This window comes from Coregonus lavaretus (assembly GCF_964263955.1).
Source record: "Coregonus lavaretus genome assembly, contig: HAP1_SCAFFOLD_1973, whole genome shotgun sequence".
Lineage (NCBI taxonomy): Eukaryota > Metazoa > Chordata > Actinopteri > Salmoniformes > Salmonidae > Coregonus > Coregonus lavaretus.
The window spans coordinates 682-72,770 of NW_028160561.1; the positions used below are offsets into that span (position 1 = coordinate 682).

The window sequence follows — 72,089 nt, forward strand, 5'->3', positions numbered from 1 at the left end:
GGATAGGATAGGACAGCACTCGTAAAGTCCTGAAAAAGAAGCCTATGGCGCTCTAGTAGCCTACTCCAGCTCAGCCCCACACCCACCCTTTTCCTTCTCTTCACGTTCCCCCAAAACCTAGTTTCACGTTGTCATACTTCATAGACTTTGATATATTTACTCGGCTAAATGCGCAAAGCTCAACCCTTGTTAGGCACCATTTGAGTTTTTTTCTCTCTCTTCTCTCTGGTGGACTATCTCCCTCGCTCCCTTGACAGTAGTCATATCTAAGGAGAGGGGGAGAAAGAGAGAGAGAGAGAGAGAGAGAGAGAGAGAGAGAGAGAGAGAGAGAGAGAGAGAGAGAGAGAGAGAAAGGGAGAGAAAGGGAGAGGCGATTGATAACAGAGTCATCATCAATATGTATCCCCCCAGAGCCTCCCACCAGCTCCCACCTCGGCCATTAAACTTTAAACATGCAGATGTGTGATTAAGCCTGTCATGTAGAGAGAGGACTCAACTCTCAGAGGATATGGAACTAAAACCTACATTTAAAACAACTTATTAGAATCATTGAGGGCCATTACATATACTAAAACCTCAAAGATGATGCATACATGTAAAAAATACAAAATAAATATGAATATGCTCCTACTGTTTTGACCACAACAGTTTAGTAAATTAATTGGGCCATTAAGATGCATTTACTGTAAATGACTATAATTTGAATTATTTGATTTTACTATCTATTATTATATTACTATAATATAGGGAGCGCAAATACAGTGTGTGTGTGTGTGTGTGTGTGTGTGTGTGTGTGTGTGTGTGTGTGTGTGTAAGAGAAGAAGAACAATTCTCTGGGTGTCTCAGTATCTCTTCCTAATGAGGCCTGATAGCGAGGGAAAGCGACTCACGCAGACAGACGATAATCTACGTGTGTGTGTTTGTGTGTGTGTGTGTCACGCAGACAATAGTCTAGGGAACATTTTGTGTCTTCTCTCAATTCCTCACCCTTACGTACTACAACAAAAGATCCATTCATTTCCCCATAGGCTGTGGCCAACGAGCCATGGCGGAGTTAGCCTCCGTTAGTGCCTACAAAAAAACGCCATTACTATTGCTCTCTATTTCTTGCAGAATTGTGCCTACTATTTCATGATTTTGCCACATAAGTCTTACTAAAGGGGAACAACAGGTGGGTTAAGACGTGATGTAGCTGTAGAGAAGCAGTTACAAGCAGGCAAACCTGATAGGTATTTTATAAAACATCCTTTAGCTGTTTATTTCCTTCCTCTCCTCTCATCAGAGTAGGTGAAAATATAACAATTGCCATTCATACCATCTCTTTTGTGTACCTTTGAAAATATATCTATTTTTAACACATTTAATTATTTTCTCCCTAGACCCAATTAGACTCAGACCTACAGTATATTTTGTAACAAAGCTTTCAAAATCCTTAGGACAGAGGAGAGAGAGAGAGAGAGAGAGAGAGAGAGAGAGAGAGAGAGAGAGAGAGAGAGAGAGAGAGAGAGAGAGAGAGAGAGAGAGAGAGAGAGAGAGAGATCTTACAGGTGTTATAGCCTACATGCAGAGGGAGTGGGATATTTTTCAAGGCGGTTTGTTGGAAAAAATCAGTTCCTTAAAGTAATGAGGTTTTTACAAACCCGAGGCTGCTTAACAGATACTTGGACTACAACAAGCTAACAAGGGCAAAACAAACAAGTCGTTAGGCTACATTTCTAGCAGGCTCGGGTTGGTTATTTCCGTATTTTCTTGAAATCTATGTTGGACTTTATAGTAGCTTAGCTGTACTGCCCTCAGTCGAAACGTGTCATCAATTGGTCCTCTGTAGCTCAATTGGTAGAGCATGGCACTTGTAATGCTTGTAACGCCAGGGTAGTTGGTTCGATCCCCGGGACCACCCATACGTAAAAATGTATGCACACATGACTGTAAGTCGCTTTGGATAAAAGCGTCTGCTAAATGGCATATTATTTTATTATCACTAGCTTCTATAGCCACAAAGTCATAAACCCCTCCCATTTCTACAATTTATCTTCTTAAAATGTGATTTTAAACCTAACCCTAAACTTAACCACACTGCTAAACATATGCCTAACCCTAACCTTAAATAAAGATAAAAAAGCAAAAAAGTTTTTCCAATTTTGACTTTGTGGCTGTGGAATCTGACTTTGTGACTGTGGAATCTGAATTTGTGGCTTTAGAAGCTGGTGGAAACCGTTGAAAGGGGAAATTACCGTAGAGGTGGTGGTGAGAAAAAGTGATTGCTGTTTCTTTCTCGTCTCTTCCCGGGCATCTCCTTCTTAAAAAGTATGCGCGCCTCTCGGCTATTCATTTGGCACGCTCTCACAGATTGTCTGCAGGAGGATTCGTACCTGGATATACTCGAGTCAAAGACGACTGATGGATAAATCTTCTTGAGTTTAGTTTCACTATAATAGGAAAACAGACAGAGTGAGTAAAATTACTGTGCAATGCATGCTTTTCGTTTTTGTGTGTCGATTTCCAAGATTTATCTTGGAGAGAGACATGTTTTAACAGTGGTGATAAAAACTCATCGAAACACTGTAGGCTACCTATAAACTAATAACAATTAGATACATAAGTATATAATAAATAGCATTACTTGACAATTGGAAATTAATTCAATCCCAATAGAAAATTGAACTTAATTAAATATTCAGGGATTCCTTAGGATGAATATAAAACTACATTTGTCAGATGATTGGATTTTGACCCAGTAAGACCTGATAAACATTTTAAATAATTGCCTAAAAGGACAGAAAAATTAAACCATGTCCTCCATGTAGAAATTCCCAGTTGTTTTAAATTAGAGTGGTCAGTTTCAAACCTCAAGGAGCATTTTATTTTTAACTTGGTAGAGCATGGGTGGAGTAGGCATTGTGGTGCTCATGTGAATTTCCTTTCTTTTTCGGCTTCTGACCAATCCCTACTTCTCACTTAAAACATAGTTTTTTGTTTTTAATTATATTAATGGGACTTGATAATAAAAAGCGCAATCAAGAGATACAGTATATGAATGTATTTGTTTTGTTCTTCATCTTTCCACAGACTTTGTGAGTCCCTGAAGAGAGGAATACACCATAGATCACAAAATAAAGATTTGATTGGTTTCTCGCCCCAGCACCCTCCATCTAGAACTGGACGCCATATAATACTACTACCACCCTGTAAACACACAGGACTAAAATGATTCTGACAGGAAGGGAACTCTGAACGCATCGACTTTCTTTTCCCTTCTCTTCCTTCTCTTATTTATTCTCTCAATCATGCCGTATTGAGCGGAGAGACACCTCTATTAGGTGAGAGTCTGTCATTCATAAGGGGAGCCGTTAGAAAAGCAGAAGTATTTTGTTGAATAGACATGTGAATTACTATTTTTTACTGCCGACTACAGTACATAAGTAGCTGAATTGGCACCTGAAGTCGAATCAGCGATCTCTTGGTAAGTTCTGATGACATAAGTTCCCTATTATACGTTCTCTTGGGCTGGGTTTGGTTTATGTTTGATGCACAGAAAATAGGAGGAATTTGATCAAAGCAAAGACAAGAAAACTCTGGAAGACAAGAGCAGGAAAAAAGGTGAAAAAGAACTAAATTAAATTAACTATGTCAACTACAACATAGCGTTATCTGAACACTGACTGCAGGTTTTAAACTACAACATAGCGTTGTCTGAACACTGACTGCAGGTTTTAAACTACAACATAGCGTTGTCTGAACACTGACTGCAGGTTTTAAACTACAACATAGCGTTGTCTGAACACTGACTGCAGGTTTTAAACTACAACATAGCGTTGTCTGAACACTGACTGCAGGTTTTAAACTACAACATAGCGTTGTCTGAACACTGACTGCAGGTTTTAAACTACAACATAGCGTTGTCTGAACACTGACTGCAGGTTTTAAACTACAACATAGCGTTGTCTGAACACTGACTGCAGGTTTTAAACTACAACATAGCGTTGTCTGAACACTGACTGCAGGTTTTAAACTACAACTTAGCGTTGTCTGAACATTGACTGCAGGTTTTAAACTACAACATAGCGTTGTCTGAACACTGACTGCAGATTTTAAACTACAAGATAGCATTGTCTGAACACTGACTGCAGATTTTAAACTACAACATAGCATTGTCTGAACACTGACTGCAGGTTTTAAAAGAATGAAATCCTGCTCCCTCACCATCCCTTTCCCTTCGTCATCCCCCTCTCTCCTGTTGTTCCTCTCTTCCCTTCGTCATCCCCCTCTCTCCTGTTTGTTCCTCTCTTCCCTTCGTCATCCCCCTCTCCCCTGTTGTTCCTCTCTTCTCTTCGTCATCCCCCTCTCTCCTGTTGTTCCTCTCTTCCCTTCGTCATCGATCTCTTCCTTTTCTCTCCCACATTCTACCCATGTTGTCTCAACGGACCCTCTCTCTTGGCTGCTGACACCTGTTGGCCTAGTCTGAGAGCACCACATACATACAGCAACCAAACCTCTCCATACCTTCCTTCCAATCTTTCATATTCTGTCTATCTATAGTGCACCCTGGCACCCGGTACTATTCCGTCTAAGGGGGAGGAGGATTTTCTGACCCTGGCCGCCTCTCGGTTCAGCCGTCGGAAGCGTGCCATCGGAGCCGCCATGGGCGTGGCCATGGTCCTACTCCTCCTGATCGCCATCCCCCTATTGGTCCACATCACCAAAGGGGGAGGAGCTAACCCAGGAAGTGGCGGCGGGGGGACCCATTATGAGATGCTGGGGAGCTGCAGAATGGTCTGTGACCCGTATAGTACTGCCCAACCAGGCCAGGAGCTGACAGCCATGTCCCCCCAACCGGAATACCCTGGGAGGAAGAAAACGGGGTACCGCGGGGTCCCTGGGATCCCTGGTCCTCCAGGCGCCCGAGGACCCCCTGGGGAATCAGGCAAGCCAGGGCCACAGGGGCCTCCCGGCCCTGGACCTAATGGTTATGTCCCCTCCTTCTACAGCCCCAAGATCGCCTTTTATGCAGGGCTAAGGAAACAGCACGAGGGCAGCGAGGTGTTGAAGTTTGATGATGTGGTGACCAATGTAGGGAACTACTATGAGCCTAGTACTGGGAAGTTCACCTGTCCTCTACCTGGTATCTACTTCTTCACCTACCATGTTCTGATGAGGGGCGGAGACGGGACCAGCATGTGGGCTGACCTGAAGAAGAACGGACAGGTAGGAGAGAGTGTGTGTGTGTGTGTATGTATATATGTATGTGTTTGTGTGTGTGTCTGTGTGCATGCGTTTGTTCAAACAACACATCTCCATTGACCATCACCTCTGAGCAGTGGTGTAGTGGAGGGTATACGCAGGCAGGGTTGTGTAGGTTACTTTCTAAATGTAGTCCGTTACAGTTACTAGTTACCTGTCCAACATTGTAATCAGTAACATCACTTTTGGATTACCCAAACTCAGTAACATAATCTGACTATTTTCAGTTATTTTGGGATTACTTTTCCCTTAAGAGGCATTAGAAGAAGACAAAAAGGATCCAGCAAATGCATTTGGTGACATCATAGTGATCTCTGTCTTGTGACTCGCTCAGTTGGAACAAACTTACACTTTTTCACAGAGAAAGCAGAAAGGTGTCATAATATAATTTTTTATGCTAACACTGTTCTAAATTAAAAAAGTAATCATCTAGTTTTTCAAAAGTATTTGTAATCTGATTACAATATTTTTGCTTGTACCGTAACTGATTACAGTTACAGTTTAAAAAAAAGATCAGATTACATTTAAATCAGTTACTCCCCAACCCTGTACGCAGGTACAGTGGGGAAAAAAAGTATTTAGTCATCCACCAATTGTGCAAGTTCTCCCACTTAAAAAGATGAGAGAGGCCTGTAATTTTCATCATAGGTACACGTCAACTATGACAGACAAAATGAGAAAAAAACTTCCAGAAAATCACATTGTATGATATTTAATGAATTTATTTGCAAATTATGGTGGAAAATAAGTATTTGGTCAATAACAAAAGTTTCTCAATACTTTGTTATATACCCTTTGTTGGCAATGACACAGGTCAAACGTTTTCTGTAAGTCTTCACAAGGTTTTCACACACTGTTGCTGGTATTTTGGCCCATTCCTCCATGCAGATCTCCTCTAGAGCAGTGATGTTTTGGGGCTGTCGCTGGGCAACACGGACTTTCAACTCCCTCCAAAGATTTTCTATGGGGTTGAGATCTGGAGACTGGCTAGGCCACTCCAGGACCTTGAAATGCTTCTTACGAAGCCACTCCTTCGTTGCCCGGGCGGTGTGTTTGGGATCATTGTCATGCTGAAAGACCCAGCCACGTTTCATCTTCAATGCCCTTGCTGATGGAAGGAGGTTTCCACTCAAAATCTCACGATACATGGCCCCATTCATTCTTTCCTTTACACGGATCAGTCGTCCTGGTCCCTTTGCAGAAAAACAGCCCCAAAGCATGATGTTTCCACCCCCATGCTTCACAGTAGGTATGGTGTTCTTTGGATGCAACTCAGCATTCTTTGTCCTCCAAACACGACGAGTTGAGTTTTTACCAAAAAGTTATATTTTGGTTTCATCTGACCATATGACATTCTCCCAATCCTCTTCTGGATCATCCAAATGCACTCTAGCAAACTTCAGACGGGCCTGGACATGTACTGGCTTAAGCAGGGGGACACGTCTGGCACTGCAGGATTTGAGTCCCTGGCGGCGTAGTGTGTTACTGATGGTAGGCTTTGTTACTTTGGTCCCAGCTCTCTGCAGGTCATTCACTAGGTCCCCCCGTGTGGTTCTGGGATTTTTGCTCACCGTTCTTGTGATCATTTTGACCCCACGAGGTGAGATCTTGCGTGGAGCCCCAGATCGAGGGAGATTATCAGTGTTCTTGTATGTCTTCCATTTCCTAATAATTGCTCCCACAGTTGATTTCTTCAAACCAAGCTGCTTACCTATTGCAGATTCAGTCTTCCCAGCCTGGTGCAGGTCTACAATTTTGTTTCTGGTGTCCTTTGACAGCTCTTTGGTCTTGGCCATAGTGGAGTTTGGAGTGTGACTGTTTGAGGTTGTGGACAGGTGTCTTTTATACTGATAACAAGTTCAAACAGGTGCCATTAATACAGTTAACGAGTGGAAGACAGAGGAGCCTCTTAAAGAAGAAGTTACAGGTCTGTGAGAGCCAGAAATCTTGCTTGTTTGTAGGTGACCAAATACTTATTTTCCACCATAATTTGCAAATAAATTCATAAAAAATCCTACAATGTGATTTTCTGGATTTTTTTTTCTCAATTTGTCTGTCATAGTTGACGTGTACCTATGATGAAAATTACAGGCCTCTCTCATCTTTTTAAGTGGGAGAACTTGCACAATTGGTGGCTGACTAAATACTTTTAGTATGCCATGTGCCCACTTATGTTTCAGTGGGCATTGCATATACTCACTTCTTAATCCCCACAATGCATATAAAAGTATCGTAGTGGAGGTATACGCCGTATCAATGAATAAGGCTGATGGAACAGATCGGAATGTTTAGCTTAAAATGTTGATAAACTATTATTTCTTCACCTTTTCAGTGCAGCGATGTGCACACAGTGGTAGGCCTATGCGCCAATGTTCCAAAAGGCAATTTGCGGGAAAACACTGTTCTACTGCACATGCAAACGGTTTCATGATGGGAACATCGTTAGAAATATAGAAAGAGGGGAGATGCAACAACTATCATGGGTTGCTAATATGACTACGATACCTTTGGCTACTCGACAGTGAAAGAAAGTTGAAAGAAAACCAATAGAACAGGAGAACGCATAATAGCATAATTGCCTCCACGTTTCTATGGTGGGATTTTGGCTAATGGCTACTTTGAAGCAAGTTAAGACATGCCTCATAATATGAATTAAAGCGTCCAGGTTTCAAACAATTAAGGAACAGGAAAATATAGCAATGCTAATGATAGGCCTAACCATCTTCTGGTAGATGGAAAAGCCTTCCCAAAAACATTCATTAAATGTTAATGTGCTACAAAGTAGTCTATGCTTGCTTGGCAGAATGATATAATGATTATTTGCATGAATCCATGAATCTCATGTGCTACAGAAACACTGCTAACCAAACAACAGTGCTAGGTGCCTGCACTACATTTATTAGATTTTTCCCAGCCCTCAAAAGTGGTCTCCTGATGTGGTTTAACCATATTGTTGTGGACTTCGAACAACAACAACCTGTGAATTTCTGACTCATTTATCTGTTTCAATAGTAGGCCTACTATTAGCCCACTTACACAGTACAGTACAGCTTGGGTTGGCCTGACTGTGAAAGACCAATATACAGTGAGGGAAAAAAGTATTTGATCCCCTGCTGATTTTGTACGTTTACCCACTGACAAAGACATGATCAGTCTATCATTTTAATGGTAGGTTTATTTGAACAGTGAGAGACAGAATAACAATACAAAAATCCAGAAAAACGCATGTCAAAAATGTTATAAATTGATTTGCATTTTAATGAGGGAAATAAGTATTTGACCCCTTTGCAAAACATGACTTAGTACTTGGTGGCAAAACCCTTGTTGGCAATCACAGAGGTCAGACGTTTCTTGTAGTTGGCCACCAGGTTTACACACATCTCAGGAGGGATTTTGTCCCACTCCTCTATGCAGATCTTCTCCAAGTCATTAAGGTTTCGAGGCTGACGTTTGAAAACTCAAACCTTCAGCTCCCTTCACAGATTTTCTATGGGATTAAGGTCTGGAGACTGGCTAGGCCACTCCAGGACCTTAATGTGCTTCTTCTTGAGCCACTCCTTTGTTGCCTTGGCCGTGTGTTTTTAATCATTGTCATGCTGGAATACCCATCCACGACCCATTTTCAATGCCCTGGCTGAGGGAAGAAGGTTCTCACCAAGATTTGACGGTACATGGCCCCGTCCATCGTCCCTTTGATGCGGTGAAGTTGTCCTGTCCCCTTAGCAGAAAAACACCCCCAAAGCATAATGTTTCCACCTCCATGTTTGACGGTGAGGATGGTGTTCTTGGGGTCATTCCTCCTCCTCCAAACACGCCGAGTTGAGTTGATGCCAAAGAGCTCGATTTTGGTCTCATCTGACCACAACACTTTCACCCAGTTCTCCTCTGAATCATTCAGATGTTCATTGGCAAACTTCAGACGGGCCTGTATATGTGCTTTCTTGAGCAGGGGGACCTTGCGGGCGCTGCAGGATTTCAGTCCTTCACGGCGTAGTGTGTTACCAATTGTTTTCTTGGTGACTATGGTCCCAGCTGCCTTGAGATCATTGACAAGATCCTCCCGTGTAGTTCTGGGCTGATTCCTCACCGTTCTTATGATCATTGCAACTCCATGAGGTGAGATCTTGCATGGAGCCCCAGGCCGAGGGAGATTGACAGTTCTTTTGTGTTTCTTCCATTTGCGAACAATCGCACCAACTGTTGTCACCTTCTCACCAAGCTGCTTGGCGATGGTCTTGTAGCCTATTCCAGCCTTGTGTAGGTCTACAATCTTGTCCCTGACATCCTTGGAGAGCTCTTTGGTCTTGGCCATAGTGGAGAATTTGGAATCTGATTGATTGATTGCTTCTGTGGACAGGTGTCTTTTATACAGGTAACAAGCTGAGATTAGGAGCACTCCCCTTAAGAGTGTGCTCCTAATCTCAGCTCATTACCTGTATAAAAGACACCTGGGAGACAGAAATCTTCCTGATTGAGAGGGGGTCAAATACTTATTTCCCTCATTAAAATGCAAATCAATTTATAACATTTTTGACATGCGTTTTTCTGGATTTTTTTGTTGTTATTCTCTCTCTCACTGTTCAAATAAACCTACCATTAAAATTATTGACTGATCATTTCTTTGTCAGTGGGCAAACGTACAAAATCAGCAGGGGATCAAATACTTTTCTCCAGTATGCACCACTACACCACCGCCTCTGATTCTCACTTTTACCTTTGCTTTACAACATTGGTCACTTTTAATTCACGTCACATTCCTCTGTATCTATGGGCCGTAGCAACACGGCAGCAAAATATAGAACTAAGAAAATATTATCCATCATTAAAGAGAAGTGATGCTTTACACTTTAAAATCACAGCCACTAATTTGCATTTCCACCAGTCATAGACAAATGGCGAGTGGCAGTATGCTGCCATCGGTCGTTGCCAAAGGAAAGTCTAATTAGTAGATATTATACACCAGGACTGTGCCCCAAATGGCACCCTATTCCCTACATAGTGCACTACTTTTGACCAAAGCCTTATGGGCCCTGCCCTGGTGTAAAGTAGTGCACTATAAAGAGAATAGGGTGCCATTTGGGACACAGGTTGTCACCTCAGATAGATACTGTAGATAAATAATGAAAGCGAAACTGACAGGCCACTCATCTCTCATTCCCTCGTTCTCTTTCCCCTGGTACTAATTAAAGACAGAGGGGCTGATGAGGAGAAGAGGAAAAGAAAAGGTGTAGGATAAATCACAGAGCTTTAATTTGAGGACTCTAACACAACTATGTTTTCATCTTAATTCATCAGTCACCACACTGACACATTCAATGTACCATTCAGTTCTCCGTGTGTCTTTCTGAGGCGTTGGGATGAAGCGGAAGTCAAATTTTAGTTGGACCTTGTGTACAATTGATTAATAAGGTGATCTTAATCTTCATCTTTAAATGTGTCCTAAGCATGTATTTGTGTTTAGAAAAATCAGAAAGAGGTAACACACTATATTATAAAAGATACCTACCTGGCTTCTGCTTTATGTCCTCCTATATTGTCATTCCAGTCATCTCATCATGCCGTTAAATCATTCATAACTCTTAGATTAGATCCCCTGAAACAACTCTCCCACATACCCCCACTTCCCCCTCTACCTCCATCTCCTTCATCTACCACCGTCTATCCCCAAATGCCCCACTTCCCTCGACCCCCCCCCCCCCCCCCCCCCCCACCTGAGATAATTTTTCCAGTTGACTTCAACGATCTTCATGTACATCTGGATCTGTTTCCCCAAGACAGTTGTTTTAGACATGTATTTCGCTTACTTTGGTATCAGGAACTAGTGGTGTCTGTTAATGTCAGATGCTCGGTTAGGTTCTGCAGGTTGCTGGCAAGTCTATTGGCCAAAGGTGTAGTGTCGTCTTAATCTGATCACTCTTTTGTTGCAGAGAATTTTCCAGGAAATGTAGGTGAGCTTTGTGATTTACATAAATTCACTGAAAACCCGCACACACAGTTATAGTCCAAACCTTGGGGGAGGGCGGTTCTACTAAACTAATATATGGAATTGTTTTAAGATGGTCATACCATGGATAATTTAGCTATTTGATTTAGAATTTTAGGATGAAACATTGAATTTGTCCTTACTGCTATTAGCACATAGAAACGCATTGAATGACACATTCATACATGGCAAAACAAAATAAATCAAAACGACTTATATTTTGAAGTGTCTGTCCTATATCTGAGAGATAGAGTAACAGTCAAAAGTTTGGACACACCTACTCATTCAAGGGTCTTTCTTTATTTTGTACTATTTTCTACATTGTAGAATAATAGTGAAGACACCAAAACTATGAAATAATACATATGGAATCATGTAGTAATCAAAAAAGTGTTAAACAAATCAAAATATATTTTATATTTAAGATTCTTCAAAGTAGCCACCCTTTGCCTTGATGACAGCTTTGCACGCTCTTGGCATTCTCTCAACCAGCTTCATGAGGTAGTCACCTGGAATGCATTTCAATTAACAGGTATACCTTCTTAAAAGTTAATTTGTGGATACAGAAGATAACCCTATTTGGTAAAAGACCAAGTCCATATTATGGCAAGAACAGCTCAAATAAGCAAAGAGAAACGACAGTCCATCATTACTTTAAGATATGAAGGTCAGTCAATACGGAATATTTCAAGAACTTTGAAAGTTTCTTCAAGTGCAGTCGCAAAAACCATCAAGCGCTATGATGAAACTGGCTCTCATGATGACCGCCACAGGAATGGAAGACCAAAGAGTTACCTCTGCTGCAGAGGATAAATTCATTAGAGTTACAGCTCAAATAAATGCTTCACAGAGTTCAAGTAACAGACACATCTCAACATCAACTGTTCAGAGAAGACTGTGTGAATCAGGCCTTCATAGTCGAATTGCTGCAAAGAAACCACTACTAAAGGACACCAATAAGAGACTTGCTTGGGCCAAGAAACATGAGCAATGGACATTAGACCAGTGGAAATTTGTCTTTTGGACTTTGGTTCCAACCGCCGTGCCTTTGTGAGACGCGGTGTGGGCAAACGGATGATCTCCGCATGTGTATTTCCCACCGTAAAGCATGGAGGAAGAGGTGTTATGGTGTGGGGGTGCTTTGCTGGTGACACTGTCTGTGATTTATTTAGAATTTAGCATCTGGTTTGGGTTTAGTGGGACTATCATTTGTTTTTCAACAGGACAATGACCCAACACACCTCCAGGCTGTGTAAGGGCTATTTTACCAAGAAGGAGAGTGATGGAGTGCTGCATCAGATGACCTGGCCTCCACAATCCCCCGACCTCAACCCAATTGAGATGGTTTGGGATGAGTCGGACGGCAGAGTGAAGGAAAAGCAGCCAACAAGTGCTCAGCATATGTGGGAACTCCTTCAAGACTGTTGGAAAAGCATTCCAGGTGAAGCTGGTTGAGAGAACGCCAAGAGTGTGCAAAGCTGTCATCAAGGCAAAGGGTGGCTATTTAAAGAATCTCAAATATAAATATATTTTGATTTGTTTAACACTTTTTTGGTTACTATATGATTCCATATGTGTTATTTCATAGTTTTGATGTCTTCACTATTATTCTACAATGTAGAAAATAGTAAAAATAAAGAAAAACCCTTGATGAGTAGGTGTGTCCAAACTTTTGACCGGTACTGTATAAGAAAGCTCAGGAAAAAAAATGAATACCGGTTTACCGTGGAATAACCCATATACCTTTTTACATGGAAATGCTCTATTCACCTCCATGAATTATTCGCCCCGGTACTGGGTTACCTTCAGACAAGTCTTGCAAGGCTTGTGGGTTGTAGAGAGAATGGAGAACACCATCGTGTTTGTGAGAGTCTCAGTTTTCCATAGTGGGGTCATATGAATTTCTAGTCCAAACTGTTCGGACTCTGAAGATGTTTTCATGAGAAAACCGATTTTCTGGATGTTTCATGGTCTGACAAACCGCTAGTGGATTGAGATGCAGCCCATGCAAAAAAACATATCTCCAGCTTAAACATACTTATCCCCTTTTTCTCCCCAATTTCGTGATATCCAATTGGTAGTTATGATCTTGTCTCATTGCTGCAACTCCCCAATGGGCTCGGGAGAGGCGAAGGTCGAAGGTCGAGTCATACGTCCTCCAAACATGATCCGCCAAGCCGCACTGCTTCTTAACTCACTGCTCGCTTAACCCGGAAGCCAGCCACACCAATGTGTCGGCGGAAACACTGTTCAACTGCCGACCGAAGTCAGTTTGCAGGTGCCTGGCACGCCACAAGGAGTTGCTAGAGCGCGATGAGCCAAGGAAATCCCCCCGGCCAAACCCTCCCCTAACCCGGACAACGCTGGGCCAATTCTGCGCCACCCTATGGGGCTCCTGGCCATGGCCGGCTGTGACACAGAAACAGACAGATTTTTATGGGGATTTTGTATTGTTATGCTAATTTGATTCTAGGGGGTCATCAGTATTGCACTTTTCATGTAGCAACATTATGGACTAAACATTAAAATCCTGTTGCTGCAGGATTATTTTGCTACGACAATACTGGTCAAAATTTTTATTTTTATTTTTTTTATTTCACCTTTATTTAACCAGGTAAACCATTTGAGAACAAGTTCTCATTTACAACTGCGACCTGGCCAAGATAAAGCAAAGCAGTGTGATAAAAACAACAACACAGAGTTACATATGGGGTAAAACAAAACAAAGTCAAAAATACAACAGAAATACATATATATACAGTGTGTGCAAATGTAGCAAGTTATGGAGGTAAGGCAATAAATAGGCTATAGTGCAAAATAATTACAATTAGTATTAACACTGGAATGATAGATGTGCAAGAGATGATGTGCAAATAGAGATACTGGGGTACAAATGAGCAAAATAAATAACAATATAGGGATGAGGTAGTTGGGCGGGCTAATTTCAGATGGGCTGTGTACAGGTGCAGTGATCGGTAAGGTGCTCTGACAACTGATGCTTAAAGTTAGTGAGGGAGATAAGTGTCTCCAGCTTCAGAGATTTTTGCAATTTGTTCCAGTCATTGGCAGCAGAGAACTGGAAGGAATTGCGGCCAAAGGAGGTGTTGGCTTTGGGGATGACCAGTGAGATATACCTGCTGGAGCGCAGACTACGGGTGGGTGTTGCTATGGTGACCAATGAGCTAAGATAAGGCGGGGATTTGCCTAGCAGTGATTTATAGATGGCCTGGAGCCAGTGGGTTTGGCGACGAATATGTAGTGAGGACCAGCCAACAAGAGCGTACAGGTCACAGTGGTGGGTATTATATGGGGCTTTGGAGACAAAACGGATGGCACTGTGATAGACTACATCCAATTTGCTGAGTAGAGTGTTGGAGGCTATTTTGTAAATGACATCGCCGAAGTCAAGGATCGGTAGGATAGTCAGTTTTACGAGGGCATGTTTGGCAGCATGAGTGAAGGAGGCTTTGTTGCGAAATAGGAAACCGATTCTAGATTTAACTTTGGATTGGAGATTCTTAATGTGAGTCTGGAAGGAGAGTTTACAGTCTAACCAGACACCTAGATATTTGTAGTTGTCCACATACTCTAGGTCAGACCCGTCGAGAGTAGTGATTCTAGTCGGGTGGGCGGGTGCAAGCAGCGTTCGGTTGAAGAGCATGCATTTAGTTTTACTAGTGTTTAAGAGCAGTTGGAGGCTACTGAAGGAGTGTTGTATGGCATTGAAGCTCGTTTGGAGGTTTGTTAACACAGTGTCCAATGAAGGGCCAGATGTATACAAAATGGTGTCGTCTGCGTAGAGGTGGATCTGAGAGTCACCAGCAGCAAGAGCGACGTCATTGATATACACAGAGAAAAGAGTCGGCCCAAGAATTGAACCCTGTGGCACCCCCATAGAGACTGCCATAGGTCCAGACAACAGGCCCTCCGATTTGACACATTGAACTCTATCTGAGAAGTAGTTGGTGAACCAGGCGAGGCAGTCGTTTGAGAAACCAAGGCTATTTAGTCTGCCAATAAGAATGCGGTGGTTGACAGAGTCGAAAGCCTTGGCCAGGTCAATGAAAACTGTCTATTATCGATCGCGGTTATAATATCGTTTAGGACCTTGAGCGTGGCTGAAGTGCACCCATGACCAGCTCGGAAACCGGATTGCATAGCGGAGAAGGTACGGTGGTATTCGAAATGGTCGGTGATCTGTTTGTTGACTTGGCTTTCAAAAACTTTTGAAAGGCAGGGCAGGATGGATATGGGTCTGTAACAGTTTGGATCTAGAGTGTCACCCCCTTTGAAGAGGGGGATGACCGCGGCAGCTTTCCAATCTCTGGGGATCTCAGACGTTATGAAAGAGAGGTTGAACAGGCTAGTAATAGGGGTTGCGACAATTTCGGCGGCTAGTTTTAGAAAGAAAGGGTCCAGATTGTCTAGCCCAGATGATTTGTAGGGGTCCAGATTTTGCAGCTCTTTCAGAACATCAGCTGTCTGGATTTGTGTGAAGGAGAAGCGGGGGGGGGCATGGGCAAGTTGCAGCGGAGGGTGCAGAGCTGGTGGCCGGGGTAGTGGTAGCCAGGTGGAAAGCATGGCCAGCCGTAGCAAAATGCTTGTTGAAATTCTCGATTATTGTAGATTTATCGGTGGTGATAGTGTTTCCTAGCCTCAGTGCAGTGGGCAGCTGGGAGGAAGTGCTCTTATTTTCCATGGACTTTACAGTGTCCCAAAACTTTTTGGAGTTAGTGCTACAGGATGCAAATTTCTGTTTGAAAAAGTTAGCCTTTGCTTTCCTAACTGCTTGTGTATATTGGTTCCTAACTTCCCTGAAAAGTTGCATATCGCGGGGGCTATTTGATGCTAATGCAGTACGCCACAGGATGTTTTTGTGCTGGTCAAGGGCAGTCAAGTCTGAGGAGAACCAGGGGCTATATCTGTTCTTAGTTCTGTATTTTTTGAATGGGGCATGTTTATTTAAGATTGAGAGGAAATTACTTTTAAAGAACAACCAGGCATCCTCTACTGACGGAATGAGATCTATATCCATCCAGGATACCTGGGCCAGGTCAATTAGGAAGGCCTGCTCGCTGAAGTGTTTTTGGGAGCGTTTGACAGTGATGAGGGGTGGTCGTTTGACCGCGGACCCGTTACGGACGCAGGCAATAAGGCAGTGATCGCTGAGATCCTGGTTGAAGACAGCGGAGGTGTATGTAGAGGGTAAGTTAGTCAGGATGATATCTATGAGGGTACCCATGTTTACGGATTTAGGGTTGTACCTGGTAGGTTCGTTGATAATTTGTGTGAGATTGAGGGCATCTAGTTTAGATTATAGGATGGCCGGGGTGTTAAGCATATCCCAATTTAGGTCACCAAGCAGTACGAACTCTGAGGATAGATGGGGGGCAATCAATTCACATATGGTGTCCAGGGCACAGCTGGGGGCTGAGGGGGGTCTGTAGCAAGCGGCAACAGTGAGAGATTTATTTCTGGAAAGGTGGATTTTTAGAAGTAGAAGCTCAAACTGTTTGGGCACAGACCTGGATAGTATGATAGAGCTCTGCAGGCTATCTCTACAGTAGATTGCAACTCCACCCCCTTTGGCAGTTCTATCTAGACGGAAAATGTTATAGTTGGGGATGGAAATTTCAGAATTTTTGGTGGCCTTCCTAAGCCAGGATTCAGACACTGCTAGAACATCAGGGTTGGCGGAGTGTGCTAACGCAGTGAATAACTCAAACTTAGGGAGGAGGCTTCTGATATTTACGTGCAGAAAACCAAGACTTTTACGGTTACAGAAGTCAACAAATGATAGCTCCTGGGGAGTAGGAGTGATACTGGGGGCTGCAGGGCCTGGGTTAGCCTCTACATCACCAGAGGAACAGAGGAGGACTAGAATAAGGATACGACTAAAGGCTTTAAGAACTGGTCTTCTAGTGCGTTGGGATCCTACATCTGTAGCTGATGTTTCACTCTCTGAACCCTCCAAACGGTGGGTTACATTCTGAACACCTGAGACAGAGGAGGTCTATGCTTGAGGTTATATCCCTGTCAGTCAATTGATGGTACAGTATTTACAAAATGGCCGCTTTGTCCAAAAGGCTGTATTCCTCCTGATTTCGGGGTCAAAGGACCCTTTTCTTCCATTGCCGCAGATGCAGCTGTATTGCAACTTTGTGAGAAAGGTGTGTGTCCCAAATGGCACCCTATTACCTATATAGTGCACTACTTTTGACTAGAGCCTATAGGGCTCAAGTAATGCGCTATAGGGATTAGGGTGCCATTTGAGACGGACCCCACAGTGTCTGTCTATAGCTGTGGCTTCAACATTGTTGTGAAATTTGTCATAATATCAAACAATAGTTGAAACGTGTATTCATTCTTTATATCCACAAGGACACAAGGAGTTGGTCTGACTAATCATTAATCAAACAAAAATATCAACTTGGAGAAAATGCATTCTCCTTCAAAGTGAAATGTGAACACCCACACCAGCACCATGCTTCTCCACAGGGGCGTCATGCACCCCCAAAAATTTGAGGGGGCACAAAGTATGTGAGGATGGCTTGTGGCTAGGCCCCCTGTTCAGAAGTTTTTCATTTTTCAAACACCTGAAACACCGTTTTCCTGCAATCTAGTGGCATAATAATTATGCCTAATTCTATGTAAAAAAATATTTTGCTGCCTATCTAAGCATACCTCGAGAAATTTTTTTGTGATCCAGTTGACATTTTAGTAATTTAGCTGACGCTCTTATCCAGAGCGACTTCCAATTAGTGAGTGCATACATTTTTCATACTGGCCCCCCATGGGAATCAAACCCACAACCCTTGCGTTGCAAGCGCCATGCTCTACCAACTGAGCTACAGGAGGGCCAATAGCCAAAGCTGTCTGTATCCTCCTGACTGGTGGTTATTTTTTCTAAAGAAACTAAATATGCTTCACTGCATCTCTACTAAAATCTGGGTGAAAGATTTAAAGGAATGTGAGTCTTATTCAATACATTTAGTTATTGCTTGCTTTTCTAAAGTCTACCAACCTTGCCAGCAGGCATGCCAGCTAAGATAGTTAGACAAGCTAGCTACTCTAACTTCATTGATAACCAGTGGCGGCTCCTCAAAAAATTCTCAGGGGGGGCAATTTTTCTGATGATTTAGGTGACCTACACACATTTTAACAAATATATGTCCAGCAACAACATGAAGACAGGGGCAGCATATAAGTCAATACCAGAAGCATTTATTGACTGATCTCAAAAGTGTTGGCTTACCAGGGTTGGTGGAGCCCTCAGTTTCATCTTTGCCTCGCAAAGCTAACTCAAACACTCCGCAAAACTTCACACACTGGATTAGCCGGCTGAGGATGTGGCGGTTCTTGCTAATGTCGTAGTAAATATATTTGTTATAGTGAATATGGAATATGATATGTTGAGTAAAATGTTGTGCTAAGATCTATTTAGGTCAGGAGCTGGTTATAAGTTCTGTTCCTATCCAATAACAATGGACAAAAGGGTCCTATCTTGTCAGCCTTGTCAGTTTCAGTTCTCCAGTAAACTTGTGATTATCAACACTAACCTCATCGTTGTGGCGGCGGACAGCTAGCCTGTATCCCTCATCCAGTTGAGTGGGAATGTTCACTCTCCCCAAAGCAGACAATCTCAAACAGCTATCCATGTGGGTCTTTGACAGCTCATGTTTCTTAATCTTTCCTGAAAGATGGTGCATGTCCGTTACACACCAGTCGCTGTCCAAGCGGTGCTGTCTGCCGTGCCGCCTTCAGGGTGAAAGAGTAAGCAGGGGGTAGCAGAAGACTGCATTAGCTACATCGCAGCCTGCTAGCCAGGTTTTTCGTTCGTACCAATTTTTGGAAAATCCTCGGGTGTAGGACTTCCCCCCTTTAGTAGAAACCTGTTGAATTATTACATTTGGTCTGGGAGGTCCTAATTGTTTCGTTGCCAATTTATCTTCATTTGTTCGCCGACAAAAAGGAACTTCTTTCAAAGACACAATCGAGTTGCACTGAAGCCTAGCCATTTTGACAGTAATAGTGAATTGATTGACGCTGCTACCCGCTCTTTTCTTAGTTACGTTCATGGTTACGTTACGTATGACGAAAGCGCGTAAGTGCAAGCCCTCAGAAACCCATAGAGATTGTATTGAAAGCTCTGATATTTGAAAAAAATAGATTTTACATGGGAGTCTTTGACAGACTTCTGGGCGATTTTCAACCTGACTGAAATCGCCCCAAAAGGGGGGGGGGGGGGGCATTTGAAGCACGACTTTAGCCTGATTGGACATTTAGTGGCACTGTGGCAGATCAGACGTCTAGATTACAACACTGATAACTACTGTTGCCGTGATATAATTGATTAGAAAAAAAATCCCTTCCTTTTCCCGTTTGGCAGTGCGTCGCCCATATCGCCCTATTGAACACACCGCCCCTGTTGATAACCTGAAATGGCTTCTTGGTAGCTAGTTATGAGGTTGGTAGATTGGGAACCTATCTGGGTTAGCTAAATCCAACTTCATAAAATTGCTAGGTGGCTAGTAGTATTACAGAGAAACAACAACAACAAAACATTTATAAACAAAATGTAAACAACAAGACAGATCTGAGGGGGCTGGTGCTATGGGCATGACGCTTCTGCTTATCCATGTGAACACCCACACCATGCTTATCCATGTGAACACCCACACCATGCTTCTCCATGTGATCACCCACACCATGCTTCTCCATGTGAATACCCACACCATGCTTCTCCATGTGATCACCCACACCATGCTTATCCATGTGAACACCCACACCATGCTTCTCCATGTGATCACCCACACCATGCTTCTCCATGTGAACACCCACACCATGCTTCTCCATGTGAACACCCACACCATGCTTCTCCATTTGATCACCCACACCATGCTTCTCCATGTGAACACCCACACCAGCACCATGCTTCTCTCATGGTGCTGCATTAGAATTACAACTCATTACTCATGACTTACATTGTTACATGTTAGCCCTGTTTATACCTGGTACTAACATGTGTCCTTGTCCTGATTGTGTCCACATCCTGATTTGGCCCACATTTGTAGACAGGTGTAGACGATCAAAAGACACATTTTGATCTGATTGTTATCAGATCATCCTGATCACCTCCGGAGGTAGTCAGGCACACATTGTGTCTGGATATCTTACAAGTGTAGACGGATCTGGACAGTGAAACCGTTTTAATCATCATTTTCCTGCCTTCTAAAATCCTTGACAAGTGCCACCATTGAATTATGACATCAATATGTGACTTAAAATAAATAAATGAATATTATTTTTAAAGAATATCGGTCAAATAATTTGCATACAGGGAGGGACCAGGAAATCTGGTCACAGTGCGGACACAGTGGACGGATACAAGACATATTTTAATACCATGTTTCTGAAAATGTATCTGAAAATGTGGGCACAATCAGAATGTGAAAAAGATCAGGACCAAGGATGCATTTTGGCGCCAGGTATAAACGAGGCTTCTGTTTCCAGACAGTTGCTGTACATCTATCAATGCCTCAGTTATTTTACATGCTCTGGTCAGTGACTCAGTGTCCATATGGTAGTTGTCTCTAAATGATATTCAGGTCACAGAGTCCACACCGGACATGAAGCATGTCTACAGCCAGCCAGCCAGAGGTTCCGTTAATCCCTGTGTGGCTGTCCAGTGTTCACTCTAAGGCAGATTGATTAAGAGTGTGTGTGTGTGTGTTGGGGGGGGGGGGGGGGGGTAGCTGGAATGACCACAGATATGGATCTATGGCTATGGCGCCCATACAGCTATAAAACATTAAGAATAAGAACACCTTAAGAAAAACCCAGCAGCGTTGCAGTTCTTGACAGAAACCTGTGCGCCTGGCACCTACTACCATACCCCGTTCAAAGGCTCTTAAATATTTTGTCTTGCCCATTCACCCTCTGAACGGCACACATACAAAATCCATGTCTCAATTGTCTCAAGGCTTAAAAATCCTTCTTTAACCTGTCTCCTCCCCTTCATCTACACTGATTTAAGTGGATTTATCAAGTGACATCAAGAAGGGGTTGTAGCTTTCACCTGGATTCACCTCGTCAGTCATAGAAAGAGCAGGTGTTCCTCATGTTTTGTACACTCTGTGTATGTGGTTCTTAGTAGTGTCGTATATACTGTATAGTATATGTGGTGGTTAACAGTTTAAAACATGATCTGATTAATTGATTGAATTGGTTAACAGTTTAACACATGATCTGATTAATTGATTGAATTAATCTACTCCCCTGCTCCTTATGTGGTAATATCTTGTGTTACCATAACATAACAGGTTTGACCAAAGTAATAATATAGACAAAAGTAATAAAGGCAATATATATACTCTTTAAAATGTGTTTTCTTATACAATATATATTTTACCTTTATTTAACTAGGCAAGTCAGTTAAGAACACATTCTTATTTACAATGACTGCCTACACTAGCCAAACCCGGGCCAATTGTGTGCCGCCCTATGGGAATCCCAATTACGGCCTGTTGTGATACAGCCTGGAATCGAACCAAGGGGTCTGTAGTGATGCCTCAAGCACTGAGATGCAGTGCCTTAGACCACTGCGCCACTCGGGAGCCCATATATATACACTATTGTTCAAAAGTTTGGGGTCACTTAGAAATGTCCTTGTTTTCGAAAGAAAAGCAATTTTTTTGTCCATTAAAATAACATCAAATTGATCAGAAATACAGTGTAGACATTGTTAATGTTGTAAATGGCTATTGTAGCTGGACACGGCTGATTTTTAATGGAATATCTACATAGGCGTACAGAGGCCCATTATCAGCAACCATCAGTCCTGTGTTCTAATGGCACGTTGTGTTTGCTAATCCAAGTTTATCATTTTAAAAGGCTAATTGATCATTAGAAAACCCTTTTGCAATTATGTTAGCACAGCTGAAAACTGTTGTGCTGTAGGTGGTCCTCTGTAGCTCAGCTGGTAGAGCACGGTGCTTGTAACGCCAAGGTAGTGGGTTCGATCCCCGGGACCACCCATACACCAAAATAAATAAAAATTATGCACGCATGACTGTAAGTTGCTTTGGATAAAAGCGTCTGCTAAATGGCATATTATTAAAGAAGCAATAAAACTGGCCTTCTTGAGACTAGTTGAGTATCTGGAGCATCAGCAATTGTGGGTTCGATTACAGGCTCAAAATGGCCAGAAACAAATAACTTTCTTCTGAAACTCGTCAGTCTATTCTTGTTCTGAGAAATGAAGGCTATTCCTTGCGAGAAGTGGCCAAGAAACTGAAGATCTCGTACAACGCTGTGTACTACTCCCTTCACAGAACAGCGCAAACTGGTTCTAACCAGAATAGAAAGAGGAGTGGGAGGCCCCGGTGCACAACTGAGCAAGAGGACAAATATGTTAGAATGTCTAGTTTGAGAAACAGACGCCTCACAGGTCCTCAACTGGCAGCTTCATTAAATAGTACCCGCAAAACACCAGTCTCAACGTCAACAGTGAAGAAGCGACTCCGGGATGCTGACCTTCTAGGCAGAGTTGCAAAGAAAAAGCCATATCTCAGACTGGCCAATAAAAAGAAAAATATTAAGATGGACAAAAGAACACAGACACTGGACAGAGGAAGATTGGAAAAAAGTGTTAGGGACAGACGAATCGAAGTTTGAGGTGTTCAGATCACAAAGAAGAACATTTGTGAGACGCAGACCAAATAAAAAGATGCTAGAGGAGTGCTTGATGCCATCTGTCAAGCATGGTGGAGGCAATGTGATGGTCTGGTGGTGCTTTGGTGGTGGTAGAGTGGGAGATTTGTACAGGGTAAAAGGGATCCTGAAGAAGGAAGGCTATTTTGCAACGCCATGCCATACCCTGTGGATGGTGCTTGATTGGAGCCAATTTCCTCCTACAACAGGACAATGACCCAAAGCACAGCTCTAAACTATGCAATAACTATTTAGGGAAGAAGCAGTCAGCTGGTATTCTGTCTACAATGGAGTGGCCAGCACAGTCACCGGATCTCAACCCTAATGAGCTGTTGTGGGAGCAGCTTGACTGTATGGTACGTAAGAAGTGCCCATCAAGCCAATCCAACTTGTGGGAGGTGCTTCAGGAAGCATGGGGTGAAATCTCTACAGATTACCTCAACAAATTGACTGTCACGACTTCCGCTGAGGCTGCTTCCCCTCCTTGTTCGGGCAGGTTTTGGCGTTCGTCGTCACTGGCTTACTAGCTGCTGCCAATCCATTTATCATCACTCCACTTGTCTTGTCTAATTAATCACACACACCTGGTCCTTATCCCCAATGAGTCATTGTATAAGTGTTCCCTCTGCTTCCTTGTCTGTGTGGGTGATTGTTTGTAGTGAGCTGTGTGTAGCTCGGTTGAGCTACCCTTACCTTGTTGTTGCCAGGGTAGATATTTCCCCTGTGCCTGAGTTTTGTTGTTGCATGCTTGCGCAACTGTTTATCGACGGAATAAAGTTTTTGGATGCGTATTACTCTCCTGCGCCTGACTCCTTCTACCACACACATCACAGAATCACCCACCTGCTATGGAGTCAGCGGGAGAAGAGCGCATGCCTGGATCGGGTTCTTCAGGTCCAACGACTGGAGAGGAGCAGACCCGATCTGTCGAGACCAGCTGGCCAACCGGATCCAGCCACCTACACCCCAGCACCAGGAGGGATCCAGATATCCCGACCACGGGCGTTTGAGGGGACAGCGGCGCTGTGCCAGGGATTCCTCCTCCAATTGGAGCTTTACTTCGCCAGCATCAGGCCGGCACCATCGGAGCGGGAGAAGGTGTCCGTCCTCGTTTCCTGCCTCTGTGGGAAAGCCCTGGAGTGGGCCAACGTGGTGTGGAACGAAGGAGGAGCCGCGTTGGAGGACTACAGGGAGTTCACTTGCCTCTTTCAGGCGATATTCGACCACCCGCCCGAGGGTCGAGAGGTGGGTGAGCGACTGGTCCACCTGAGGCAGGGGACGAGGACCGCGCAGGACTTTGCGTTGGAGTTCCGGACGCTGGCAGTGGGGTCCGGGTGGAACGAGCGGGCCCTGATCGACCATTTCCGGTGCCATCTGCGGGAGGATGTCCGACGGGAGCTAGCCTGCCGGGACACCATGTTGTCCTTCAATAAACTGGTGGACATGGCCATTCGGTTGGACAGCCTGCTGGCAGCCAGAGGACGTCCTGGTAGGGGTTTGCCCGTTTCCACTCCGGAAGACTCAGACCTCGAGCCGATGGAGCTGGGTGGAGCCGCCGGCCGAGAGAGCGGAGGACGACAGCGCCAGTCCCACACTGGTGGCGCGAAGGGACATTTCACCACACGTTGTCGTCAACGCTCTTCTGGGTTTGGAGGGGGCAGGCAGGGCACTCTCGCATCACACCAGGTATCGAACACCCACACTTGTTCAGAGCCCTCTGCTGCGCACTGTAAAATACTCGTCTCCTTTCCTGAGCACATGGATGTTCCCCAGTGTAAGGCACTAGTCGATTCAGGCGCAGCTGGGAACTTTATGGACAGGGCATTCGCACAGCGTATAGGCATTCCATTGATTCCCCTATCCATTCCACGCCCCATCAGAGCACTTTATAGTCGACCATTAGGGTCCGGGTTGGTTAAGGAAGTTACTGCACCAGTCACCATGATTACCTAGGAGACTCATTGTGAGCAGGTTACTTTTTCCATGATTGAGTCTCCTGCTTTCCCTGTGGTATTAGGTATCCCTTGGCTAGCACTCCACAACCGCACCTTCTCATGGCCGCAGAGGGTTCTCACGGGGTGGTCGCGAGAGTGTCAGGGTAGGTGTCTAGGTGTTTCCGTTGGTGCAACCACGGTGGAAAGTCCAGACAGTACCTCCATCGTGCGCATTCCCCCTGAATACATCGATCTGGCGCAAGCGTTCTCTAAAACGCAGGCTACTAAATAAGGAGTATCCAACACTACTATATTATTTTGTAAGGTATTTAACATGATGTATTATATCAAGTATGATAGTTGGGTCCAGGGGCTTTTATGGTAGCAATATCGCTCCAATATGTTGAAGGATTATTAATGTAAGTCTGCTTTTTTGCTGGTATTGGTGAAACAGAGCGATAGAGACAGAGAGATGTGAGGGAGGCATGGTAGGATTATGAAGGAGATAAATGTGAAGGTGGGGGCTGAGATGGAGCAAGAGAAAGAGAGAGAACAACCCATGAAAGAGCTGGCCATTCCCCCAGAGAAGCCAGCAGAACAGCCCACCCCAGATCCTGACCACAGCCTCGACACCACAGCAGAACAGACAAATGACCCCCTCCTAGCAGCCCCCATGAAAACCCCTCGACACCCACCGATGACACACAAAAGCCACAAATTGTACTCCTTATGGACTCAAATGGGGAATACATACAAGAAAATAAACTTTTCTCCAAACCCACAGTCGCTAAACTATGGTGCCCTAACACCCAGCGTGCCCTGCACCTGCTATCTGATGGTCAACTAGGGTCACCCAGCCACATAATAATTCACACAGGCACAAACGACCTGAGACCACAGCACTCAAGGGAGTGATTGAAAAAGCTTCTTCCACTTTTCCCAAAGCACAAGTGGTTATTTCCACCCTGCTACCACGAAAAGATGTTCACCCTGCTACCATACAGCGGGTAAACGCAAGCATTTCCCGTGAAACCAAATGTTTACCTGGCCCACCACTCCACCCTGGACTTTATGACCAGGTCCACCTCTACAAAGCAGCAGTCCCTACTTTTGCAATGACCCTGAAAGACATTGCCCTCAACTGCAGCCCCAGCACCTCACACAGGAGCAACAGAGCAACGGACACCCCTCCCAGACTAGCAAGACACCCTCCCAGACCTTGCGAGGCCCCACCCACAGACCTGCATCTAGAGGACCCATGTCGAGAGGACCCACGCCGACTCCAACATTTCCTCAGTGAAATCAATATCCTGATCAAATGTCAAATTAGCTTCTTACCAAACTACCGTATGACCACATATAAACCCTGCACACCCTTATTGACAAACAAACCAACCAAAACAAAAGAAGTCTTCTCATGCTTTGTTGATTTCTAAAAAGCTTTTGACTCAATTTGGCATGAGGGTCTGCTATACAAATTTATGGAAAGCGGTGTTGGTGGAAAAACATATTACATTATAAAATCAATGTACACAAACAACAAGTGTGAAGATAAAATTGGTAATAAACACACAGATTTCTTTCCTCATGGCCGTAGGGTGAAATAGGGATGCAGTTTGAGACCCACACTCTTCAACATACTGTATACAGTGCCTTCAGAAAGTATTCACACCCCTTGACCTTTTCCACATTTTGTTGTGTTACAGCCTGAATTGAATTAAAATTGATTACATTTAGATTTTCTTGCCACTGGCTCACACACAATACCCCATAATGTCAAAGTGGAATTATGTTTTTAGAATATTTTACAAATTAATTAAAAATGAAAAGCTGAAATGTCTTGAGTCAATAAGTATTCAACCCCTTTGTTATGGAAAGCCTAAATAAGTTCAGGAGTAAAAAAATAAATAACTTTGCTTAACAAGTCACATAATAAGTTGCATGGACTCACTCTGTGTGCAATAATTTTTGAATGACTACCTGATCTCTCTACCCCACATATACAATTATCTGTAAGGTCCCTCAGTCGAGTAGGGAATTTCAAACACAGATTCAACCACAAAGACCAGGGAGGTTTTCCAATCCCTCGCAAAGAAGAGCCCCTATTGGTAGATGGATAACAACTTTTATAAAGCAGACATTGAATATCCCTTTGAGTATGGTGAAGTTATTAATTACAGTTTGGATGGTGTATCAATACACCCAGTCACTACAAAGATACAGGCAACCTTCCTAACTCAGTTGCCCGAGAGGAAGGAAACCGCTCAGGTATTCCACCATGAGGCCAATGGTGACTTTAAAACAGTTACAGAGTTTAATGGTTGTGATAGAAGAAAACTGAGGATGGACCAACAACATTGTAGTTACGCCACAATAATAACCTGAATGACAGAGTGAAAATAAGGAAGCTTGTACAGAATACAAATATTCTGTTTGCAACAAGGCACTAAAGTAATACAACAAAAATGTGGCAAAGCAATTAACTTTTTGTCCTGAATACAAAGTATTATGTTTGGGGCAAATCCAAAGCAACACATTACTGAGTACCACTCCATATTTTCAAGCATAGTGGTGGCTGCATCATGTTATCAGTATGCTTGTAATCGTTAAGGACCAGAGAGTTTTTCAGAATAAAAAAGAAACGCAATGGAGCTAAGCACAGGCAAAATCCTAGAGGAAAACCTGGTTCAGTCTGCTTTCCACCAGACACTGGGAGATGAACTCACCTTTCAGCAGGACAATAACCTAAAACACAAGGCCAAATCTACACTGGAGTTGCTTTCCAAGAAGACAGTGAATGTTCCTGAGTGGCCGAGTAACAGATTTGACTTAAATTTGCTTGAAAATCTATGGCAAGACTTGAAAATGGTTGTGTAGTAATGATCAACAAGAAATTTGACAGAGCTTGAATACGTTTTTAAGAATAATGGGCAAATATTGTACAATCAAGGTGTGCAAAGCTCTTAAAGACTTACCCAGAAAGGCTCACAGCTGTAATCACTGCCAAAGGTGGTTCTAACATGTATTGAGACAGGGGTGTGAATACTTATGTAAATTAGATATTTCTGTATTTCATTATCAATACATTTGCCAAAATTTCTAAAAACATGTTTTCACTTTGTCATTATGGGATATTGTGTGTAGATCAGTGAGGAGAAAAAAACAATTTCATTTGAATTCAGGCTGTAACACAACAAAATGTGGAATAAATCAAGGGGTATGGATACTTTCTGAAGGCACTGTATATCAATGAATTGGCGAGGGCACTAGAAAAGTCTGTAGCACCCGGCCTTACCCTACTGGACTCAGAAATCAAATATCCACTGTTTGCAGATGATCTGGTGCTTCTGTCCCCAACCAAGGAGGGCCTACAGCAGCACAAAGATCTTCTGCACAGATTATGTCAGACTTGGGCCCTGACGGTGAATCTCAGTAAGACAAAAATAATGGTGTTCAAAAAAAGGTCCATTATCCAGTACAAATACAAATTAAATCTAGACACTGTTGCCCTATAGCACACAAAGAACTATACCTACCTCGGCCTAAACATCAACACCACAGGTAACTTTCACAAGGCTGTGCACAATCTAAGAGACAAGGCAAGAAGAGCCTTCTAGGACATCAAAAGGAACATAAAACTTGACATCCCAATTAGGATCTGGCTAAAAATACTTCAATAAGTTATAGAACCCATTGCCCTCTATGGTTGTGAGGTCTGGGGTCCACTCACCAACCAAGAATTCACAAAATGGGTCTAAACACCCAATTGAGACTGCATGCAGAATTCTATAAAAATATACTTACACTTAGTGTACAATGCAAAACCCCAAACAAAGCATTCAGAGCAGAATTAGGACTATACGCGCTAGTTATCAAAATCCAGAAAAGAGTTGTTAAATTCTACATTAAAACCTTTTTGAGGGCAATATTGCTGTTAAATTCTACATTGAAACCTTTTTGAGGGCAATGTTTGCTGTTAAATTCTACACTGAAACCTTTTTGAGGGCAATGTTTGCTGTTAAATTCTACACTGAAACCTTTTTGAGGGCAATGTTTGCTGTTAAATTCTACACTGAAACCTTTTTGAGGGCAATGTTTGCTGTTCAATTCTACATTGAAACCTTTTTGAGGGCAATGTTTGCTGTTACATTCTACACTGAAACCTTTTTGAGGGCAATGTTTGCTGTTAAATTCTACACTGAAACCTTTTTGGAGGGCAATGTTTGCTGTTAAATTCTACACTGAAACCTTTTTGAGTGCAATGTTTGCTGTTAAATTCTACACTGAAACCTTTTTGAGGGCAATGTTTGCTGTTAAATTCTACACTGAAACCTTTTCGAGGGCAATGTTTGCTGTTAAATTCTACGCTGAAACCTTTTTGAGGACAATGTTTGCTGTTAAATTCTAATTGTTTTGTGTCTCCTCACTTTTGTTTATTGTTTATTTCACTTGCTTTGGCAATGTAAACACGTTTCCCATGCCAATAAAGCCTCTTTGAATTGAATTGAGAAGGACCGAGAAAGGGACAGAGAGAGGGGTACAGAAAGAGAGGGACAGAGAGAGAGGGACAGAAAGAGAGGGACATAGAGAGAGGGACAGAAAGAGAGGGACATAGAGAGAGGGACAGAAAGAGAGGGACAGAGAGAGAGGGACAGAAAGAGAGAGCGAGATAGGAAGAAGAGAGAGAGAAAGAGAGAAAGATTCACAGGGAGATGGAGATGGCCATGGGGAGGGGGAGTGAGCTCCTCAATGTGAGGCCACCACACTGAACTGATCCTGGGGCTGTGAGGAGCAAAGGGGCCCCTGGGGGCCAGCATAGAGCCTGGGGCTGTCTCTGGTAAACGGGCCTGGGAGGGAGGGAGAGAGGAGGGGAGGGTGGAGGGGAGGGAGAGAGAGAGGGAGAGAGGAAGAGAGGGGGTAGCAGCTGCACTCTCATTTTATATACAACCCAAGATGTGTGAACATATGTGTCGAAAGAGACAGAAAAGGATAGATTAAATGAGAAACAGAAAAAAGGCCAGAGGAAGGTGGTGGTGGTGAAAGACGAGGGAGGTGGGGCTAGGGTAATAAACTGATCAAGCACGGCTATTCTGTGATACCGGTAGGGAGATGTGAGGGTATACAAAGTTATGTTTTTATCTGTGGTGCCTTGGTTCACTGGTAATAAAAGTGACAGGATTCATTGGCTGTGATATACTGACCACTTAGAGCGAAGACAATAGAAAAGTAGCTCTTAATAAAACCTCCCAGGAAAACTTTCAGGGAACCATAGTAAAACATTCTCAGAACCTCCCTGCAACCTAAAAAGTTACGTTCCCAGAACAGACAAAATGTTAACTTCCGTTTAAAAAACGTTCAGTTTTACCGGTCAAGAAACGTATGGCTTTGTTCCCAGAACCAATGGGAAACCAAAAACGTACATTCCCACAACTTCCAAAGAACCAAATGTGCTAGCTGGGTGGTTCCTTGAGTATTGTCATAAACAAGGGATACCAATGATATCTATGTTATATCACTGTCGTGACACAACTGGTATGTAAGGGATACCCGTGACGCCCTGTACATTATCTGGAAGTAATGGACGACGTGGTAGGGACGATGCGCATATTATATAAAATGTGCAAAGTGTACAAATGGAGATCATACTGCCTTCATTGCCTCCGATTTAATATTTCCCTGGGTCTTTTTTTTATACTCTTTTAATAGATCACATGAAAGTGGTTTCACACGCCCATGTTAAAATGTCAGGCCCACTCTGTAATGACCAGCACCTGTATTAACTCCAGAAAGAAGTGACATTGGGTGCTTCCCAAATAGCACATTATTCCCTACATAGTGCACTACTTTTGAACACAGCCATATGGGCCCTGGTTGAAAGTAGTGTGCTAAATAGGGAATAGGGTGCCATTTGGGGTCCAGCCATGGATATGGTAGAGCTGCTGAAATATATTATAATTAGCCTTCAGGGTATTGTAGCTAAGGAAGCTCTGACTCTGGCTGTACACTGTGCTTCTCAATATGTGAGCTTAAATCGGTGTGTTTTGTAGAAATTGATATAACCTGTGATATAACCTGTATTTGATACTTCAAGGCAACCAACAAAAGAGTTAATGATTATGTAATATAAATCTCTCAAAATAGACGTCTTTTGATCTTTCATGCCACAGTAATTACATACACTGAGTATACCAAACATTAGGAACACCTTCTGAATATTGAGTTTCACCTCACGCTTTTGCCCTCAGAACCGCCTTAATTTGTCTCAACAAAAAGCATTCCACAGGGATACTGGCCCCTGTTGACTCCAATGCTTCTCACTGTTGTGTCAAGTTGGCTGGATGTCCATTGGGTGGTGGACCATTCTTGATACACACAGGAAATTGTAGAGCGTGAAAAACCCAGCAGCGTTGCAGTTCTTGACGGTGCGCAAAGTCACTTAAATCTTTTCACCCTCTGAATAGCACACATACAAAATCCATGTCTCAATTGTCTCAAAGCTTAAAAATCCTTCTTTAGTCTGTCTCCTTCCCATCATCAACACTGATTAAAGTGGATTTAAGAAGTGACATCAATAAGGGATCATAGCTTTCACCTGGATTCACCTGATCAGTCCATGTCATGGAATGAGCAGATGTTCCTAATGTTTTGTACACTCAGTGTATATGTTTTTAAATAACATTCTTAGAACGTTCTGTATAAAATATTAGGAACACCTTCCTAATATTGAGTTGCACCCCCTTTTGCCCTCAGACCAGTCTCAATTAGTCATGGCATGGACTTAATTTCCCTTTCCCTTTCTACAAGGTTTCGAAAGCATTCCACAGAGATGCTGGCCCATGTTGACTACAATGCTTCCCACAGTTGTGTCAAGTTGGCTGCATTCTCATCGACGGGGCTGTAGTGGAACAGGTTGAGAGCTTCAAGTTCCTTGGTGTCCACATCACCAACGAACTATCATGGTCCAAACACACCAAGACAGTCGTGAAGAGGGCACGACAAAGCCTATTCCCCCTCAGGAGACTGAAACGATTTGGCATGGGTCCTCAGATCCTCAAAAAATTATACAGCTGCACCATCGAGAGCATCCTGACTGGTTGCATCACCGCCTGGTATGGCAACTGCTTGGCCTCCGACCGCAAGGAACTACAGAGGGTAGTGCGTACGGCCCAGTACATCACTGGGGCCAAGCTTCCTGCCATCCAGGACCTCTATACCAGGCGGTGTCAGAGGAAGGCCCTCAAAATTGTCAAAGACTCCAGCCACCCTAGTCATAGACTGTTCTCTCTGCTACCGCACGGCAAGCGGTACCGGAGTGCCAAGTCTAGGTCCAAAAGACTTCTCAACAGCTTCTACCCCCAAGCCATAAGACTCCTGAACAGCTAATCATGGCTACCCAGACTATTTGCACTGCCCCTCCACCCCATATTTTTACGCTGCTGCTACTCTGTTAACTATTTATGCATAGTCACTTTAACTCTACCCACATGTACATATTACTTCAACTACCTCAACTAGCCGGTGCCCCCGCACATTGACTCTGCACCGGTACCCCCCTGTATATATAGCCTCCCTACTGTTATTTTATTTTACTTCTGCTCTTTTTTTATTAAAAATAAATGCACTGTTGGTTAAGGGCTGTAAGTAAGCATTTCACTGTAATGTCTGCACCTGTTGTATTCGGCGCATATGGCCAATAAAATTTGATTTGATTTGATCTCCTTTGGGTGGTGGACCATTCTTGATACACACGGGAAACTGTTGAGCATGAAAAATCCAGCGGCGTTGCAGTTCTTCACACAAACTGGTGTGCCATGCACCTACTATCATACCCCGTTCAAAGGCACTTAAATATTTTGTCTTGCCCATTCACCCTCTGAATGGCACACATACACAATCCATGTCTCAATTGTCTCAAGGCTTAAAAATCCTTCTTTAACCTGTCTCCTCCCCTTCATCTACACTGATTGAAGTGGATTTAACAGGTGACATCAATAAGGGATCATAGCTTTCACCTGGATTCACCTGATCAGTCCATGTCATGGAATGAGCAGGTGTTCCTAATGTTTTGTACACTCAGTGTATATGTTTTTAAATAACATTCTTAGAACGTTCTCTGAACGTTACTAATGTTTTCTTATGGTTTTTATGGAAAGTTTTCTTAATGTTCCGAGAACATGACTTTAAATAAAACCATGAGGAAACCTGCAGAAAACGTTATGCTGAAGTACTGACATTTCCACAGATGTTTCTTAAGCGCTAGCTGGGTGTCCTGCACTATTCCCAGAAAGTTGTGGGCAGTTTGTATGCAAAATAACCATAGGACAACCACGTTTTCACCAAGCTCTAAGAAACATGGTTCTCAGATCGTTATGTGCTAGCTGAGCAGGGACGGACTGGTACCAGAAAACAGCCCGGCCATTTGTAACCAACCGGACCATTCTTTTCCCCTCAAGGCACCCTCACTGGCCCATTCTATTGCTCCGAGGTCCCCATTATTAGCCAAATAATGACATTTCTGCACTTAAACCCCAATTTAGACAGGCCCACTGGGCTTAAGATGGACCAGCCCATCTGGCATTTGCTAGAATTGCCCTATGGTCAGTCAGTCTCTGTGAGGGACTGTAAATTAATAGATTAATGATAGCACCATCACAAAGTTAATGAGGGGTTAGGGGAGATGTTGCGTTTAAGAAGTATAGCATGACATATTACCCCTCCATGATATATTATATAACATAGCATAGATAGATAAGGCAACTGCAAATGTGGTAGAATATTAAATATCAAATCTCAATTTCTTTAAATGGCAATAGCAGGGAAAACACTGCTGTCACCATCATAACCATGTCATAACCTGTCACCACCATAACCTTTAACTTCAACCAGGCGTCATGTCCCCTAACAGCAATAAGGAAACCTACCACTAAAACAGACACATACAGGTAGAGTTAACACAGGAAATATCCCCTGGAGGAATCACATCACATGACAGTCTCTGGATTCATTAATTAGTATACCGATTTCACCTAATTCAAACAGACATCGATAATTAGTACACAAATGCAACGTCTAGGTAACGTTTAGACACATTCACTTTTTCTCTCTCTAATGCCTGATGCACTTGTCTGGCCATCGTGACATGTTCAGTGTGTGGGTATCTATATATCTGTCTTGTGGTGTTCTCTCAGTCTGGCCCTCACAACACTTACCTCCCTATTGCTTCGTCCCTCAGCCCACTGTCTACCAACCTCCATTAACACATCTATCTTCCTATCCTCTCATCCCCTGATCTCTCTCTCTCTCCCTCTCTCTCTCTCTCTCTCTCTCTCTCTCTCTCTCTCTCTCTCTCTCTCTCTCTCTCTCTCTCTCTCTCTCTCTCTCTCTCTCTCTCTCCTTTCTGTCTCTCTGTCAACCAACTTGTCTTGTTTTGCCATCCTTTTACTGTCATGCTTTTGGAGGTTTTGCGTCTTGGTCATGTTATTTTTATCTCGCCCTCCATTCCCCTGGCTCGGTGTAGAACTGACTATCCTTATTTTATTATATCCCTCTATCTATCCCTCTGACTGCCCACTGAGCAACACAATGTTATAAAGGGTGGACAAAAACCCTTTCAAACTTACACACCTGCCCCTCTCAACAAGCCTGTTAATACGATGACATGGTCTGTTGAGTATGAGTTACACAGAATGTGGGACCAGTGTTTAAGAAATTAGTGTTCTTTTGTTAGAGTGTCCACCTTGAGATTGGAAGGTTGGGGGTTCGATCCCAGGTTGAGTCATACCAAAGTGGGACCCGATGCCTCTCTGCTTGGCACTCCACATTAAGGAGATGGATTGGGGGTAAGGCTCAATGGGCCATTCTGGCTTAGACAAGGCTTACTTTCTAATGATTAGTCAGGTATGTACTGCTTTAGCATATACTATATATATATACAGTGCCATACAAAGTATTCATCCCCCTTGGCGTTTTTCCTATTTTGTTGCGTTACAACCTGTAATTTAAATGGATTTTTATTTGGATTTCATGTAATGGACATACATAAAATAGTCCAAATTGGTGAAGTGAAATGAAAAAAAATACTTTTTTCAAAGAATTCTAAAAAATAAATAACGGAAAAGTGGTGCGTGCATATGTATTCACCCGCTTTGCTATGAAGCCCCTAAATAAGATCCGGTGCAACCAATTACCTTCAGAAGTCACATAATTAGTTTAATAAAGTCCACATGTGTGCAATCTAAGTGTCACATGATCTCAGTATATATACACCTGTTCTGAAAGGCCCCAGAGTCTGCAACACCACTATGCAAGGGGCACCACCAAGCAAGCGGCACCATGAAGACCAAGGAGCTCTCCAAACAGGTGAGGGACAAAGTTGTGGAGAAGTACAGATCAGGATTGGGTTATAAAAAATATCAGAAACTTTGAACATCCCACGGAGCACCATTAAATCCGTTATTAAAAAATGGAACGAATATGGCACCACAACAAACCTGCCAAGAGAGGGCCACCCACCAAAACTCACGGACCAGGCAAGGAGGGCGTTAATCAGACAAGCAACAAAGAGACCAAAGATAACCCTGAAGGAGCTGCAAAGCTCCACAGCGGAGATTGGAGTATCTGTCCATAGGACCACTTTAAGCCGTAAACTCCACAGAGCTGGGCTTTATGGAAGAGTGGCCAGAAAAAAGCCATTGCTTAAAGAAAAAAATTAACAAACACATTTGGTGTTCGCCTAAAGCCATGTGGGAGACTCCCCAAACATATGGAAGAATGACACTGGTCAGATGACACTAAAATTGAGCTTTTTGACCATGAAGGAAAACGCTATCTTTGGCGCAAACCCAACACCTCTCAACACCCCGAGAACACCATCCCCACAGTGAAGCATGGTGGTGGCAGCATCATGCTGTGGGGATGTTTTTCATCGGCAAGGACTGGGAAACTGGTCAGAATTGAAGAAATGATGGATGGCGCTAAATACAGGGAAATTCTTGAGGGAAACCTGTTTCAGTCTTCCAGAGATTTGAGACTGGGACAGAGGTTCACCTTCCAGCAGGACAATTTTTTATTTTTTTATTTCACCTTTATTTAACCAGGTAAGCCAGTTGAGAACAGGTTCTCATTTACAACTGCGACCTGGCCAAGACAAAGGAAAGTAGTGCAACAAAAACAACACAGAGTTACATATGGGGTAAAAAAAAAAACATAAAGTCAGAGATACAACAGAAAATATATATACAGTGTGTGCAAATGTAGCAAGTTATGGAGGTAAGGCAATAAATAGGCTATAGTGCAGAATAATTACAATAGTATTAACACTGGAATGCTAGATGTGCAAGAGATTATGTGCAAATAGAGATACTGGGGTGCAAAAGAGCAAATTAAATAACAATATAGGGATGAGGTAGTTGGGTGGGCTAATTTCAGATGGGCTGTGTACAGGTGCAGTGATCGGTAAGGTGCTCTGACAACTGATGCTTAAAGTTATTGAGGGAGATAAGAGTCTCCAGCTTCAGGGATTTTTGCAATTCGTTCCAGTCATTGGCAGCAGAGAACTGGAAGGAATGGCGGCCAAAGGAGGTGTTGGCTTTGGGAATGACCAGTGAGATATACCTGCTGGAGCGCAGACTACGGGTGGGTGCTGCTATGGTGACCAATGAGCTAAGATAAGGCGGGGATTTGCCTAGCAGTGATTTATAGATGGCCTGGAGCCAGTGGGTTTGACGACGAACATGTAGTGAGGACCAGCCAACAAGAGCGTACAGGTCACAGTGGTGGGTAGTGTATGGGGCTTTGGAGACAAAACGGATGGCACTGTGATAGACTACATCCAATTTGCTGAGTAGAGTGTTGGAGGCTATTTTATAAATGACATCGCCGAAGTCAAGGATCGGTAGGATAGTCAGTTTTACGAGGGCATGTTTGGCAGCATGAGTGAAGGAGGCTTTGTTGCGAAATAGGAAGCCGATTCTAGATTTAACTTTGGATTGGAGATTCTTTATGTGAGTCTGGAAGTTGAGTTTACAGTCTAACCAGACACCTAGATATTTGTAGTTGTCCACATACTCTAGGTCAGACCCGTCGAGAGTGGTGATTCTAGTCGGGTGGGCGGGTGCTAGCAGCGTTCGATTGAAAAGCATGCATTTAGTTTTACTAGTGTTTAAGAGCAGTTGAAGGCTACTGAAGGATTGTTGTATGGCATTGAAGCTCGTTTGGAGGTTTGTTAACACAGTGTCCAATGAAGGGCCAGATGTATACAAAATGGTGTCGTCTGCGTAGAGGTGGATCTGAGAGTCACCAGCAGCAAGAGCGACATCATTGATATACACGGAGAAAAGTGTCGGCCCAAGAATTGAACCCTGTGGCACCCCCATAGAGACTGCCATAGGTCCAGACAACAGGCCCTCCGATTTGACACACTGAACTCTATCTGAGAAGTAGTTGGTGAACCAGGCGAGGCAGTCATTTGAGAAACCAAGGCTATTTAGTCTGCCAATAAGAATGCGGTGGTTGACAGAGTCGAAAGCCTTGGCCAGGTCGATGAAGACGGCTGCACAGTACTGTCTATTATCAATCGCGGTTATAATATCGTTTAGCACCTTGAGCGTGGCTGAAGTGCACCCGTGACCAGCTCGGAAACCGGATTGCATAGCGGAGAAGGTACGGTGGTATTCGAAATGGTCGATGATCTGTTTATTAACTTGGCTTTCGAATACTTTCGAAAGGCAGGGCAGGATGGATATAGGTCTGTAGCAGTTTGGATCTAGAGTGTCACCCCCTTTGAAGAGGGGGATGACCGCGGCAGCTTTCCAATCTCTGGGGATCTCAGACGTTATGAAAGAGAGGTTGAACAGACTAGTAATAGGGGTTGCGACAATTTCGGCGGCTAGTTTTAGGAAGAAAGGGTCCAGATTGTCTAGCCCAGCTGATTTGTAGGGGTCCAGATTTTGCAGCGCTTTCAAAACATCAGCTGTCTGAATTTGTGTGAAGGAGAAGCGGGGGGGGGCATGGGCAAGTTGCAGCAGAGGGTGCAGAGTTGGTGGCCGGGTTAGTGGTAGCCAGATGGAAAGCATGGCCAGCTGTAGCAAAATGCTTGTTGAAATTCTCGATTATTGTAGATTTATCGGTGGAGATAGTGTTTCCTAGCCTCAGTGCAGTGGGCAGCTGGGAGGAAGTGCTCTTATTCTCCATGGACTTTACAGTGTCCCAAAACTTTTTGGAGTTAGTGCTACAGGATGCAAATTTCTGTTTGAAAAAGTTAGCCTTTGCTTTCCTGACTGCTTGTGTATATTGGTTCCTAACTTCCCTGAAAAGTTGCATATCGCGGGGGCTTTTTGATGCTAATGCTGTACGCCACAGGATGTTTTTGTGCTGGTCAAGGGCAGTCAAGTCTGAGGAGAACCAGGGGCTATATCGGTTCTTAGTTCTGTATTTTTTGAATGGGGCATGTTTATTTAAGATTGAGAGGAAATTACTTTTAAGGAACAACCAGGCATCCTCTACTGACGGAATGAGATCTATATCCATCCAGGATACCTGGGCCAGGTCAATTAGGAAGGCCTCCTCGCTAAAGTGTTTTAGGGAGCGTTTGACAGTGATGAGGGGTGGTTGTTTGACCGCGGACCCGTTACGGACGCAGGCAATAAGGCAGTGATCGCTGAGATCCTGGTTGAAGACAGCTGAGGTGTATTTAGAGGGTATGTTAGTCAGGATGATATCTATGAGGGTACCCATGTTTAAGGATTTAGGGTTGTACCTGGTAGGTTCGTTAATAATTTGCGTGAGGTTGAGGGCATCTAGCTTGGATTGTAGGATGGCTGGGGTATTAAGCATATCCCAATTTAGGTCACCAAGCAGTACAAACTCAGAGGATAAATGGGGGGCAATCAATTCACATATGGTGTCCAGGGCACAGCTGGGGGCTGAGGGGGGTCTGTAGCAAGCGGCAACAGTGAGAGACTTATTTCTGGAAAGGTGGATTTTTAGAAGTAGAAGCTCAAACTGTTTGGGCACAGACCTGGATAGTATGATAGAGCTCTGCAGGCTATCTCTACAGTAGATTGCAACTCCACCCCCTTTGGCAGTTCTATCTAGACGGAAAATGTTATAGTTGGGGATGGAAATTTCAGAATTTTTGGTGGCCTTCCTGAGCCAGGATTCAGACACTGCTAGAACATCAGGGTTGGCAGAGTGTGCTAACGCAGTGAATAACTCAAACTTAGGAAGTAGACTTCTGATATTTATGTGCAAGAAACCAAGACTTTTGCGATTACAGAAGTCAACAAATGATAGCTCCTGGGGAGTAGGAGTGATACTGGGGGCTACAGGGCCTGGGTTAGCCTCTACATCACCAGAGGAACAGAGGAGGACTAGAATAAGGATACGGCTAAAGGCTTTAAGAACTGGTCTTCTAGTGCGTTGGGTACATAGAATAAAGGGGGCAGATTTCCGGGTGTTATAGAAAAGATTCAGGGCATTATGTACAGACAAGGATATGGAAGGATATGAGTAAAGTGGAGGTAAACCTAAGCGTTGGGTAACACTGAAAGAGATAGTATCTCTAGAGGCATCAATTGAGTCGGTCTCTGAGTGTATGGGTGGAGGGACAAAAGAGCTAACTAAGGCAGGTTTAGCTAGGCTGGGGGGTCTACAGTGATATAGTACAATTAGAAATAACCGAAACAACAATAAACTAACCATGTTTGGGCTGAGGCTAAACATAAACAGGATGTAGTACCGTAAAAAAGGAACAGTCCAGCAGATATCAGCTGTATAGCTGAGTTATCATAAGGTCCGGTGGTGAAGTGCTAGTGAGTAAGAGGCCACGGCTAGCGTGTGCTACGTCCGTTTTGTTGTAGCCAGCTGGTAGCGAAGAATCCGGAGTTAAAGGTCCAGTGATTCCGGCGGAAAAACTGATATGTTCTGGGTCGATAACGCGCAGTGCTGACTGGCCGAATATCCGGTGATCAAAGTCCAGTGATTAAAATTAATCCCGCGGAAAAAAATCAAATGTTCTGGGTGAAACACTGCTAGCTGTGGCTAATAGCAAGTAGCTAGTCCAGTAGCTAGTTCAGTTTAGTGAGTAAGCGTGTGCTAACGGGCCAGGGCTAGCAGATGGATGGAATCTTCGTGGTTACGTCGTAACCACATCAGACGATTTCGTCGGCAGACCAGTCGTGTAGGATCGGCGGGGCTCCGTGTCAATACTATGTGGTCCCGTCCGGTTGATAGAGAGGTAGATAGCCGGGAGATGGGCCTAGCTCAGGTTGATTAGCCAGACCACAGCGTCCGTTTTGTTGTAGCCAGCTGGTAGCGATTAATCCGGAGTTAAAGGTCCAGTGAATCAGTGATTCCGCGGAAAAACTGATATGTTCTGGGTCGATAACGCGCTGTGCAGACTGGCCGAATATCCGGTGATCAATGTCCAATGATTAAAATTAATCCCGCGGAAAAGAAATCCAATGTTCTGGGTGAAAACACCGCTAGCTGTGGCTAATAGCAAATAGCAAGTAGCTAGTTAGCTGGCTAGCTAGTTTCAACTGGAGATTCTAGATTCTAGATAAAGGTAAGTCAATAATAGAATCCGTTCCACATTGAGTGAGGCGGGTTGCAGGAAAGTATATCTTGTAGAAGGATGAAAAGTCTGATAGGGAAATATGTACGAAAAATGTACGAAAATAGGGTATTTACAGGAAACATTTAAATGTCAAAGCCCAGACCTCAATCCAATTGAGAATCTGTGGTACACCAGCGGAACCCATCCAACTTGAAGGTGCTGGAGCAGTTTTGCCTTGAAGAATGGGAAAAAATCCCAGTGGCTAGATGTGCCAAGCTTATAGAGACATACCCCAAGAGACATGCAGCTGTAATTGCTTCAAAGGTGGCTCTACAAAGTATTGACTTTGGGGGGGTGAATATTTATGCACGCTCAAGTTTTCTGTTTTTTTTGTCTTATTTCTTGTTTGTTTCACAATAAAAAATATTTTGCATCTTCAAAGTGGTAGGAATGTTGTGTAAATCAAATGATACAAACCCCCAAAAAATCCATTTTAATTCCAGGTCGCAAGGCAACAAAATAGGAAAAATGCCAAGGGGGGTGAATACTTTCGCAAGCCACTGTATACATATATATCTATATATATCATAATGCACCTTGTTGGGGAGATGGACATAAGGGCTCATACATGCTTATAAAGCATTATTATACTTGTCAACTTTATGTAAAGTGATACCAATGGCACAGTAAAGTGGTGTGATTGAGTGACATGACGTTAGTTGAGCTGCAGATCATATTCTGTGCCTGTCGTGTCATGTCTTGGAGATATACGTCGGTCATCTGGGGGGCTGACAGAGATTGAGTGGTCTATGCTCAGTACTCACACCGTGGCTGCCTAGACGAAGCCTGATAGATAGATACAAGGTCAGTTAGGCCACTGACACTTGACAGACAGACAGACAGACAGACATACAGTATGTCTATAGAGTTGAGATATAAATCTTACATACTTACTCCTCTCTTTTTTAAGACTGTAATAGTGTAGCTTTCCATCAGAGTATGACGTCACCTGGTTGGTTAGTGCTTCCTGCCTAACAGGGCCTTGTACAGGCTGCACTGGATAAACAGATGGATTGGGATCTAACCTCTGACCTCTTCCTCGATCACAACCATATTGTCTGTTATTATTTAGCAATGAAGCGGAAGGCTGATTGGCTAGTGTAGAATAGATGAGGAAGAGGGGTTCACATGGGACAATGGGTAGTCTACAGCAGTGGTCACCATCCTTTTCTGAGTGAAGATCACTTTCGCATTCAAAAAGCAAGCTGAGATCTACCGCTCAAAATTTAAACATGACTTAAATGTAGCATTAACCTAATAAAAATGGTTCTGTAGGAGGTTTGTGCAGTAGGCCTAATACATTACACAGCACATTGGCTATATAACTGGCCTGCCAATATTGTTCTTCTCAGACCATATTAGATTTAAAAACTTGAGCTTTGATAACAAAATAGATCAATTGGTGTAGCACTTGTGAGGCACAGCTGAGCATAAATTGAAATACTGGACTTTTACTGGACTGATGCTACCAGCATCTGATGGTCATGGTGCTTTCAAGACAACTGGGAACTTGAAGAAAATAAACTAGGTCAAATCAGTGATCTTCAGCTCAGAAAGTCGGAGCTCTAGAAAGATGCTTGAGTTTCCGACTTCGAATTCCGAGTTGGATGACCTTTAAAAATATTTTAACCAGGCGGATCTAATTTTTTTCAGAGTTCCCAGTTGTCTTGAATGCAATGAAGTCGGAAGTCTGAGATTTCCGAGTTCCAAGTTGTTTTGAACATGGCATTAGTCTCAGCGGAGGGAGGGAGAGAGCAGCAGAGGGTTCGCCTCTCACGGTCTCTGCTCTCTCCTTCCTTTCCTCCGGTGAGACTGACTAGAGAGAGTGGAAACCCTTCCACCTAATGGCGAAACTCGAGTCGAACCACATCAGCCTCATGCACAAATTCATGTTGTTCCTATGACCAGAGAAAGTTAAATATTCCTTGATATTAAAATCGACATGACGAAATGCTAATAATAATACAAACGCAGGGCTATCGATAGCCTACACTTGGCTACTCATTCATTGTAGCTGCAGCGCGAGTGGAAGTAGGGAGAAGCGTGTTTTATGTTTTGTAATAGTGTTGAATAAAAACAGTTTTGACAGTGCTGAATAAAAAATTAGACATGAACTCACTCAAAACAGTCTCCCTCTGGTCATGGTTTTAAAAGTTATTAAATCTCACGTAGGCTAGTATCAAACTTCGCTGTGGCAGCTTTCCCAGTTTGCCCGGTAAGCGGAGAGTCTTTTCAGACAAATGAAATGTGCCCCGTGTAGCTCAGTTGGTAGAGCATGGCGCTTGCAACGCTCTGGATAAGAGCATCTGCTAAATGACTAAAGTTTAAAATGGGAACACTTTGCCTACCTGGTGCGCAGGGCTTCTGAATCAAGTGTGCCAACAGCGCAATATATTTAAACAAGGCGCGCAAGCCTTTATCGTTGGATTTCCTACAGAAATATTTGGTGATCGACTAGGAATGCCTTGAAGATCGACCAGTCGACTGGTTGGTGACCACTGGTCTACAGGGATGGAAGTCAGGAAGTCAGGCAGTCGGGCAGTCAGGTCCAGAAACAGCAACAGTATCTTCCCCCAGCAGCTATTGACCTGTTGCTTATGATGCTAACGCCCTAGCGCTAGTAGCAGAGCTCAATATGCATGGTATTGAGTGGCTGTCTGCGTCCCAAACGGCACCCTATTTCCTTTATAGTGCATTACTTTTGACCAGGGCCCATAGTCCTCTGGTCAAAAGTAGTGCAATAAAAGGGAGCCAATTGGGACGCATCCGCTGTGTCCGGCCCAGCCTGAGCATCAGACATATTTCCATTTGCATGCTGGTGGGGAGCTCAGTCTGTATTGACCCACAGGCAGTGGATCTTTACTTGTTTGTTAACACCTTTAATTGGGTTTACTCGTGTGGACACGGAGACACAAATGCATGAATTAAGTTACTATTACAAAGCAGGAGGGGGGGTTTGCCTATTGTAAAGCTTTAACCTTGATGGTGTCAACCAATGACATTTGCTCTGTCTGTTCTGTCCCTCTGTCTTCCCGTCTGTGTCTGTGTGTGTGTGTGTGTGTGTGTGTGTGTGTGTGTGTGTGTGTGTGTGTGTGTGTGTGTGTGTGTGTGTGTGTGTGAGACAGGTGAGGGCCAGTGCCATCGCCCAGGATGCGGACCAGAACTACGACTATGCGTCTAACAGTGTGATCCTGCATCTAGACGTGGGGGACGAGGTGTGTGTACAGCTGGATGGGGGGAAGGTCCATGGAGGAAACACCAACAAATACAGCACCTTTTCTGGGTTCCTCATCTACCCTGACTGACTGACTGACTGACTGACTGACTGACTGACTGATTGACTGACCGACTGACTGACTTGACCGACCGACCTGACTGACTTGACCGACCTGACTGATTGACTGACCGACTGACTTGACCGACCGACCGACCGACCTGGCTGACTGACTGACTGACTTGACCGACCGACCTGACTGACTGACTGAACTTCACAACTTTAAAAATACAAGGGAGGCTGTGGGCAGACTGGAGGAGCTGAAGGCAACACAGACAGACACAGACAAACACACATACACAAACACACATACACACAAACACAAACATACAGTGCTATGAAAAAGTATTTGCCCCCTTTCTAATTTTCTCTACTTTTGCATATTTGTGATACTGAATGTTATCAGATCTTCAACCAAAACCTAATATTAGATAAAGGGAACATAAGTGAACAAATAACACAACAATTACATATTTATTTCATTTATTTCATAAACAAAGTTATGCAAAGTAATTGCCCCCTTACACTCAATAACTGGTTGTGCCGCCTTTAGCTGCAATGACTCCAACCAAATGCTTCCTGTAGTTGTTGATCAGTCTCTCACGTCGCTGTGGAGGAATTTTGGCCCACTCTTCCATGCAGAACTGCTTTAACTCAGTGACGTGTGGGTTTTCAAGCATGAACTGCTCGTTTCAAGTCCTGCCACAACATCTCAATTGGGATTAGGTCTGGACTTTGACTAGGCCATTCCAAAACTTCCAATTTGTTGCTTTTTAGCAATTGTGTGTTTTGGATCATTGTCTTGCTGCATGACCCAGCTGCGCTTCAGCTTCAGCTCACAGACGGATGGTCTGACATTCTTCTGTAGAATTCTCTGATACAGAGCAGAATTCATGGTTCCTTCTATTAAGGCAAGTCGTCCAGGTCCTGAGGCAGCAAAGCATCCCCAAACCATCACACCACCACCACCATGCTTGACCTTTGGTATGATGTTCTTACTGTGGAATGCAGAGTTTGGTTTTCGCCAGGAATTACTGGAACCATGTCTTCCAAAAAGTTATACTTTTGAATCATCTGTCCATAGAACGTTCTTCCAAGAGTCTTGATTATCATCCAGGTGCTTTTTGGCAAACTTGAGTCAACTTTTTGGACGAGATGGGTCCCATTATGCCTGGCGTAAACCAAACACTGCATTCCACAGTAAGAACATCATACCAAAGGTCAAGCATGGTGGTGGTGGTGTGATGGTTTGGGGATGCTTTGCTGCTTCAGGACCTGGACGACTTGCCTTAATAGAAGGAACCATGAATTCTGCTCTGTATCAGAGAATTCTACAGGAGAATGTCAGACCATCTGTCTGTGAGCTGAAGCTGAAGTGGAGCTGGATCATGCAGCAAGACAATGATCCAAAACACACAATCAAGTCTACATGAAAATAGCTAAAAAGCAACAAATTGGAAGTTTTGAAATGGCCTAGTCAAAGTCCAGACCTAATCCCAATTGAGATGTTGTGGCAGGACTTGAAACGAGCAGTTCATGCTTGAAAACCCACACGTCACTGAGTTAAAGCAGTTCTGCATGGAAGAGTGGGCCAACATTCCTCCACAGCGACGTGAGAGACTGAACAACAACTACAGGAAGCATTTGGTTGGAGTCATTGCAGCTAAAGGTGGCACAACCAGTTATTGAGTGTAAGGGGGCAATTACTTTTTCACACAGGGGAATTGGGTGTTGCGTAACATTGTTTATGAAATAAATGAAATAAATATGTAATTGTTGTGTTATTTGTTCACTTATGTTCCCTTTATCTAATACTTGGTTTTGGTTGAAGATCTGATAACATTCAGTATCACAAATATGCAAATGTAGAGAAAATTAGAAAGGGGGCAAATACTTTTTCATAGCACTGTACATACACACACACAAACATAGAAAACTTGCATACATATGTACATACATTCATGCAGTACATGCATACGCATACTTAACACTCTCTCGTACAGATGCTCTCTCTCTCTTTCTCTCACTCTTTTTCTCTGTTTCACACACACACACACACACACACACACACACACACACACACACAGCAAACTGAAAAGACATGGACTGACTGAGTGTGGTTTTTCAAATGAAGAAGTGTTTCGTGTGTGTTGAGTGAGTTGAGTGTTATTGAGCCAATCATGAACAAGCGCATTTACTGACCCCTCGTGTGTGTGGAAATATGGACATCAGACCATGTACAGAATAGGTGAGCAAAAGGTTGCATTAAAATATACAGCATATTCCATGTCACGTCTACTTACATTGTTGTACATCCAGTTTAACTAAGATAATCAATCCTACCCATTGAGCATTCAGAGAGGGAGCTTATCATTGTGGCCCAGGTGGCACAAAATAATCAAAGGTCTGACTGCACGGAGATGCTTGGGGAAAATGGTTACAACGGTGGACCAGAGTGTTTGTGTTTCAGGTGAAGAGGGTGGATCTGAACTCCATCACCTAGGACTTGACATAGATTAAATAGATGAATCAAATCTCACATTGTTGTCAATTTTTGCTCAATCTTGCATGCTTTCTCAAACAGCTGTAACTGTATATGCATTCGTAAATCAGGTCCTTTCTTGAGTTGGGCTCTGGGATGTAACAACCGTTGAGCATCTGATTTTATGGTTGATTGTGGAGGAAAGGGGTTGAGTGTGTTAGAGTATGTGAGTATGTGCGTGTGTGTTTATCCCACATCTGTTGCAAGGGGGTAAGGATGTTAGGGAGAATATAGGATGAACCACAATAATTGTTTGCTAAAATAATAATTGCTTGTCAAAAATGTAATGGGTTATAGGTTAAAATCCTACGCATGAACTGCCGAAATGATGGAAAATAAGATATGCAAGATATTTGAATAGATACAGTGAGGGAAAAAAGTATTTGATCCCTGCTGATTTTGTACGTTTGTATTTTACTTGCTGAAAAGGAGTCAAGGTAAAATATTGATTTATGCGTTTTGCGCACCATGATTAGAGAGGAGGCATATGTCAGCCATAGTCTCTGTCAAAAAATAGGATCAAATCAAATTGTATTTGTCATATGCTTCGTAAACAACACATATAGACTAACAGTGAAATGCTTATTTACGGGCCCTTCCCAACAATGCAGAGAGAAAAATATAACAATTGTAGAAATAAAAAACACAAGGAATAAATAAACGAGTAACGATAACTTGGCTATATACACAGGGTAGCAGTACAGAGTTGATGTGCAGGGGTACGAGGTAATTGAGGTAGTGAGGGAAAAAAGTATTTGATCCCCTGCTGATTTTGTACGTTTGCCCACTGACAAAGAAATGATCAGTCTATAATTTTAATGGTAGGTTTATTTGAACAGTGAGAGACAGAATAACAACAAAAAAATCCAGAAAAACGTATGTCAAAAATGTTATAAATTGATTTGCATTTTAATGAGGGAAATAAGTATTTGACCCCCTCTCAATCAGAAAGATTTCTGGCTCCCAGGTAACGAGCTGGAATTAGGAGCACACACTTAAAGGGAGTGCTCCTAATCTCAGTTTGTTACCTGTATAAAAGACACCTGTCCACAGAAGCAATCAAACAGTCAGATTCCAAACTCTCCACCATGGCCAAGACCAAAGAGCTCTCCAAGGATGTCAGGGACAAGATTGTAGATCTACACAAGGCTGGAATGGGCTAGAAGACCATCGCCAAGCAGCTTGGTGAGAAGGTGACAACAGTTGGTGCGATTATTCGCAAATGGAAGAAACACAAAATAACTGTCAATCTCCCTCGGCCTGGGGCTCCATGCAAGATCTCACCTCGTGGAGTTGCAATGATCATGAGAACGGTGAGGAATCAGCCCAGAACTACACGGGAGGATCTTGTCAATGATCTCAAGGCAGCTGGGACCATAGTCACCAAGAAAACAATTGGTAACACACTACGCCGTGAAGGACTGAAATCCTGCAGCGACGCAAGGTCCCCCTGCTCAAGAAAGCACATATACAGTTGAAGTCAGAAGTTTACATACACTTAGGTTGGAGTCATTAAAACTTGTTTTTCAACCACTCCACAAATGTCTTGTCAACAAACTACAGTTTTGGCAAGTCGGTTAGGACATCTACTTTGTGCATGACACAAGTAATTTTTCCAACAATTGTTTACAGACAGATTATTTCACTTATAATTCACTGTATCAAAATTCCAGTGGGTCAGAAGTTTACATACACTAAGTTGACTGTGCCTTTAAACCGCTTGGAAAATTCCAGAAAATGATGGCATGGCTTTAGAAGCTTCTGATAGGCTAATTGACATAATTTGAGTCAATTGGAGGTGTATATGTGGATGTATTTTAAGGCCTACCTTCAAACTCAGTGCCTCTTTGCATGACATCATGGGAAAATCAAAAGAAATCAGCCAAGACCTCAGAACAAAAATGGTAGACCTCCACAAGTCTGGTTCATCCTTGGGAGCAATTTACAAACGCCTGAAGGTACCACATTCATCTGTACAAACAATAGTACGAAAGTATAAACACCATGGGACCACGCAGCCATCATACCACTCAGGAAGGAGACACGTTCTGTCTCCTAGAGATGAACGTACTTTGGTGCATAAAGTGCAAATCAATCCCAGAACAACAGCAAAGGTCATTGTGAAGATGCTGGAGGAAACAGGTACAAAAGTATCTATATCCACAGTAAAACGAGTCCCATATCGACATAACCTGAAAGGCCGCTCAGCAAGGAGAAGCCACTGCTCCAAAACCACCATAAAAAAGCCAGACTATGGTTTGCAATGCACATGGGGACAAAGATCTGACTTTTTTGAGAAATGTCCTCTGGTCTGATGAAACAAAAATATAACTGTTTGGCCATAATGACCATCATTATGTTTGGAGGAAAAAGGGGTAGTTTGCAAGCCGAAGAACACCATCCCAACCATGAAGCACGGGGGTGGCAGCATCATGTTGTGGGGGTGCTTTGCTGCAGGAGGGACAGGTGCACTTCCCAAAATAGATGGCATCATGAGGAAGGAAAATTATGTGGATATATTGAAGCAACATCTCAGGACATCAGTCAGGAAGTTAAAGCTTGGTCGCAAATGGGTCTTCCAAATGGACAATGACCCCAAGTATACTTCCAAAGTTGTGGCAAAATGGCTTAAGGACAACAAAGTCAAGGTATTGGAGTGGCCATCACAAAGCCCTGACCTCAATCCTATAGAAAATGTGTGGGCAGAACTGAAAAAGCGTGTGCGAGCAAGGAGGCCTACAAACCTGACTCAGTTATACCAGCTCTGTCAGGAGGAATGGGCCAATTTTTACCCAACTTATTGTGGGAAGCTTGTGGAAGGCTACCCGAAACGTTTGACCCAAGTTAAACAATTTAAAGTCAATGACACCAAATACTAATTGAGTGTATGTAAACTTCTGACCCACTGGGAATGTGATGAAAGAAATAAAAGCTGAAATAAATCATTCTCTCTACTATTATTCTGACATTTCACATTCTTAAAATAAAGTGGTGATCCTAACTGACCTAAGACAGGGAATATTTACTAGGATTAAATGTCAGGAATTGTGAAAAAATGAGTTACTTTTTTTTGGGCTAAGGTATATGTAAACTTCTGACTTCAACTGTACCTGCCTGTCTGAAGTTTGACAATGAACATCTGAATGATTCAGAGGAGAACTGGGTGAAAATGTTGTGGTCAGATGAGACCAAAATGGAGCTCTTTGGCATCAACTCAACTCGCCGTGTTTGGAGGAGGAGGAATGCTGCCTATGACCCCAAGAACACCATCCCCACTGTCAAACATGGAGGTGGAAACATTATGCTTTGGGGGTGTTTTTCTGCTAAGGGGACAGGACAACTTCACCGCATCAAAGGGACAATGGACGGGGCCATGTACCGTCAAATCTTGGGTGAGAACCTCCTTCCCTCAGCCAGGGCATTGAAAATGGGTCGTGGATGGGTATTCCAGCATGACAATGACCCAAAACACACGGCCAAGGCAACAAAGGAGTGGCTCAAGAAGTAGCACATTAAGGTCCTGGAGTGGCCTAGCCAGTCTCCAGACCTTAATCCCATAGAAAATCTGTGGAGGGAGCTGAAGGTTCGAGTTGCCAAACGTCAGCCTCGAAACCTTAATGACTTGGAGAAGTCTGTTTGCATCACCGCCTGGTATGGCAACTGCTTGGCCTCCGACCGCAAGGCACTACAGAGGGTAGTGCGTACGGTCCAGTACATCACTGGGGCCAAGCTTCCTGCCATCCAGGACCTCTATACCAGGCGGTGTCAGAGGAAGGCCCTCAAAATTGTCAAAGACTCCAGCCACCCTAGTAATAGACTGTTCTCTCTGCTACCGCACGGCAAGCGGTACCGGAGTGCCAAGTCTAGGTCCAAAAGACTTCTCAACAGCTTCTACCCCCAAGCCATAAGACTCCTGAACAGCTAATCATGGCTACCCAGACTATTTGCACTGCCCCCCAACCCATTCTTTTTACGCTGCTGCTACTCTGTTAATTATTTATGCATAGTCACTTTAACTCTACCCACATGTACATATTACTTCAACTACCTCAACTAGCCGGTGCCCCCGCATATTGACTCTGCACCAGTACCCCCCTGTATATACATTGGGGAGAACACGTATTTGATACACTGCCGATTTTGCAGGTTTCCTACTTACAAATCATGTAATTTTTATCATAGGTACACTTCAACTGTGAGAGACGGAATCTAAAACAAAAATCCAGAAAATCACATCGTATGATTTTTAAGTAATTAATTTGCATTTTATTGCATGACATAAGTATTTGATCACCTACCAACCTGTAAGAATTCCGTCTCTCACAGACCTGTTAGTTTTTCTTTAAGAAGCACTCCTGTTCTCCACTCATTACCTGTATTAACTGCAACTGTTTGAACTCGTTACCTGTATAAAAGACACCTGTCCACACACTCAATCAAACAGACTCCAACCTCTCCACAATGGCCAAGACCAGAGAGCTGTGTAAGGACATCAGGGATAAAATTTTAGACCTGCACAAGGCTGGGATGGGCTACAGGACAATAGGCAAGCAGCTTGGTGAGAAGGCAACAACAGTTGGCGCAATTATTAGAAAATGGAAGAAGTTCAAGATGACGGTCAATCACCCTCGGTCTGGTGCTCCATGCAAGATCTCACCTCATGGGTCATCAATGATCATGAGGAAGGTGAGGGATCAGCCCAGAACTACATGGCAGGACCTGGTCAATGACCTGAAGAGAGCTGGGACCACAGTCTCAAAGAAAACCATTAGTAACACACTACGCCGTCATGGATTAAAATCCTGCAGCGCATGCAAGGTCCCCCTGCTCAAGCCAGCGCAGGTCCAGGCCCGTCTGAAGTTTGCCAATGACCATCTGGATGATCCAGAGGAGGAATGGGAGAAGGTCATGTGGTCTGATGAGACAAAAATTGAGCTTTTTGGTCTAAACTCCACTCGCCGTGTTTGGAGGAAGAAGAAGGATGAGTACATCCCCAAGAACACCATCCCAACCGTGAAGCATGGAGGTGGAAACATCATTCTTTGGAGATGCTTTTCTGCAAAGGGGACAGGACGACTGCACCGTATTGAGGGGAGGATGGATGGGGCCATGTATCGTGAGATCTTGGCCAACAACCTCCTTCCCTCAGTAAGAGCATTGAAGATGGGTCGTGGCTGGGTCTTCCAGCATGACAACGACCCGAAACACACAGCCAGGGCAACTAAGGAGTGGCTCCGTAAGAAGCATCTCAAGGTCCTGGCGTGGCCTAGCCAGTCTCCAGACCTGAACCCAATAGAAAATCTTTAGAGGGAGCTGAAAGTCCGTATTGCCCAGCGACAGCCCCGAAACCTGAAGGATCTGGAGAAGGTCTGTATGGAGGAGTGGGCCACAATCCCTGCTGCAGTGTGTGCAAACCTGGTCAAGACCTACAGGAAACGTATGATCTCTGTAATTGCAAACAAAGGTTTGTGTACCAAATATTAAGTTCTGCTTTTCTGATGTATCAAATACTTATGTCATGCAATAAAATGCAAATTAATTACTTAAAAATCATACAATGTGATTTTCTGGATTTTTGTTTTAGATTCCGTCTCTCACAGTTGAAGTGTACCTATGATAAAAATTACAGACCTCTACAGGCTTTGTAAGTAGGAAAACCTGCAAAATCGGCAGTGTATCAAATACTTGTTCTCCCCACTGTATAGCCTCCCTACTGTCATTTTATTTTACTTCTGCTCTTTTTTTCTCAACACTTTTTTGTTGTTTCATTCTACTTTTTTATTTAAAATAAATGCACTGTTGGTTAAGGGCTGTAAGTAAGCATTTCACTGTAATGTCTGCACCTGTTGTATTCGGCGCATGTGGCCAATAACATTTGATTTGATTTGATTTGAAGATCTGCAAAGAGGAGTGGGACAAAATCCCTCTTGAGATGTGTGCAAACCTGGTGGCCAACTTCAAGAAACGTCTGACCTCTGTGATTGCCACCAAGGGTTTTGCCACCAAGTACTAAGTCATGTTTTGCAGAGGGGTCAAAAACGTATTTCCCTCATTAAAATGCCAATCAATTTATAACATTTTAGACATGCGTTTTTCTGGATTTTTTTGTTGTTATTCTATCTCTCACTGTTCAAATAAAACTACCATTAAAATTATAGACCGATAATTTCTTTGTCAGTGGGCAAACGTACAAAATCAGCAGGGGATCAAATACTTTTTTTCCTCACTGTATATATTTTTAAATAGCTATATAGATATATTGAGGTGAGAGCATTGGAAATGCTTTTGGCGGTTGACCTGCTTCTGTTTTGTGGGTGGCACTGTGTGCTGTTTTCGATGGATGGGTCCTGGCCTCTCGGGGCCCTAGGGATCCGGAGGGACAGGGGTGGTATGCCGATCACTGGGATGACAGCCCAACTTGGGACGGGGAGGGGTTTTAGCGGGGGAATTAGTGGAGAACAATTGGAGGGTTACTTAGTAGCAATGCAAATATTGCTACTAAATAATTGGTAAATTTACAAACATATATAATGATAAATCGTTTTGAAACTTCTATCTCATTATGGTATATGGTGAAATAAGTATAGCCAGTTATAATTGTAATGGCTTAGCAGATAATAACAAAAGAAGAACAATATTTATATGGCTCAAAGAGAAGGAATATAATATCTATTGTTTACAGGAAACTCATTCAACAATTCTAGATGAAGTTGCGTGGAAAAAGGAATGGGGGGGCAAAATATACTTCTCCCATGGGCAAAGAAACTCAAAAGGGGTGATGATATTAATTAACAGTAATTTCGATCTGAATGTGCAAATTGTCCAAACAGATACGCAAGGTAGATGGATTATTTTAAATATGTTATTGGACCACAAACAGATATGGCTCATTAACCTTTACGGACCAAATAATGATGATCCACACTTCTTTGACAATATATATAATAAATGATCAACCCTGCAAGCAATTCAAGACTCTATTATTATGGTGGGTTTTAAATAGCTCAATGGACCATAAAGGAAATCCCACTACAAACTATCACCCTCATGCTCTTAAGGAAATCATGAATGTCATGGATACATTAGAACTAGTAGATATATGGAGGCTTAAATATCCTGATCTAGTGAGATATACATGGCGGAGACTCAATCAAGCTAGTTGTCTTGACTTCTTTCTTATGTCATTCTCATTGGCACCAAAAGTTTAAAAAGTGTTGATCGGGGACAGAATGTGGTCGGACCATCATATAATTGGCATATACATTACTCTTACTGAATTTCCACGTGGGCGAGGATATTGGAAATGTAATCAAAGCCTATTGGATGATAACTTGTTTTTAACTAGGACAGAGGAATTTATAACTGATTTTTTCCGACATAACATAGGTACAGCAAATCCCCTTATTGTATGGGACACCTTTAAATGTGCCTTTAGAGGCCATGCAATTCAGTACTCATCTCGAAAAACAAAAGCAATTTAGGTCAAAAGAGTCCATACTAACAAAGGAAATAGAAGGTCTAACAGAACAGATAGATAGCAATAAAAACTGTAACATAGAGGCTCAGAATAAATTAGAGGAAAAACAAAAAGAAATGGAGAAACTTATTCAAGAAAGATCAAGTGTAATATATTATAAAAATAAAGCAAACTGGATGGAATATGGTTGAAAAATGCACCAAATTCTTTTTTGATCTTCAGCATAGGAATGCTACCAAAAATAATTTACTGAAACTGGTACAAATGACGGAGTCACCCATAATTCACCAAATGATATTTTGAAGGAGGAAACAAAGTACTTTAAGCATATGTTTTCATTTCAGTCGCCTCCATCTCCTATAACTGAAGCTAATGGTAGAGATTTATTTTTACTGATAATGTAAAATTAACAGCCATACAGAAAGACTCATGTGAAGGGGAAATTACAGAGGAGGAACTTCTGGATGCAATTAAAGACTCCAGGTCCGCGAAAACTCCAGGGTTGAATGGCATACCAGTCAAGGTATACCAAACCTTTTTTGATATACTCAGAGGACCATTATTAGCATGTTTTAACCACTCCTATGTAAATGGTAGATTATCAGACACTCAAGAAGAAGGTCTGATTTCATTATTACTGAAACAGTATACAAGTGAAAAATACAAAGATCCAGCTAAATGTATAGCTCATAGAATTAAAAAGGTATTGTTGGACATTATTCATTCTAATCAGACAGGTTTTTTACATGGAAGATACATTGTAGATAATATAAGGCAAGTACTGGAAACAATAGAACACTGTGAAAAATCTGGGAAACCAGGCCTGCTATTCATAGCAGACTTCGAAAAGGCATTTGATAAAGTACGACTGTGGTTTATATATAAATGCCTGGAGCATTTCAATTTTGCAGAATCTCTTATAAAATGGGTTAAAATCATGTATAGTAACCCTAGGTGTAAAATAGCTATTAAAATCAGATCCAACAATAACATCAAAGGATTAGAAATCCAGGGCTTAAAAACAAAGGTGTCATTGTACGCTGATGATTCATGTTTTCTTTTAAATCCACAACTTGAATCCCTCCACAGCCTCATAGAGGATCTAGATACATTTTCTAACCTCTCTGGATTACAATCTGATTATGATAAATGTACTATATTACGTATTGGATCACAAAAAAATTAAAAATGTACATTACCATGTAGTTTACCAATAAAATGGTCTGATGGTGATGTGGATATACTCGGAATACATATCCCAAATGAAATAAATGATCTCACTTGAATACATTTTAATAGAAAGTTAGCAAAAATAGATAAGATCTTGCTACCATGGAAAGGTAAATACCTGTCAATTTGTGGAAAAATCACCCTGATTAACTCTTTAGTATTATCCCAGTTTACCTATTCGCTTACGCCTAGCGAACAGTTTTATAAAATTATATGAGAAAAGAATATTCCATTTTATTTGGAACGGCAAGCCAGACAAAATTAAACGGGCCTATTTATATAATGAATATGAATTCGGAGGACAGAAATTATTAAATATTAAAGCATTAGACCTATCACTAAAAGCTTCAGTCATACAAAAGTTATACTTAAATCCGAACTGGTTCTCTAGCAAATTAGTAAGATTGTCTCACCCAATGTTCAAGAATGGCCTTTTTCCCTTTATTCAGATTACAACCTCACACTTTCAGTTATTTGAAAAGGAAATAATCTCCCAAATATCACTATTGCTAAAACAAGCCATAGACAGTTGGCTGCATTTTCAATTTAATCCTCCAAAAACTACAGAACAAATAATGCAACAAATATTGTGGTTAAATTCAAATATACTAATTGATAAAAAAAAACGTTTTAAAAAAGGTATGATCTTCGTAAATGATATCATCGGTAGGACTGGTGGAGTTATGTCGCACATGCAGCTAACAAAAACATATGGAAATGTCTGCTCTACCCAAAATTACAACCAAATAATTGCAGCATTACTGCAAAAATTGAAGAAGAAAGTGGAAGGGGGAAAATGTAAGGAACTTGTCTGTCGGCCTTGCATTAAAGAACATAATTGGTTAAAGAAAACTGTGATAAATAACAAAGTATATCAGTTTCATTTAAGGACCAAAGGATAGACAGCCGTCCCATATAGATTGCAAAATAGTTGGGAAGAGATTTTTGACGCACCGATTCCATGGCATAGTGTTTATGAACTGATATGCAAAACGACGCTGGATTCAAAACTTTGAATTTTTCCATTTAAATTATTATATACAATTCTTGCTACCAATAGAATGTTATATATATGGGGGATACAATCTTCCCAGACAGAATCATTAGATCATTTGTTTTGGTCCTGTTCATTTGTAGCTTGTTTTTGGACACAGGTCCAGGAATGGCTAAAGGATTGCAATATTTACCTGGAGCTAACCCTGCAGATAGCATTACTGGGTGATCTGAAAAGTCATAGTCAATCGATCAATAATATAATAATACTTTTAGCAAAAATGTTTATTTTCAATTTACAATCTGTAGAAACAATGAGAATAGAAAGGTTCAGAACTTTTGTAAAACACCACAGTACAGTTGAAAAATATATGGCAAATAGAAATCCAATATGGATGGTGTTAAGAGATAGATGGGTGGTGTTGAATGGAGTTGAAGGATGGGACTAATAAAAACTAACAAAAACTAATAACAACAAGATAGCTAATAATGTAAGCATACTGTGTCCATAATAAGTATATAGGTTATAGGTTGAGAGCTTTTGTGAAATAGCACAGTTAGAAAGATATGGCATATAGAAGCAAACCGGATGGACATCATGAAAATGATCGGAGAGGTTGAGGGTAGAGGAATTTCAGGAGTAAAAACAAACAAAATAGAATTATTGTAAAATTGACTGTGTCCATAAAATGTATATAGTATGTATAAGCTGGAAGTAGAGGCCTAAGCATTGTTGTTCACTAGTTTACTCCAATTAGGGAAGGGGTGGAAAGTAATAAAGGGAAATATATTTTTAAAAAGAAAATGTATATGTATGTATGTATGTATGTATGTATGTATGTATATATATATATTTGCGAGAAGAAAAAAAACATATGGGGGATTGGAAGTGATGCAGACAATTACATTGATGGAAGTTACAATCTGTCTGCAATATTAAAGCAGTTCAACTTCTGCTACACTTCACCCCCCTCTGACCCAGTCAACAGTTCAGTAGTTCACAATGTTTAGTCACTCTGAAATGTCCCAATAACATCACCCATCTGTTTCAAAATAAAAGTCCTCTGCTATTTCAAAATAAAAGTCCCCTGCCATTTCAAAATAAGAGTCCACTGCTGTTTCAAAATAAAAGACCCAAGCTGTTTCAAAATAAAATACCCCTTTTGTTTCAAAGTCCAGTATAATCCCTGTTGTTTATAATATAGGCCAGAACAATGTTACTCTACTACTTTTTTATGATAAATTGTTTCTTGATTTTCAGCTATAACAAGGAAGGACATAAAAACACTTGAAAACATTTATTATCTATGCATAATCACTTTACCCCGACCTACAGTGAGGGAAAAAAGTATTTGATCCCCTGCTGATTTTGTACATTTGCCCACTGACGAAGACATGATCAGTCTATAATTTTAATGGTAGGTTTATTTGAACACAGAGAGATAGAATAACAACAACAAAATCCAGAAAAACGCATGTCAAAAATGTTATAAATTGATTTGCATTTTAATGAGGGAAATAAGTATTTGACCCCTCTGCAAAACATGACTTAGTACTTGGTGGCAAAACCCTTGTTGGCAATCACAGAGGTCAGACGTTTCTTGTAGTTGGCCACCAGGTTTGCACACATCTCAGGAGGGATTTTGTCCCACTCTTTGCAGATCTTCTCCAAGTCATTAAGGTTCCGAGGCTGACGTTTGGCAACTCGAACCTTCAGCTCCCTCCACAGATTTTCTATGGGATTAAGGTCTGGAGACTGGCTAGGCCACTCCAGGACCTTAATGTGCTTCTTCTTGAGCCACTCTTTTGTTGCCTTGACCGTGTGTTTTGGGTCATTGTCATGCTGGAATACCCATCCACGACCCATTTTCAATGCCCTGGCTGAGGGAAGGAGGTTCTCACCCAAGATTTGACAGTACATGGCCCTGTCCATCGTCCCTTTGATGCGGTGAAGTTGTCCTGTCCCCTTAGCAGAAAAACACCCCAAAGCATAATGTTTCCACCTCCATGTTTGACGGTGGGGATGGTGTTCTTGGCGTCATAGGCAGCATTCCTCCTCCTTCAAACACGGCGATTTGAGTTGATGCCAAAGAACTCAATTTTGGTCTCATCTGACCACAACACTTTCACCCAGTTCTCCTCTGAATCATTCAGATGTTCATTGGCAAACTTCAGACAGGCATGTATATGTGCTTTCTTGAGCAGGGGGACCTTGCGGGCGCTGCAGGATTTCAGTCCTTCACGGCGTAGTGTGTTACCAATTGTTTTCTTGGTGACTATGGTCCCAGCTGCGTTGAGATCATTGACAAGATCCTCCCGTGTAATTCTGGGCTGATTCCTCACCGTTCTCATGATCATTGCAACTCCACAAGGTGAGATCTTGCATGGAGCCCCAGGCCGAGGGAGATTGACAGTTATTTTGTGTTTCTTCCATTTGCGAACAATCGCACCAACTGTTGTCACCTTCTCACCAAGCTGCTTGGCGATGGTCTTGCAGCCCATTCCAGCCTTGTGTAGGTCTACAATCTTGTCCCTGACATCCTTGGAGAGCTCTTTGGTCTTGACCATGGTAGAGAGTTTAGAATCTGATTGATTGATTGCTTCTTTGGACAGGTGTCTTTTATACAGGTAACAAGCTGAGATTAGGAGCACTCCCTTTAAGAGTGTGCTCCTAATCTCAGCTCGTTACCTGTATAAAAACACCTGGGAGCCAGAAATCTTTCTGATTGAGAGGGGGTCAAATACTTATTTCCCTCAGTAAAATGCAAATCAATTAATAACATTTTTGACATGCGTTTTTCTGGATTTTTTTGTTGTTATTCTGTCTCTCACTGTTCAAATAAACCTACCATTAAAATTATAGACTGATCATTTCTTTTGTCAGTGGGCAAATGTGCAAAATCAGCAGGGGATCAAATACTTTTTTCCCTCACTGTACATGTACAAATTACCTCGACTAACCTGTACCCCCGCACATTGACTCGGTACCGGTACCCCCTGTATATAGCCACGTTATTGTTATTTTATTGTGTTACTTTTTATTTTATTTTTTACTTTATTTAGTAAATATTTTCTCAACTCTATTTCTTGAACTGCATTGTTGGTTAAGGCCTTGTACGTAAGCATTTCACGGTAAGGTCTACACCTATTGTATTCGGCGCATGTGACAAATACATTTTGATTTGATAACAAAATAAAATGAACACAGTATTCAAAGTAAATCACATCTGGTCACAGATGGTTGACCTTCTATAACCATCACACCACGCGGCTGAGGGATGACACCATCACACCATGAGGAGGACACCATCACACCATGAGGAGGACACCATCACACCATGAGGCTGAGGAGGACACCATCCCACCATGAGGCTGAGGGAGGACACCATCACACCATGAGGCTGAGGAGGACACCATCCCACCATGAGGAGGACACCATCACACCATGAGGCTGAGGAGGACACCATCCCACCATGAGGCTGAGGGAGGACACCATCACACCATGAGGCTGAGGGAAGACACCATCACACCATGAGGCTGAGGAGGACACCATCCCACCATGAGGAGGACACCATCACACCATGAGGCTGAGGGAGGACGGAAGGCGCAGAATACAACACACACACACTAGCACGCACACACACACACATACAGTGGGGAGAACAAGTATTTGATACACTGCCGATTTTGCAGGTTTTCCTACTTACATAGCATGTAGAGGTCTGTAATTTTTATCATAGGTACACTTCAACTGTGAGAGACGGAATCTAAAACAAAAATCCAGAAAATCACATTGTATGATTTTTAAGTAATTAATTTGCATTTTATTGCATGACATAAGTATTTGATCACCTACCAACCAGTAAGAATTCCGGCTCTCACAGACCTGTTAGTTTTTCTTTAAGAAGCTCTCCTGTTCTCTACTCATTACCTGTATTAACTGCACCTGTTTGAACTCGTTACCTCTATAAAAGACCCCTGTCCACACACTCAATCAAACAGACTCCAACCTCTCCACAATGGCCAAGACCAGAGAGCTGTGTAAGGACATCAGGGATAAAATTGTAGACCTGCACAAGGCTGGGATGGGCTACAGGACAATAGGCAAGCAGCTTGGTGAGAAGGCAACAACTATTGGCGCAATTATTAGAAAATGGAAGAAGTTCAAGATGACGGTCAATCACCCTCGGTCTGAGGCTCCATGCAAGATCTCACCTCGTGGGGCATCAATGATCATGAGGAAGGTGAGGGATCAGCTCAGAACTACACGGCAGGACCTGGTCAATGACCTGAAGAGAGCTGGGACCACAGTCTCAAAGAAAACCATAACTACGCCGTCATGGATTAAAATCCTGCAGCACACACAAGGTCCCCCTGCTCAAGCCAGCGCATGTCCAGGCCCGTCTGAAGTTTGCCAATGACCATCTGGATGATCCAGAGGAGGAATGGGAGAAGGTCATGTGGTCTGATGAGACAAAAATAGAGCTTTTTGGTCTAAACTCCACTCGCCGTGTTTGGAGGAAGAAGAAGGATGAGTACAACCCCAAGAACACCATCCCAACCGTGAAGCATGGAGGTGGAAACATCATTCTTTGGGGATGCTTTTCTGCAAAGGGGACAGGACGACTGCACCGTATTGAGGGGAGGATGTATCGCGAGATCTTGGCCAACAACCTCCTTCCCTCAGTAAGAGCATTGAAGATGGGTCGTGGCTGGGTCTTCCAGCATGACAACGACCCGAAACACACAGCCAGGGCAACTAAGGAGTGGCTCCGTAAGAAGCATCTCAAGGTCCTGGCGTGGCCTAGCCAGTCTCCAGACCTGAACCCAATAGAACATCTTTGGAGGGAGCTGAAAGTCTCAAAGAAAGCCCCGAAACCTGAAGGATCTGGAGAAGGTCTGTATGGAGGAGTGGGCCAAAATCCCTGCTGCAGTGTGTGCAAACCTGGTCAAGACCTACAGGAAACGTATGATCTCTGTAAAAAGGTTTCTGTACCAAATATTAAGTTCTGCTTTTCTTATGTATCAAATACTTATGTCATGCAATAAAATGCAAATTAATTACTTTAAAATCATACAATGTGATTTTCTGGATTTTTGTTTTAGATCCGTCTCTCACAGTTGAAGTGTACCTGTGATAAAAATTACAGACCTCTACATGCTTTGTAAGTAGGAAAACCTGAAAAATCGGCAGTGTATCAAATACTTGATCTCCCCACTGTACATACAGTACACATACTGAAATGGCAACAAAGTGAAAGGACGGGGACTGAGTATGTTTTTATAAATGTGTGTGGAGAGAGTTGAGTGTTATTGAGCCAATCACGACCAAGTGCATTTCTTAACCCCTCGTGTGTGTTGACATTTCAGAGTGTGTGCAAGTAAGGATATCAGAACATGTACATTATAGGTGCACTAACACTTTAACTCTGATACATTGAAACATACAGCATATACCAAGTCTCTTCTACATGCATTGTGAACTGTACCTACAGTACAACCAAAATCCTTATTCCTACACATTCAACATTCGGAGTGTGACAAATTACATTCGGATTGTGAGTGTGTAATGCAAGATCATGTTAGCCCACTGAGCTAAAGCCTAAGGAATTAGCTTTTGGAGCTAACATAAGTTTTTTTTCACTTTAATTTTCGTACATCATTGGGGTAACATTCACTAGTTAAAGGATCAAATGCTCTGTCTTCTACTGTTTTAACTGGATAAATAACATACACTGAGTGTACAAAGCATTAGGAACACCTTCCTAATATATATATATATAAAAAAGGAACAGGTGTTCCTAATGTTTTGTACACTCAGGGTACATATGTGCGCACACACCCACCACCGAGAGAACCCTCTTTGTTCAATTAATTTGACATTCATTTGGAGTGACTTGCCATTTGGCTCTTGCTCTTGGGCAAATTGGAAATATGGTGTGTCCCAAATGGCCATAAAGTGTACCCTAATGATGGTTACTCTTCAGTTGCTGAAATTTTTGGATGGACAGCCTTTGGAAACATGGTTGATCAAAACAAACAGCATACCAATACATTATATCGGAAGTGATCAAGTGATCTTTATTTCTGTTTGAATAACAAGTGAATGTCAAAAACATGATTAGTTAGAGTTGAAATGTACACCATTATCAGCAGTTTATTGAACTGGAATTGTATCAATAGTCAGCCCCATGCATCATTCTGTCACTTTAAATCAACACCTAAGCCTCATAATCAAGGGGAATGACCATTTACAAGAATTATATACATGGAGAATTTACAAACTATAATTGTTACGCTCTAAATGCCATAATTGTTATTGTGTAACTGTTGTAATTTAAATGAGATCCTGAATTTGTAGCTTCACAATGTCAAAAAATCTGAAAGTGTGTATGTGTGCATATCCAAGATTGTGTGAGTGTGTATAAGACTGTGTGTGTGTGCCCAGCCCCCTTGCTTGGTCTCTACAGTAGTCCTGGCAGATAGATTCCAGTGTAAAGTTAATTGGTGGAGGAGAGGGTATGAGGTAGGTTTGCACTGAAGCCATTAGATTTTCCCCTGTCGAATGCAGAGGATCACACACTCACAAATAGCAGGATTCAAATAATCAATACACTTCCATCCATCACAAACGCACAAAGGCCCGTGCACGTACACACACAGACACTCAGTAATTAGTGGACAACCTATTCACCACTTGGCTATGATACCTTACATTTCACACACACACACTCACTCCGATAGCTCTGGTGGTACCTAATGAGAGGTAGTAGTAGTGACTGGTTGTGAAGGGAATTAGGAAAAGGTCAGGAAGCGTGGAGTAGAGAGGAATCTGTCTCGGCACACTGAGCAACATAACATACAGGATTCTACTGGAGATGTTTCTAGAACACTATCATACAGTTCCATGTTCTAATCTAGAACACTGTGATACACTGAGTATACCAAACATTAGGAACGCCTTCCTAATATTTTGCTCTCAGAACAGCCTCAATTAGTCAGGGCACGGACTCTTCAAGGTGTCGAAAGCGTTCCACAGGGATGCTGGCCCATGTTGACTCCAATAATTCCAAAAGTTGTGTCAAGTTGGCTGGATGTCCTTTGGGTGGTGGACCATTATTGATACAGTACACACAGGAAACTGTTGAGTGTGAAAAATCCAGCAGCGTTGCAGTTCTTCACACAAACCGGTGCGCCTGGCACCTACTACCATATGCTGTTTTGTCTAGCCCATTCACCCTCTGACTGGCACACATACATAATCCACGTCTCAATTGTCTCAAGCTTTAGAAATCCTTCTTTAACATGTCTCCTCCCCTTCATCTACACTGATTGAAGTGGATTTAATAAGTGACGTCAATAAGGGATCATAGCTTTCACCTGGTCAGTTTGTCATTCCATGTTCCAATCAAGAACACGGTCATACAGTTCCATGTTCCAAACTAGAACACTGTCATACAGGATCACATACTGACTGACAATTAACAACTGTACAATTTCAATATAAGAATCAGTGCCAAGAAAGGTTGAAGATTGAAGTGGTTCTAAAATACATTATGAAATATCTTAAAGAGTGTTAGATAATTATTCTAACACTGGTCATAAGACAACTGTGGAACTACAGAAAAAAAGTGTTACATGAAGTGAACACTACTCCCGTTGAGTTAGAGCATGCCTTCATCTACAGTGAAAAGTCATTAAGCCACTATTCAATCAAAAGCAGACTGTTAGAAATGGTCATTAACTGAGTTGTTTTGTTATGGTTACTGCCTATCATTCATAAAACATACAGTACAAGTTGCCAGGGTGTGCCAAGTATGAAGGGTATTTTTGCCAAAATAGACAGCACTGCCATCTTGTGTCCGCCTAATATAATGCTACACATTTCATTTCTGAACACAAAACAGTAGTTAACTGACACATTTTGTCTTTTAAAATGATTTGACCACAAATATCCATAGCTGATTAAGTTCACCCTGTCAAATCATGTTGTTATCTTAGAAGTTTAATGTTTGATAGAAAAAAAAAGTATAAAAACAACTTTTCGTTTTCAGAAAATCATTTATTTGAATGCTGCAACAAATAAAGGGAGAATAAAACAGAAATCCACTGAACTGTTCATTGCATTTCTACATCGGCATGATTATATAGCTTCATATACATTTAGGCTAACTAACTGCACAGCTCTGGCAGCAATAGGAAGGGAGACATTCCCAGCCAAAGCAAGTCTTCGCTAGCCTGGTCTCAGATCGGTTTGTGCTGTCTTGCCAACGCCATTGCTGTCAACGTCATGCCAATGACAGAGTTGGCAAGATAGCACATACTAGTCTGGGACCCAGGCTAAGTCTTAGCCAATAATAGGTCATTGGTCACCCACCACCACAACATTGTCCCTCCCCACTGACACAGCCAAGCCATGTATTGCATCAACAATAATCATTGTCCAAGGATAGGTATTATTAAGTACCCTGGTCCCAAGACAGCACAAACAGATCTGGAACCAGACAGGGTAGGATTTAATTGCTGTATCTGGGAATGTTATTGCAGGTCACTCCAGCAGCACACAAGCATCTAGTTACATGCAAGTTGGTCTCATTCTTAATTCAATGGACCAAAGGGCCAGGCTGGGCCATTAACATAACTTGGGTCATCATGGTCTTAACGTGGGAATGTAAAGGCACTTTGGAAAATAAAAGACGTGAAGACATAATACGACAACAAAGGGAGCAGGCAGGAGGAGAGGGATGGAAGATAGTGGCAAAGAGAAGGGGGAATATGTCAACAGAAATAAACAAGGTGAAATAAACTAACAAAGAAAAGGAAGGAATGTTCTTCTTGGTCTTCAACCGCTCATGACCATCCGGACAAGTTCTGTGACGGAGAGGGAAAGAGATGAGAGGGGGAAAGAGATGAGAGGGGGGGAAGAGAAAGATATGGGAGTAAGAGAGAAATGACACATTAGAATGACAATTCACAGGTAATTGGGGACAAACTACCCCATCTCCAGCTGAAAAAACCTTCTCATCCAGCTTATTTCACAATCAACCCAAGTGTGACGTTGTAGTAAGAGGTAGATCCCTCATCAGTGTGACGTTGTAGTAAGAGGTAGATCCCTCATCAGTGTGACGTTGTAGTAAGAGGTAGATCCCTCATCAGTGTGACGTTGTAGTAAGAGGTAGATCCCTCAGTGTGACGTTGTAGTAAGAGGTAGATCCCTCATCAGTGTGACGTTGTAGTAAGAGGTAGATCCCTCATCAGTGTGACGTTGTAGTAAGAGGTAGATCCCTCAGTGTGACATTGTAGTAAGAGGTAGATCCCTCATCAGTGTGACATTGTAGTAAGAGGTAGATCCCTCATCAGTGTGACATTGTAGTAAGAGGTAGATCCCTCAGTGTGACATTGTAGTAAGAGGTAGATCCCTCATCAGTGTGACATTGTAGTAAGAGGTAGATCCCTCAGTGTGACGTTGTAGTAAGAGGTAGATAGATCCCTCATCAGTAGAGGAAGAAGGGAGCAAGACAGAGGATGAGATCATCTCTACTACAGTATCTATCTCCTAGAATTGGCCAGGAGGACAGGTCTATGATGATCCAAGAAGAGTCTAGAAGAGAATAAAGCCATCTACCTGCTTTATTTTCTATACAAGAGGTAGACAGATTAGCCACATGGTTCTGGCCCAACGCCACACCCACTAGGGTATCTTCTCCACCATGAGTCTAGATTTGCTTTCCTCCCTGACGTCTTGTAGAATGCAAACACATTCTGACTGTTCTGATTGGTCCCAGAAACCGATGAGTTGGGTCAGAGCCGGCCTACCCAAATCATGAATCACGTCATTGGCTTTGATACTCTGACAGGTTAGAGACGATCCAATCGCTGATGAATTTGTTTTGTACAACGGCCCTCATTTTGACGTCAGCACCAACAACTTCTAGGATAACAGCTTCAGACAATGTATGGAGCGATCAACAGAGCAGCAGAATTAAATTCTGGATGAGTCATCAGGCAAAACACAGATCAGGGGGAGCTAAAGTACAGGGAGATCTTTGCGTCCAGCTACAGCTTCACTGTAATTCTGTAGTTAGCAGAAGTAAAGAAAGGAGTGACTGGTCTACTATGAGAGAACAGGGGGAAACATGGTCCAGATTGTCTGTGTAAAGTATGAAATGGGGCTTTCACATAAAAACTCCATGGCAAACCAAGGCCTATTTTGGTCCCGCCCGTCATGGCATTCACGCGAGAGCCCAAATATATATTTTTTGCATTAATTACACATGGCAAAGGCGGTCAAATTACATTAGCATTATCCAGCAAGGTATGAACACCGAGTAAAACAACCACTTCTGCTCAGCATGTAAAAACTACCCCTCTAAAAAGGGGGAATCTCAATTGTATTTCCTTGAGTCCGCTCTCCTCGCCTCCTTCTCAAAACACATTGGAGGTGAAGGTCCAAGGTGAGAGGAAGCGAGGTGTAGACACAGAGGAGCATGCCTCAGCAGCCAGGGGCAGAGAGAGGAGCATGCCTCAGCAGCCAGGGGCAGAGAGAGGAGCATGCCTCAGCAGAGAGAGGAGCATGCCTCAGCAGCCAGGGGCAGAGAGAGGAGCATGCCTCAGCAGAGAGAGGAGCATGCCTCAGCAGCCAGGGGCAGAGAGAGGAGCATGCCTCAGCAGAGAGAGGAGCATGCCTCAGCAGCCAGGGGCAGAGAGAGGAGCATGCCTCAGCAGCCAGGGGCAGAGAGAGGAGCATGCCTCAGCAGCCAGGGGCAGAGAGAGGAGCATGCCTCAGCAGCCAGGGGCAGAGAGACAGTCTCAGTCCACCATGAGTCAAAACCTCTAGTCCAGACCACACAACAGGGCTCTCACCAGGCTTTCCCACCGCAATAATTATTATATTTGGCAAATACACTTTAACTGCTTGATACTACCAAAAGAGACCCTAGATCAGGAGAGAAATTCTTACTTTGATTGTCTATTAAATGTGTGGTACAGGAGTGCAAAACAGTAATGCAAGGATGATCTGTGACACCAGGGAATTAATTTACACACAGAGTTGATGTTGGCTTACTGTCTTCTAAGAGCTAGTGTGTTCTATGTTCTAAAGGGTAGTTTAGCAGTGTGTTGTTCTATGTTCTAAAGGGTAGTTTAGCAGTGTGTTCTATGTTCTAAAGGGTAGTTTAACAGTGTGTTCTATGTTCTAAAGGGTAGTTTAGCAGTGTGTTCTATGTTCTAAAGGGTAGTTTAGCAGGCTAAGCAGGACAGCCTGGGTAGAGCACTGTTATACCCTGTAGCGGCTCTCAGCCTGACATGATATGACGAACAAAGGCTGTGGAGATAGAAAAGTTACACAGCATGTTACAAACTCTTTGTATTCACAAATCAACCATTAACCAACAAGACATTTTGTTGTATTATAGTACAGTCATGGTCAAAAGTTTTGAGAATAACACAAGTATTGGTCTTCACAAAGTTTGCTGCTTCAGTGTTTTTAGATATTTTTGTCAGATGTTACTATGGTATACTGAAGTGTAATTACAAGCATTCCATAAGTGTCAAAGGCTTTTATTGACAATTACATTAAGTTTATGCAGAGAGTCAATATTTGCAATGTTGACCCTTCTTTTTCAAGACCTCTGCAATCCACCCTGGCATGCTGTCAATTAACTTCTGGGCCACATCCTGACTGATGGCAGCCCATTCTTGCATAATCAATGCTTGGAATTTGTCAGGTGGATTTTTGTTTGTCCACGCGCCTCTTGAGGATCGACCACAAGTTCTCAATGGGATTAAGGTCTGGGGAGTTTCCTGGCCATGGACCCAAAATGTCAATGTTTTGTTCCCCGAGCCACTTAGTTATCACTTTTGCCTTATCGCAAGGTGCTCCATCATGCTGGAAAAGGCATTGGTCGTCACCAAACTGTTCTTGGATGGTTGGGAGAAGTTGCTCTCGGAGGATGTGTTGGTACCATTCTTTATTCATGGCTGTGTTCTTAGGCAAAATTGTGAGTGAGCCCACTCCCTTGGCTGAGAAGCAACCCCACACATGAATGGTCTCAGGATACTTTATTGTTGGCATGACACAGGACTGATGGTAGCGCTCACCTTGTCTTCTCCAGACAAGGTGTTTTCCGGATGCCCCAAACAATCGGAAAGGGGATTCATCAGAGAAAATGACTTTACCCGTCCTCAGCAGTACAATCCCTGTACCTTTTGCAGAATATCAGTCTGTCCCTGATGTTTTCCTGGAGAGAAGTGGCTTCTTTGCTGCCCTTCTTGACACCAGGCCATCCTCCAAAAGTCTTCGCCTCAATGTGCGTGCAGATGCACTCACACCTGCCTGCTGCCATTCCTGAGCAAGCTCTGCACTGGTGGTGCCCCGATCCCGCAGCTGAATCAACTTTTGGAGACGGTCCTAGTGCTTGCTGGACTTTCTTGGGCGCCCTGACGCCTTCTTCACAACAATTGAACCTCTCTCCTTGAAGTTCTTGATGATCCGATAAATGGTTGATTTAGGTGCAATCTTACTAGCAGCAATATCCTTGCCTGTGAAGCCCTTTTTGTGCAAAGCAATGATGACGGCACGTGTTTCCTTGCAGGTAATCATGGTTAACAGAGGAAGAACAATGATTTCAAGCACCACCCTCCTTTTAAAGCTTCCAGTCTGTTATTCTAACTCAATCAGCATGATAGAGTGATCTCCAGCCTTGTCCTCGTCAACACTCTCACCTGTGTTAACGAGAGAATCACTGACATGATGTCAGCTGGTCCTTTTGTGGCAGGGCTGAAATGCAGTGGAAATGTTTTTTGGAGGATTAAGTTCATTTTCATGACAAATCTGATCACTCTTCATGACATTCTGGAGTATATGCAAATTGCCATTTTCAAAACTGAGGCAGCAGACTTTGTGAAAATTAGTATGTGTCATTCTCAAAACTTTTGACCACGACTGTACTAATCACCACCTCAGTCCAGGTCTTCAGCTGACTGTTTCATCAGTACACAATACCAGTATTTGACTACTCAACCGTCAATGCAGGCACTTCCTTAGTTGTGCATTAAAGCAGGCTCTAAAAACAGCTATAGCTGCATCTTAATTTTGTACACACTGTACCCCAGCAAGCTACCCCTGACAGCTTGCATATTACTCTACATTACCGATCCACACACAGCAAGGAAACATGCACTGTCATGCAAGGGCAGTGTTGCATAACCAAATGTGCTAGCTCTCTGGGTTGTATTTTGGTGTTACTTACTTAAGAGGTGTAGTAGTGGTGTAAGGGTGGTGGTTTCATTAAAACACATTAACCTGATTAGTCCGGTTATATCATCCTGTTGTCTCCTATCTCCATCCATCATTCTCTGTTTCTACTCTCTTTCCCGCTCACCTTCATAGTTGATACAGCCATTAGCGTCCTCGTGTCCCGTAAGAAGTGTCTCTACCTCCTCCTCTGTCATCTTCTCCCCTGAAAGACATACAGAGTTATAAAAAGCAGGGAAAATATACAGTACATGACCAAAAGTATGTAGAAATCCGCTCGCCAAACATCTCACTCCAAAATCATGGGCATTAATATGGAGTTGGTCCCCCCCTTTCCTGCTATAACAGCCTCCACTCTTCTGGGAAGGCTTTCCACTACATGTTGGAACATTGCTGCTGGGACTTGCTTCCATTCAGCCACAAGAGCATTAGTGAGGTTGGGCACGGATGTTGGGCAATTAGGCCTGGCTCGCAGTCGGCGTTTCAATTTATCCCAAAGGTGTTCAATGGGGTTGAGGTCAGGGCTCTGTGCAGGCCAGGCAAGTTCTTCCGATCGTCAAACCATTTCTGTATGGCCCTCGCTTTGTGCACGGGGGCATTGTCATGCTGAAACAGGAAAGGGCCTTCCCCAAACTGTTGCCATAATGTTGGAAGCACAGAATCGTCTAGAACGTCATTGTATGCTGTAGCGTTAAGATTTCCCTTCACTGGAACTAAGGGGCCTAGCCCGAACCATGAAAAACAGCCCCAGACCATTATTCCTCCTCCACCAAACTTTACAGTTGCAACATGCATTCGGGCAGGTTGCGTTCTCCTGGCATCCGCCAAACCCAGATTCGTCCGTCGGACTGCCAGATGGCAAAGCGTGATTCAACACTCCAGAGAACGCGTTTCCACTGCTCCAGAGTCAAATGGCTGCGATCTTTACACCACTCAACTTACACTTGGCATTGCGCATGGTGATCTTAGGCTTGTGTGCGGCTGCTTGGCCATGAAAACCCATTTCATGAAGCTCCCGACAAACAGTTATTGTGCTGACGTTGCTTCCAGAGGCAGTTTGGAACTGGGTAATGAGTGTTGCAACCGCGCTTCAGCACTCGCCAGACCCATTCTGTGAGCTTGTGTGGCCTACCACTTCGCGGCTGAGCCGTTGTTGCTCCTAGACGTTTCCACTTCACAATAACAGCACTTACAGTTGACCAGGGCAGCTCTAGCAGGGCAGAAATTTGACAAACTGACTTGTTGGAAAGGTGCACGTTGATGGCACTGAGCTCTACAGTAAGGCCATTCTACTGTCAATGTTTGTCTATGGAAATTGCATGGCTGTGTGCTCGATTTTATACACCTGTCAGCAACTGGTGCGGCTGAAATAACCAAATCCACTAATTTGAAGTGGTGTCCACATACCTTTGTATATACAGTTGAAGTCGTAAGTTTACATATACCTTAGCCAAATACATTTAAACTCAGATTTTCACAATTCCTGACATTTAATCCTAGTAAAAAATCCCTGTTTTAGGTCAATTAGGATCACCACTTTATTTTAAGAATGTGAAATGTCAGAATAATAGTAGAGAGAATGATTTCAGCTTTTATTTCTTTCATCACATTCCCAGTGGGTCAGAAGTTTACATACACTCAATTAGTATTTGGTAGCATTGCTTTAAAATTGTTTAACTTGGGTGAAATGTTTCGGGTAGCCTTCCACCAGCTTCCCACAATAAGTTGGGTGAATTTTGGCCCATTCCGCCTGACAGAGCTGGTGTAACTGAGTCAGGTTTGTAGGCCTCCTTGCTCGCACACGCTTTTTCAGTTCTGCCTACAAATGTTCTATAGGATTGAGGTCAGGGCTTTGTGATGGCCACTCCAATACCTTGACTTTGTTGTCCTTAAGCCATTTTGCCACAACTTTGAAAGTATGCTTGGGGTCATTGTCCATTTGGAAGACCCATTTGCGACCAAGCTTTAACTTCCTGACTGTTGTCTTGAGATGTTGCTTCAATATATCCACATAATTTTCCTTCCTCATGATGCCATCTATTTTGTGCACCAGTCCCTCCTGCAGCATAGCGCCCCCACAGCATGATGCTGCCACCCCCGTGCTTCACGGTTGGGATGGTGTTCTTCGGCTTGCAAGCGTTCCCCTTTTTCCTCCAAACATAACGATGGTCATTATGGCCAAACAGTTCTATTTTTGTTTAATCAGACCAGAGGACATTTCTCCAAAAAGTATGATCTTTGTCCCCATATGCAGTTGCAAACCGTAGTCTGGCTTTTTTATGGCGGTTTTGGAGCAGTGGCTTCTTCCTTGTTGAGCAGCCTTTCAGGTTATGTCGATATAGGACTCGTTTTACTGTGGATATAGATACTTTTGTACCCGTTTCCTCCAGCATCTTCACAAGGTCCTTTGCTGATGTTCTGGGATTGAGTTGCACTTTTCGCACCACAGTACGTTCATCTCTAGGAGACAGAACACGTCTCCTTCCTGAGCGGTATGATGGCTGTGTGGTCCCGTGGTGTTTATACTTGCGTACTATTGTTTGTACAGATGAACGTGGTACCTTCAGGCGTTTGGAAATTGCTCCCAAGGATGAACCAGACTTGTGGAGGTCTACCATTTTTTTTCCTGAGGTCTTGGCCGATTTCTTTTGATTTTCCCATGATGTCAATCTAAGAGGCACTGAGTTTGAAGGTAGGCCTATAAATACATCCACAGGTACACCTCCAATTGACTCAAATTATGTCAGTTAGCCTATCAGAAGCTTCTAAAGCCATTACTTCATTTTCTGGAATTTTCCAAGCTGTTTAAAAGGCACAGTCAACTTCTGACCC

At 42.9% G+C, this 72,089-nt stretch overlaps 2 protein-coding genes across 2 annotated transcripts in view; one reads left to right on the forward strand and one right to left on the reverse strand.

Moving 5' to 3' along the window:
- Positions 1-4,641: 4,641 nt before the first annotated feature.
- On the forward strand, positions 4,642-43,791 carry LOC311121673 (complement C1q-like protein 4; the record flags this gene model as incomplete). Its single annotated transcript, XM_084196132.1, has 2 exons — positions 4,642-5,205; positions 43,612-43,791. 2 exons carry the CDS (start codon positions 4,642-4,644, stop codon positions 43,789-43,791), a joined length of 744 nt encoding a protein of 247 aa, XP_084052258.1.
- A 20,252-nt stretch (positions 43,792-64,043) lies between these two features.
- LOC311121674 (myosin light polypeptide 6-like) overlaps positions 64,044-72,089 on the reverse strand; it is a 20,576-nt gene continuing 12,530 nt past the window's right edge. Inside the window, exons 5-6 of the mRNA XM_084196133.1 lie at positions 69,385-69,462; positions 64,044-64,873 (exon numbers count right to left, since the gene is read on the reverse strand). Coding sequence (XP_084052259.1) covers positions 64,845-64,873; positions 69,385-69,462 — 107 coding nt within the window. The 3' untranslated portion in view covers positions 64,044-64,844. The remainder of the gene's footprint in view (positions 64,874-69,384; positions 69,463-72,089) is intronic.